Source organism: Panicum virgatum, chromosome 5N (genome assembly GCF_016808335.1).
Source record: "Panicum virgatum strain AP13 chromosome 5N, P.virgatum_v5, whole genome shotgun sequence".
Lineage (NCBI taxonomy): Eukaryota > Viridiplantae > Streptophyta > Magnoliopsida > Poales > Poaceae > Panicum > Panicum virgatum.
In genome coordinates, this window is record NC_053149.1 from 15,012,725 (window position 1) to 15,082,614 (window position 69,890).

General features: G+C 45.7%; 5 protein-coding genes, 2 long non-coding RNA genes and 1 pseudogene across 11 annotated transcripts; 7 read left to right on the plus strand and 1 right to left on the minus strand.

Annotated features, from left to right (window-relative positions):
• Window positions 1–6,292: 6,292 nt before the first annotated feature.
• Window positions 6,293–9,061, plus strand: LOC120673855. Its single transcript, XR_005674890.1, has 3 exons — window positions 6,293–7,393; window positions 7,484–7,563; window positions 8,963–9,061. It is a non-coding gene; the product is annotated as an uncharacterized LOC120673855 (long non-coding RNA).
• Window positions 9,062–12,286: 3,225 nt separating this feature from the next.
• LOC120673854 lies at window positions 12,287–15,983 on the plus strand. Its single transcript, XM_039954896.1, has 10 exons — window positions 12,287–12,429; window positions 12,522–12,795; window positions 12,899–13,001; window positions 13,154–13,363; window positions 13,454–13,572; window positions 13,720–13,874; window positions 13,954–14,461; window positions 14,545–14,618; window positions 14,688–14,798; window positions 15,530–15,983. The coding sequence occupies exons 6-10, from the start codon at window positions 13,795–13,797 to the stop codon at window positions 15,546–15,548; spliced, it is 792 nt and encodes a 263-aa protein (XP_039810830.1). The 5' UTR covers window positions 12,287–12,429; window positions 12,522–12,795; window positions 12,899–13,001; window positions 13,154–13,363; window positions 13,454–13,572; window positions 13,720–13,794; the 3' UTR covers window positions 15,549–15,983.
• Window positions 12,409–13,526, plus strand: LOC120674591 (replication protein A 70 kDa DNA-binding subunit B-like). Its single transcript, XM_039955751.1, has 5 exons — window positions 12,409–12,429; window positions 12,522–12,795; window positions 12,899–13,001; window positions 13,154–13,363; window positions 13,454–13,526. The coding sequence occupies exons 1-5, from the start codon at window positions 12,409–12,411 to the stop codon at window positions 13,524–13,526; spliced, it is 681 nt and encodes a 226-aa protein (XP_039811685.1).
• Window positions 15,596–17,079, minus strand: LOC120674593 (cytochrome P450 94C1-like). Its single transcript, XM_039955752.1, has 3 exons — window positions 17,000–17,079; window positions 16,626–16,938; window positions 15,596–15,643 (listed from the first exon to the last, which is right to left on the minus strand). Exons 1-3 carry the CDS (start codon window positions 17,077–17,079, stop codon window positions 15,596–15,598), a joined length of 441 nt encoding a protein of 146 aa, XP_039811686.1.
• Window positions 17,080–18,052: 973 nt separating this feature from the next.
• LOC120674594 lies at window positions 18,053–22,659 on the plus strand. The gene is made up of 5 exons (XM_039955753.1): window positions 18,053–18,308; window positions 20,948–21,029; window positions 21,079–21,760; window positions 21,873–22,039; window positions 22,130–22,659. The coding sequence occupies exons 1-5, from the start codon at window positions 18,053–18,055 to the stop codon at window positions 22,464–22,466; spliced, it is 1,524 nt and encodes a 507-aa protein (XP_039811687.1). The 3' UTR covers window positions 22,467–22,659.
• A 4,319-nt stretch (window positions 22,660–26,978) lies between these two features.
• On the plus strand, window positions 26,979–39,115 carry LOC120673852 (mucin-19-like). 5 transcript variants are annotated; one of them, XM_039954892.1, is made up of 12 exons: window positions 26,979–29,134; window positions 29,661–29,891; window positions 30,322–30,451; window positions 30,931–31,083; window positions 31,192–31,430; window positions 31,520–31,589; window positions 31,801–32,007; window positions 32,851–33,080; window positions 33,680–33,758; window positions 33,827–33,964; window positions 37,924–37,970; window positions 38,261–38,393. In XM_039954892.1, exons 1-11 carry the CDS (start codon window positions 27,030–27,032, stop codon window positions 37,939–37,941), a joined length of 3,600 nt encoding a protein of 1,199 aa, XP_039810826.1. In that variant the 5' UTR covers window positions 26,979–27,029; the 3' UTR covers window positions 37,942–37,970; window positions 38,261–38,393. The 5 variants fall into 5 exon arrangements, with proteins under 5 accessions (XP_039810826.1, XP_039810824.1, XP_039810825.1 ...); XM_039954893.1 differs by lacking the exon at window positions 37,924–37,970 and adding an exon at window positions 38,508–39,115 and having other exon boundaries at window positions 26,980–29,134; window positions 38,261–38,399; XM_039954894.1 differs by lacking the exon at window positions 37,924–37,970 and adding an exon at window positions 38,551–39,115 and having other exon boundaries at window positions 26,980–29,134; window positions 38,261–38,399.
• Window positions 35,256–36,597, plus strand: LOC120673856. The gene is made up of 2 exons (XR_005674891.1): window positions 35,256–35,523; window positions 35,623–36,597. It is a non-coding gene; the product is annotated as an uncharacterized LOC120673856 (long non-coding RNA).
• A 7,744-nt stretch (window positions 39,116–46,859) lies between the features above and the next one.
• On the plus strand, window positions 46,860–49,701 carry LOC120671995 (annotated as a pseudogene).
• Window positions 49,702–69,890: the final 20,189 nt, after the last annotated feature.

Consider the following 69,890-nt stretch of genomic DNA (forward strand, 5'->3'; position numbering starts at 1 on the left):
TGTATCCGGAGAACAACAGGGAGGTGATGCCAAAACTCTGGCACAGATCAGAGTTGACCATGAAAACTAACCATATCTACGCACCCTTGGCCTGTCCAAATGACGTGGACAATTCGAAACACATACGGTTCCATATATGCAAAGAGCTGCATATTTCGAACAGTATCTCTTTTGAACGGGAGACGCCTAGGTTACGTGAAGCACAAACAAGATAAGTAAATAAAAGTCTGTGATGACTCACCTAACTGTCCTGCAAAGTGACTAGTCAAGAACGGTGCCACAACCTCTCCTAACAAAAAACAACTACATAGTATCAATAATTGAACATTTCAGTTTCAAATTCTGCAAAAATAAAACAGCACAGTGGTCGACAACCAACAAACATACCTCAGATATGTTCCCATTCATTTGACCTTGAACTTGAAGCACAAGAAACCTAAAATAAATTCATGACTGCCATTAAACCATGTGACACATCCAGCCCAATCTTAACATCATCGCATCCGAGTTGTTGCTTGGGCATGGATGTGTCACATGGTTTCATGACAACCATGATAAGCTTATCCATAGAACAGAAATAACACACTTCGACTAACACTCATGCTCAAGCTCAAGGTCAATATATATATAGCATATATCATCACAGGCAATACAATTTTCTATCCAAAATACTCTCTAGCGATGGCGAGAGCGGCAAAGTGAGATACAACTACCTACCAGGCAATCGAGTTTTCTATCTAAACTAGTGACATACAACTACCTACCAACAAACTAACTAAAAGCACTGCCAAAATACAGGATGCAAAATTTTTGTTCAAGTCCTCACCCAGGAGCGTAACGGCGAGCGACCTTCTTCTTCTCCTGCAACGGCGAGCGGCGAGAACCTCCGATCTTCTTCTCTTCACGGCCGGCTCCTCTTCCTTCTTCTCCCCACGGCCGCCGCCTCCTCTTCCTGCTCTTCTCCCCACGGCCGCCTCCTCTGCTCTTCTATGTTCGGTTGGCTCCTCTTCCTCCTCTCCTCCTACTCCTCTTCCTCCTCTCCTGCTCCTCCTCCTGGGCCCGCCGGCAGGGGCGTGTGCCGCGCGCCTCCTCCTACTGGGCCCGTGGCCGGCGGGGGCGTCAGCCGGCCGGGGGTGCGTGCGACCGGACCCAGGGGCGGGGCGCGTGCGGCCGGGGCGGAGCTCGTCCGGCGGGGGCGTCGGGCGGCCGCGGCGTCAGGCGGAGCTCGGCCGGCAGGGGCGCGTGTGTCCGCCGGGGGCGTCGAGCGGCCGGGGGCGCGTGCGGGACCTCCAGCAGGGGCGGCTCCTGCAGGTCGACAGCGGGCATGGCGGGGTGGGGGCGGGGAGGGAGAGCCGGGGCGGGGCGGGGCCGCGCCAGCGAGGCGGGGACGAGGCAGGGCCGCGGTGGCGGCGCGGCGCCAGGGCAGAGGGGCGGGGCGGCTGCGGGACGGCGCTGCACGCCATGCAGCGGCCGCGGGGCCGGGCCGGGCCGGCGCGCAGGGGCGGCGGCGGGGCGGGGCGGCCGGCGCGGCGGTGGGTAGTGAGTGAGCGAGAGAGTGAGAGAGAGCTGAGAGAGAGAGCGAGAGTGAGCCCCAGAGCTAATAAGTGCGCGGGAGTTCGCCGTGTGCCCGATCTAGGACACACGGTAAATATTTTTTTTCTTTTTTTTGTTTTCAAATTCATCTTTGTCTTGTGCCACAGATCTTAGCACACGGCAAACATATAAATTTCACCGTGTGCCTAAACCTGAACACACGGCAAATACTGGAAAATGAATTTCTGTTATTTCATGTAGTCACCTAATTTATTTTTAAAACATGTTTCACTAAATTTAATGAAATGTATATTGAAAAATATTACCAAACTCTCTAAACATTGCATATGAAATGCTTCTTTGAAAAATTTTCATTATTTATGCATATATAGCTCAATTTCATTATTTTCACCTAAATTCTAATATTACTAAAAAATTCAAAAAATGGCAAACAAGTCCAAAAATTTGCCATAATTGAACACAAACTACTTCATGTGGTTTATTGTCTATAGAAAAAATTTGGAACACAAATTATAATTTGAACATCATTTCGTGTACAGACATAACTGCAATCTTAGAAACTATATAGATCTTTTTCGGAGAAACTCAAGTTTGTTAAGCAGCGTTTGTCAAAAAAATGAGAAATGCAATCAAAATTTTACCATAGCCTCCTTGCATGATCTTATGACCGTTTGACAAATTTCATAATTTTCAGACTACATTTCGATTTTATGGAATTTATAAAACTCTAAGCCACAAGTTCGATTGTTAGTAAGTTCGTAGCATTTTGTTTATTTTGCCGTGTGCCAAGGTAAGCCGTGTGCCTAACAGGGGCACACGGCAAAATATGACAGTGTCGACCGGCCGTGATCGTCGGGCCACGTGGCGCTATGTTTGCTGTGTGCCTCCATGTGGCACACGGCAAAGAGGTCAATTCGCCGTGTGCCTAACGGAGGCACACGGCAAAATATGACAGCGTTGACCAGCCGTGAACGTCGGGCCACGTGGCGCTATCTTTGCCGTGTGCCGGTCTTTGGCACACGGCAAAGAAATCGGTTGGCCGTGTACTGAGGTTAGAGCACACGGCGAAGTCTCCTTTCGCCGTGTGCTTTATTTTAGCTGTGTGTTCTGTATTTGGCCCACGGCAAAGGCTCTCTTCGCTGTGTGCCCGATGATTTGCGCACGGCGAACTCTTAGGCACACGGCGAATTACCGGTTTCCGTAGTGAGTGTTGGCCTCTTTGTTTGTTCTTCACCTATTAGAACTTGTTCAAGGTTCAGTGTTTAGAATCATTATGATTCAGTTGCAGCTTCAATGCTGCAGGTTTGTAGTGGATCGATAGAAGGTTGTAATAATGGGCTGTAGACATTCACTTGTGAATGTTCGAGGCCAGATTTAATTCCTTAATCTAAAAAAACTAAATACAGGCCCCTGACTTGCTAGCACTGCTGTGTTGATAACTTGAAATTTACCAAATAGATCAGCGACATGTTGTACTAAGATACTGAGAAATGTACTGTTTTATTTGAAAGCTATGCACATTGTATTTGTTTCGATATACATATACATTGCGTGTCGCGTGGGCATTATTGCTAGTGCATGGTTAAAAAAACTCAGCTGATTTCCCCACCACGAAAAAAAATTTGGTGTTGCTGAACCCAAATACAGTAAAAGGCAAGCGTCGTCATTCCCCAATAATCACTAGTGCTCCGGCTGCCCGTTCCCCATTCCTAGCAGCATGAAGGATGTACGAACTCATAGGCAGCTTCCTTTCGCATGGCGTTGGCGTGTGGGAGATAAGCAAGCGCTGCTGCTATCAATAGACGAAAGCAAGCGCTCGAGCTAAGCTGATCACATAGAAAGGAATGGCCGTGCGCGGAATCACAGAGAATATATAATTATAGGCCCCAATGCAAAGCGAGCAGGGGCGGATTTAGCGTGGGGGCAGGGGGGCTCAAGCAGTGTTCAACATTTCGGCGAAATTTCGGTGAAATTTTGCGAAATTCGCTGATTTCGCCCCTCCGAAATTTGAAAATTTCAGAAATAATAATTTAAATATTTTTAAAAGTATTTTTAAAATAGACTAAAAATAAATTTCGGCCGAAATTTCGCGAAATTCGGTGATTTTGGCCATGTCCGAAATTTTTTGACAAACGAAATTCAAAACCCTGGGCTCAAGCCCCCCTACCCCGAGAAACTCCATGGAAAGTAGAGGCAAGAAGAAGGAAGAAGAAGAGGAAAGAAAGGAGGGAGGAAGAAGAAAGAGAGAGGCTATCTCTCTTCTTCCTTCTTCTTCCTCCAGCCCCCCCCCCCCCCCCCCCACTGAAAGCGAGCGCTCATACCTATGATTCTATGAATGGTATAGATAGCAGGCGGTCCTAGCTAGATCATGCATATAGTATGTACACAGCCAATTTGCAAATCTGCTAGCTTTCTACCATGACACGTACGTAATGGCCGTGCGTCGTGCGGTGTGCATGGATCATCAATTGTCTACAACATTTATGAGCGCCTGCATTTGGCTTCAAAAGACGGTTAAAGTAACGTAACCAGCTGAAGAACCATGCCTATATATAGGAGATATCAATCGTTAGGCCTATACCGACCATAGATAGATCATTTAATTTGCCTTACTTTTCTATGCAGGTTGCAAGTAACCAGTTTGCTTAGTGCAAAAAAAAGTAACCGGTTTGCTTGATTAGGGAGCGCAGGCACACTCATCATGCTATAATTGAGTTAAAAGTGACTCATGTGTGCGTGTGTGTATACCACAGACGTGGAGATTGAGTGCAAGCTAGACTCTAAGAAGTGTGAAAAGGCAAAGAAAAAAGGTAGATCCATGCTAATCAACAACCAGCTTCGTTCTATTAGCTTCATATTATGATAAGATTTGGTGGAGGTATGTAGTTTCAGATCGGCTTCATTTAGAAATGTTGTTGCCAATTAAGGAGTGGGCGGCTAGCTCTGTGGGCGATGAAAGCAGGCTGGGGCCGCAGGAAAGAGGCGTCTTACGGTTGTGCTCGTCAGTCGTCACACATGCAACGTTGACATTGTCGTATGGCATCAAACTACAATGTGATATAGGAAATGAGATCCTGAGTTCTTCTACATTATGGCAACGGGTGAAAGAAGTCATCACAGTACTCTTACTCTTAGCTTAGCCCAGTAAAATGACACGAAACACCCACAACATTTATTTACCAAAGGGAAAATAAAATCCATCTCACTACTCTCACATGTCCGTTCTGTATGCCTAACATACTCAACAAAATTTTGACTCGATTTCCTCCTCCGAACTATATTCAGCTGACCCAATTTTTTGACCTCTATGCGATTTATCTTTTTTTCTCTGTATATGTTCATAAGTTTAAATTCAAAGATTTATTTTTAGAAAAAAAATGAACCCCTATTTCTGAATAATGATCAGTGCAAGGCTACCAAGATGATTAACTTTTCTCATATGAAATGCCCAAAAGACCCTTACAAAGTTATCCTCAAATGTTTCTAGAATAATCTCATACTACTTTGGAAGGGGGAAACCGGGAAAGTAGGAAATAATACATTGGGAAACGTAAATTGTCAAGTAGTTATAAACATATAAACTGGTCAAAAGTGTCAAGTATTTGGAAATGGTAACGTACCTAAGAATTTTTCAATGTTATTTTCATAGGTTATTAATATTTAATAGAAAATTGATCATGGGGATACAAAACTACAAGAATTAAATAGTAAGAAATCCGTAATGTATTTTTGTAATACAAGACATCCTGCAAAGTTTGAATTTAAAAATCAACTTGTACATGGGAAAATAAAAAAGACAAATCCCATTAGGAGGTACATACAATGGACCACCTAAAATAGTTCGAGGAAGTAAATCGAGTATAAATTGTATTCTAGTGATTAAGAAGATAAAGTAGATCAGTGCATAGGATATATGTTTTCTTTCCAAAATTATGATTGAAGCATACATAGGAATTGGGCCCATTAAATACAAGTACATGTACATTAGTGTCATCTAATAGATATCCTCATGCATTGATACGAAATCTTGAGATTTTTTTTAAAATAACTTATACAATTGGTTGTCTTTTGTGTTGTCTCGTAGTAACTCTATTTCTTTAATTTATGCATAGAAAAATATTATGAATTGTACAGCAGTAGGATTGTAAAGAGAAAGTGTGCCGATTTTTCCCCATCGACCAGTACTACAGTTGTTAATTGTTTAAATTATACAAATTTAATCTAATAACCTGGTACCTCAATTCTATACTACAAAGAACGAGATCTTTTGAAAAATTTTCTCACCTAAATCGGGGCTACCATACGTCTCACGCCGGATCCACCTGTCAATTAATTGAGACAGTGGATAAGGTCATAAAATTGCAATTTAGAGAGCATTTCTGCCAAAAAAATGACTTTTTTCTCACCGGACCCGACCTTACCCGCCCGCCCATACCCGCGGTCGGGCCTACCCCCCCCCCCCCCCCCCGCAATTCCTCTCGCCAACGCGACCCACGCGCCGCCGCGCTCCTTCCCACCGGCCAACGGCCCCACCGTCGGCGCCACCCATGCGCCGCCGTGCGTCCTTCGCCTGGTAGAGCGGGCCGGAGAGCTGCGCACCGCGGTCGACGGGCCCGGAGAGGAAGAGTGGCCCCGAGGAGAGGTTGGAGAGCTGCAGCTTCGCGGAGGAGAACGACGAGGATGTGTGGAAGGCTGCGCTCGCTGCCCAGTGGGCCTTGCGTTCCGTGGAGCCCGGCTGGCGGTGGCAGCGGCTGCGTGCGGCTGGCGTTGAGCTGGCGTGGGAGCCAAAGCGGCCGGAGACCGCGAGGCGGAGCGGCGGGAGCGAGCGGCGTGCGCGGCATTCGGCCATCGAGTCTCTGGTCAGTGGGGACGCCCGGCTGTGGAGCCCGTGTGTCTGTGGCATGGAAGGGAGCGGCGGCCGGGTGCGCAGCCGCGGTTCCGTCGGGTTCCGCGTGCTGGCCGCGCACTGGCCGCGTCCCCTACGCACGCGGCCGGGAGCGGCCTCCGCTCGCTGTTTGGTGGGGCGTCCTCCCGTGGACCCTAGCTGGCGGCTGCTGCGGCTGTGTGTGGCTGCTGTCCAAACCTGCGGGGCACCGCGCGGCGCGGTGCGCAGGTGGGCGGCCTTGACCTTCCCGTCAGCACGGCCTCGGGACGCAGCGCGCGCCCGCGCTCCTGCGCCTGCATTCCTTCGCCTCCCCACGCCGGAACAGTGCCCCCCACCCCACCACGCCACCCGCCGCTGCTGTCTGGTGGGCCAAACTCGCGCGGAGCCCCAGTGCCGGTGACCGCGGCTGCGTGGCCTTGCCGGCTATTGAGGATGACAGCAGGGGAGGCGGGGCCTTTTCGGCTACCCGGCCTTGGATCTACCTTGGATCCCCTCGCCTCCCCACACCGGAACAGTGGCCCCCGCCCCCCACGCCGGAACAGTGCTCGGACGGCACCTGTCCGTCCTGCCCTCTGCTGCGGCCGCGACGTCCCGTCGGAGCCGGTGGCCGAGACCGCCCCGTCACGTCGGCCAGTTCCCGGAGCTCGAGACCCGGCCCCTATCCCGCCGAGATAAGAGCCGCGCCCCTTCCCTCTCCTCTCCCTCCTCTTCCCCCCCTTTCTTCTCCGTCCTGCTTCTCTCTTGGTGTTCTTTATCCGGCTGCTCTTTTTCGCCTGCTACGCAGTCTGAGGATCTGTGAGCCCATGCGCTTCTTGCCGTCGCCGATCTTACCCTTGCTTACGCATTGCTATAGCCTAGGTTGAGATCTGTTTTTCTCCTGATGCTCTGCAGGAACTGGAGCGGCCATGGATCACATCACCTAGGGTTTGGAGCTCCACCTGCTGGGAGAGGCTGGTTCTCCTCTACTGCCTCGTCTTGCTTTCTACTGTCGTGCCTTGTCTTGGTTGTTTAGCAATTTCACTAATGGCGATGCTTTTTTGTTAGGTTGCTACGCCATCCCTTCGATTCCCTGCTGTTAGGAAGCTGCCTTCCCTTTCGGTTCGACTATGCTCTAGATCTTCAAGGTACACTCGCTGTCCATTTAAACTTCTATTTTTGTTTAAATGATTTCATTTGTGTTGTTGTTTCCTACCAATGGGAAGCCTGCACATCGCGTAGTCTTTGAGGTCCTAGAGTCTTGAGCTTGATGTTTGTGTGGAGCTGATGTATGTGTAGTGCTACGTAGAGAGCTATCATATCTTGCTGCTCAGTGCTCTGCTCTTTTTTAGTTATATATGGTTCTTGGTGGATCTTTCATTTTGAAAAGCTTGTCTGAGGATCACCTCTGCAAAAGTTGTGCAAGTGGTTGTATGTGTAGCTTATGTTGTGCCAATCTTTGAACAATTGCTTTGGTGTGGTTTCTTTCATATGTTTCCCAGTATGGCTTGATTGGCTATTGTATTGTCGCTGGTGTGTATTTAACCCTGTATAATGCTCTTGTGCTGGTGTCTTCTAAAGACTTGTTATATGCTTGCTATAGAACAGATTTGTAACTTTGCATTGAGATTTTCAGGGTTCATGGCTATAGGCTTTGACGTGTCCACAATTTGTGCCTTTGCAACTTTGAGGCTTCTTTCTTCCTGTAACCTGCTATTGTGGTGGTCTTTTTTAAAAGTTTGTTATATGCCTGTTATAGGACAATTTGCAAATATCAAGTTTGTTTTATATATGGTCTGCGAATATAAAGTTAAGTTTATATATGGTTTGCTATTTCCCCTCTCCATGTGCATTTAGGGTTCATGGCTATAGGCTTTGACGTGTCCACAGTTTGTGCCTTTGCAACTTTGAGGCTTCTTTCTTCATGTACTCTGCTATTGTGGTGGTCTTTTTTAAAAGTTTGTTATATGCTTTTTATAGGACAGTTTGCAAATATCAAGTTTGATTTATATATTGCCTGCGAATATGAAGTTAAGTTTATATATGGTCTGCTATTTCCCCTCTCCATGTGCAGTTCTCTGTCATCTCCGCTTTTCTAGCTTGCTCCTCTTCTCTTTCTTGATTTTGATTTATACATTTCCTCTTCTTCGTTTCACTTCTCTGCTAGTTGCATTAGTCTGAGTCTAAATTGAATGGATGCTGCAAAGAAGTTACACTCTAGCTCTATGGAGTTAGAGATGTCTACTTAGGTTCAATTTCTGCACATCTGCGAGTTAGGATAGTCAGATGGCAAGTATTGTAATTGACATGGAGTTTTTAGACAGCATGCCAAATTGTATCTTTCATGCTTAGATGACTGCCATTTCATGATCCCTCGTGCATCTTTTATTCTCCTAGCATTATGTCGATTGCTAATTAAGCTAGCTACAACTTGGAGTGCTTTAGCCTATCAAGTTTGCTGGAGTGCTTTAGCCTATCGAGTTTGATTTATATATGGTTGGTCAATATCAAGAAAAATTTATATGTGATCTGCTATATGGTTGCCAGGCTGCTGTTGCTGGGCACAGGCTGATCCCTGCTTTCCTGTTGCTGCAACCAGTGGTTGTGAAGGTACGGCTTGTTCATCTTTCTTTCATGTCATGTCAGCTCTTTTATACGCAAAATTTTCTGTGTAGTTGTTGCTATTTGGCTTTCTTGTTCTTTTATATGCTCTATTTGTTTTTTAGTGTGGAGCGTTGATATTATTAATGCATGTGCTCTGCTGCCCACATGGGAAAGACCCATTTGTATCTTTGTGATCTCCTTACCTTGCTGCATTAGCCTAGGTGTTTGTCCTCCTTTCTTGCTCTTGTGTAGATGGCAGTGCTCCGTGTGAGGCTTGCCTGTAATTCTCCTTACCTTGCTGCATTAGTCTAGGTGTTTGTCTGGCATTGCTCCATGTGAGCTTGTCTGTAATTCTATGTGCCAGCTTTATACCGCTATCAGTGTGGGCCTTCTCTATAGGTTTTGTGTCTAGGGCATTTCTAATTCTAGATAGCCAAACCTCCTCTGTAGCTTCCTCCTCTTCCCTTTCTTCATTCTAATTTATACCTTTCCTTTTCTTGATTTCCCCTCTCTATGTGCAGTTCTCTCTCATCTCCTTGTGCTTCTCTAGCTTACTCCTCTTCCCTTTCTTGGTTCTGATATATACCTTTTCTCTCTTGATTTCCATTCTCCATGTACAGTCCTCTCTCCTCTTCTTCTGCTTCTTTTAGACCTCCCCTCTTCTATGTTGGATCATTTCCCTATGCACGTATATCTGAGTAGCAGCAGTGCATCCACGTGTTTTGTCCAATATTAACTATGTGCTTTCTGCTTTTCTTTTTTGTTTAGCCATGCCTGGGTCTGCGAGTGAGAGAGTGGCGCGATGTCGTGCCAAAGCCCAAAAAAGGAGGCCTGCCCTACAGAATGCCCTGCCTGCTTACCCTGTTGCCCCTTCCTTCGGCTTTTCTAGCGAACCTGCTTTTGCTAGCAGCAGTGGGCATTCCTGCGAGCCTGACTTGTTTGGTCCATCCAGCCAGCCATATTTGGTGCGCTTAGGCCAGCCTTGTCACCAGCCTCCGGTTCCACCAAGAACAACAACTGAGTTGGTTTCACACACGCATGATCCATTGAATTAGCTGCGATCTTCAACAATGATCCTTTACTAAACTAAATTGATCAGGAAAACGATCCTTGATGGACTGCCCTGCAAATGTCGCTACGCAAAACCGTCGTTACCGAATCAGTAGGATGCGCTATAAGAGATGCTTTGCTAATGATCCTACTGTTGCTTTGACAATTCCTCCTAATAAGGCCTATGTGGACAGACTAAAAGGTCTTCCATCTATCCTTTTATACCACCTTTTTATTCTTTTACCTGCTAACCATATGGCCCTGATCCTACCTTCCGCTCATGTAGAGGCTTATCCAGGCAGATCGTACTATGGTGGCCCATCTGATGAGTGTCTGAAATGCGGTGCTGTATTTTGGTTTGAAGAACGAGTGAAGAGTGCGTCGAACATATCGAAAAGAAAAGTTGCGTACAACCTTTGCTGTAGAGCCGGAAAGATTGACCTAAAACCTTTCAAAAAAACCTCCTCCACCTTTAGCTAGCTTGCTCAAATTCGATGGTGATACGCATTCAAGACGGTTCCTTAGGCAGATAAGATCATACAATTCCCTGTTTGCATTCACTTCTTTAGGTGTGCGTGTTGATAAAACGATAAACAATGGTACTGCTCCTTATGTTTTTAAGATAAATGGGGTTGTCCACCACCGAATTGGCTCTTTGGTGCCCTCACGAGGTGCTGAGCCTAAATTTGCCCAGCTGTACGTATACGATGCTCAACATGAGGCACAGAAACGGCTATCCCTTTTCGAAGATGATGGTAGCTCGGCTAACCAGCCCGACCCAGCGATAGTGCTATCCCTTTTACAAATGTTGGACGAGCACAATAGCCTTGTGAAAGCCTTTCGATATGCTAGAGAACGATTAGAGGATGCAGGTGACCAGGCACTAACTCTAAGGTTGCTAGGATGTAATTCTAGACAAGATGTCCAGTACAATCTGCCGACAAGTGGTGAAATAGCAGCTATAATAGTCGGTGACTATTCGTCCGATGAATATACCTATGACATTCTTGTCAATAATACTAAAAACAATTATTTGAAACGGGTTTCCTGCCTGCACCCATGCTACATGTCCCTTCAGTACCCACTTCTGTTTGCCTATGGCGAGCATGGGTTCCACCTTGGCATTAGATACATAGATGCAGACGAGGAAGGTATTACACGTAAATACGTTACCATGCCGAGAGGAGAGGGGACGAATGCGAGCCCTCATGGGTTACTATTCCTGACGATCTACTAATTCACACCGAGAGTGACAAGGTTGCTGCTATTGTATCCGAGGTCTATCCTGATTTGCTAAGATGCTATCGTGATCCTTCGTATTTAGCTTCTCGAGCCATTGTGTGCCCAAATAACCAAACGGTTGATGAAATCAATAGCTACATTGTCTCCATGCTACCTGGCGATGCTATGACATATATAAGCTGCGACACCATATCAAAAACATCCGAGCAGATTCCTGATTTTGACATCTTGTATCCCGTTGAGTTTCTAAACTCTATTGAAGCAAATAATTTCCCTACACATAAACTTGTGCTTAAAAGAGGAACCATAGTGATGCTGTTGCGGAACTTAAATCAAAGTATGGGCCTTTGCAATGGGACTAGGCTCCTTGTTACTGAACCTAGTCAGTGCCTTTTACAGTGTGTGATGCTAACAGGGACGCATGTCGGAGATACCGTACTTATACCTAGGACAGCTCTTAACACAACTGATGTAAAATGGCCATTCACTTTGCAGCGCCGGCAGTTCCCTATACGCGTGTACTATGCGATGACAATTAATAAAAGCCAGGGCCAAACCCTATCAAGGGTAGGCCTTTATCTAAAAAAACCTGTGTTTACGCACGGGCAGTTGTATGTTGCGATTTCAAGAGCCACGTCTAGAAGCGGACTTAGGATTTTGATCGAGAACGATGATGGAACGTGTGGATCGCAGACTCGGAATGTGGTGTATCGAGAGGTTCTTGCTGCCGCTGATGCGGCAGCAGCCTAGACCTTCGCACTGCAATGTCTTTTGTTGTACATATATTTTGTGGGCTTATATGCTTCTATTTTGAGATTGCTGATTTATGCCTAATACCAATAGGCAATGGTTCTTTGCATTTTGCTAAGGTCATGTTCTTGATTGGATGGTGTCCTTTGTATTTACTGCCCATGCTCTGTTCATGTTGCCTGCCTATGTTCACATACATCGAACTCTTTTCTTGTCTTTTGCAGATGGCAGACCTGCTTCTTCCAAACCTTTTGGCTGGGAACTGTAGCGATCGTGTGTGCGTTCGCGTTTCCAGGTTATGGAACTTCTATGACACTAATAACGAAACAAAGCTCCTTCACGTTAACATGGTTCTCATTGATGAGGAGGTATGCAGCTATGATCTGCTCCTTAATATACCCTTTCAGTCCCTATAATCTGTTGTTAACCAGTACTTATGGGACTCTTTTTTTCCCAACAGGGTAATAGCATCCATGCTCAGGTCTACCCTCCAGCTGATGAATTGTTCAGGACCCGTATCAAGGAAGGAGGTGTCTACACCTTCTCCTACTTTCGGGTCAAAGGCTCCAACATCTGCTACAAGCCAGTAGAAAATGACCAGATGCTTGTGTTCACAAAATGGACCAAAGTGGAAGAAGTTCTTGCTGTTCCTCCTGCTTTCCCAATGTATGCCTACTCAATTGCCTCACCAGAACAGCTTCAAGCACGTATTGACACCAGGACGCAGTTCACAGGTAAACAAACCTTTTCCTGGTGTGTGTATTCATCTTACAGTATTGATACCGGTATATTCCTCCATACATGCCCTGTTTAACCGATGGATGTTTCTCCACATAGATGTTATTGGAGTCATAACTGCCATTTCAAGTATTGGGACAACACAAACAAAGCTAAGGCAGGGCAGCAGCACCAAGAGGACCGTCACTATACAGACACCAAGGTGATTTTATTGCTCAATATATACTTATTCACATTCTGCCATTTCAGCATAATTTTGCTGCTCTATCGTAGCCTAGAGATCCTGTCACACCAATAGTTATAGGAACACGTTTAGATGACTATCTCTAACTAAGCCTTTCATCAATGCTGTAGCAACATCCTCTTAGATGTCGTGCTTTGGTCAGAGCGTGCCACAACTTTCCCAGCGGATGAAGTCCACAAAGATGGCCAGACTTCTCCACAGGTAGTGCTGTTCGTTGGTACTCTTGTCAAAAGCTTTGGAGGTATGTCCCTGTCTGGGAGTTCACCTTGCAAGTGGTACATCAATCCTGACATTCCTGACACAAGGAAGCTTCTGGCTAGGTGCTATGCTCATATAGACAGTCACATTTTTAGATTCCCAGTATTTACTCAACATCTTCTGATAACATCTTACCTCCTCTTTCCTGACAGCGCGAAGCCAGGGTATAAGCCAATTGTTTGGTCCGAGGGCTCAAGTGCTGCTGTCCAAAAAGAACCTGCTTAGGAAAAAAATCTCTGAGATTTTGGATCTCAATCCATTTGAGTATCAGGTACAAACTTCAGACCCTTCACGCATTCCATGCTACTTCCATACTGTCCTTCTGCTATCAGGGTTTTATTAGAAGCTTTTGGGTGTTCTCTCATTCAGGAATTTATTCTAAGCTTCATTCTCTTCTGACTCATGTTGCTATATGCAGAAAACAGAGTTTATAGTCACTGTCACCGCAAGGAAGATCGGCAGCAACTGGTGGTACAATGCGTGCAAGAAATGCATGAAGACAACAAAGCGCCACGGCGATTCCTACAAGTGCACAGGTCCTAAGCGCAACTACATTGGGATACCCAACCAGAGGTTAGTTATCTGCATATCAACTGATCATGCTTCTTGGCCAGATACTTTCTGTTGCTTATTCTGATCTTATCAACGATAGGTTCAAGCTATCTATACTAGCTGGTGACAACACAGCTGATGCCGAGTTCATTCTGTTTGGGAGGCAAGCTCAACGACTGACAAGGAAATCAGCTGATACCCTTGTGGCTGAAAACCCAGCTGACTTCATTCCAGATGAACTTACAAAGCTGCTTGAGAAGACGTTCACATGGATAGTAAGCTTTACTGATAGTACAACAGATTCTGGCACCATTACACTTCAGGTCAACACAGTGGTCGGAGAAGTCGGTCAAGGAGGCTCTATCATTCCAGCGATGCCAGCAACATCCCAGACATCTTCACTCATGCTGTCAGAAGGTGCCACCACCAGCATGCATGGCACTTCTCACCAGGGCGCTTCTCAACAGAGCCAGGCTCTTCCTATGTCACCAATTGCTGCCTGCTCTGATGCTAGCCATGCCTCCAACGCCTCCCCGGTCAGGCCTGCCTTACCTACCTCTGATGCACCGCAGACTCCACAAAGTGTGAAGAGCACAGCTAATAACAAGGTACACGCTACTCAATTTGTTATAAACTACATGCTGCTGCTTACAGAACACACTGCTGACCGCCTTTGTGTCTGTTGTCCTAGGACAAGTCTGAAAATCCTGCTATGAAGCCTTCTAAGAGTGCTCTGGTACCACAGAAGCCCTTCACTAGGAAAAGGTTAGCCATCCTTATAAATTCTCACATAGACACACGGCTCTCTACAAATGCTTATGATGTTGCTTATAGGTCCTGTCCAACGAGCAAAGGAAACGTGGCCAAGAAGCTCCTGATTGATGATGAGGCCGAAGAAGACGACGGTGGCAGCAGCGGGGGTGCACCCTCTGCGGATCAGCAAAGGTGCCCTTTCTATGTCTCTCCTTTAAGTCAAAGGCTTAGCCTCTACACCCTGGCAAATATGCTAATGTTCCTTTCAAACCAGTCATGTAGTCCAGTCATATATCTGCTCACATACCTTTGCTCATGAACAAACTGAAAGCTGATCTGCGAAGCTTCCATGAGCCTTCCTGATTTATAGACCAAAAGATGGATATAGACATATGCATCCTGTATTTTTTTTCTTGCTGAGTTTATGAAACAGATGGTTTCTCTGCTCCTTCCCTATCAAATTAGCTGCTACCTAATTTCTTAGAATACTTGGTTGGTATGTGAATGTTCAAGTGAATTAGACATGTCAGGTTAAATGTAAATTTGAAAATTGTAGCCTAGGTGGCTCTACTTGCTATACTACTGCAAGACTGTTAGGGTCTTGGGGCTTTCATGGTAATTGTGATAGATGATAAATTGTTTTGGTACATAGCATGTGTTGTTTATTCAGGATAAAGAGTCATGTTGCTCAGCAATGTGAATAAATATTAGTGATTTGGGATTTCAGAGTTGTTTTGATGCATTCCCTGAAATCAGGTCCATCACTGCAAATTCTATGTCCCTAGGATACATGTGCTAAGCCTGGAATATGGCAAGAATCTTTATTTACACATTAGATGAGGACCATACATTGTGTTTTGCATGCTTCTTTTACATCACCATGGTAGATACATGTTGAAAATTGAACTTCTGTCATTTTGTAGCCCCACCAAGGAGGCATGAGCAGACAAGCTCATGCTCATTTTGTCGCTCCACGTTGCAGTCCACTTTTAGGTGCCTTTCGTCTGCGTCGGCACATCATCTTCGTCAGCCTGTGCCTGCAACGTGTGTAGCATTTTGATTACGTTTCTCTTCCAATGACGATTCAGGTTAGTATCAAAAGCTACCGGGTAGGCTGCTTGGTAGCTATTGATACTGGTTATGCCATTTATGGTGATCGGATGTGCTGTAATTATGATGTTCTATATGCCGGACAAACACCAAAAAATCGGTAGGATGGTTAGGTGATCAGATATGCTGTAATTTCAGGTTTGAAAATGCCGGACAAACACCTCGGATCTTATCAGTACGGTAGCCAGGGTGGATGGATGTGCTGTAATATTCATTATTTAAGTGCCGAACAGAGACCTAGGCAAGGTGGATGGATGTGTTGTAATGTTAATCATCTAAATGCCAAACAAACACCTTCGATTATAACCTGCTCCGATGTGCTGATTGTCTTTTATTTTCGTACACACTTTTTGATTGTTTGTATGATAGGGCTAGGGCGCGCATCACGCGCCGAAGGTTCTATTGACCGTAGAAGACAGCAGTGCACTAGCGCAGGACTGCAGTCTGCAGGTACTACATGGCTAAGGTTGAGTGTCTCCCTAATTTATTTGCATTTTTTCAAATCCTAAATATCTTGATTTATTTGTAAGAGTAAAATTAATGGCCGGCCCACGAACTTGGCACGGTGTGCCATCTAAGTCCCCGAACTCCTATAATGCACATCGAGACCCCTAAACTTGCTAATCGATTCGTGTGACGTCCAAATCAACATAATAAAGGTTAAACTGCCTACGTGATACGATGACTGGCATTTGACGTGGACCAGACATACGGGCCCACATGTCAGGCCCACCTCTCTTCTTTCTCTCTTCTCTGGATCTGTCTCCGTCGGCGGCCTCTCTGCGCGACGCTACGCCGTAGGGGATAGGCTCGAGGTGCTGGCCGCCGTCGTTGCGTCCTTGCCGCTTGGGGCCGCCGACCCTCGCCACCGCTGCTTGGGCTGCCGCTCCCTGCAGGAGCGGCCAGCACCTCGTGGTCGGCTCCCCACAAGCGCGGCGTGCGGCCCATGGCGTAGGGGTGGTACATCACGCGCGCGCCGCCGGACACGTAGGTGCCGTCGGGGAGCACGTCGGCGGCGGTGCAGAACTTGGAGTCGAACTGCACGGGCGGGAACAGGCGCATGTTCTCGTACAGTACCGCGTGGGTGTAGTGCAGGTGCTCGTAGGTGACCGGCGTCGAGTCGTGGCCGGCCTCCGCGCGAATGGCCGCTGCCACGTCGGGGTTCTTGGACAGGAGCATAAAGAGCGCGGAGGACACCGTGTCGCGCCCGGCGAGGAGGAAGCTGACCACGATGTCGCGGAGGTTGGCTGTCGGAGAAGCCAAGCTTCCGGCGCTCCCGGAACATCGCTACCGCCAGCTCGTCAACGAGCTTGATGGCCTTCTTGAGCTCCCTCTCGAACCCGATGTTGAGCAGGCGCTTCATCCTCCACAGCAGCGGCGGCGCGGTGGTCCCTTGTAGTGCTTTCAAAAAATAACCTGGAGAGCTGCGCGCGCGGTCTGAACAAGCCAAAAAATCCTGAAAAGCTAGTTGACCACGGGTGCTGGCAATCTTGCCCGTGTTTAGATGCAAAAATCAAAATTCCAAAAAAATTTTCCGGCACCTGTATGGAGACTTAAATCTAGACGAAATAAAAAATACATTGCGACTGCTGCCTGTAAATCGCGAGACGAATCTAATAAACCTAATTAGACTGTAATTAGATGCTAAATTGCTACAATAATGCTACAGTAAATAACCTCTAATGCCGGATTAATTATGCTCATTAGATTCGTCTCGCGATTTACAGACAATTTCTGTAATTATTTTTGTGATTAATCTATGTTTAGTACTTCAAATATAAAAAGATGTATTTTTAAAAACTTTACAACGCCCAACTAAACACGGCACACTCTTTTCTCATTCCGCAGGTTTCCAGTTTGTCAAGGACAAACTTCTTGACGGATAAAGTGAGGTCCACATGTATTACATCGAATGGATCGACACCCAAGGCAGACAAGCTCTTACCAATACATTGCCTGCCGTATCTTGCACATTATTGTATCTCTCCTGATCATGCTGTATTGTGCTAGCGCCCCAGACCACTGTCTGATGCGGTGACAGAGGAGACATCTAGGACTAATGCCCCAGGATTCCGCCGCGTAGCCTTCCGCGCGATCGCGACGTCCGCGGCCGCGGGAGCTGCGCACCGTTTCGGAGCCGGCTGGTCTCGTGCAACGGAGCCACCCCACAGGAAAGCCAAGCCTCGGATTGGAGGGAGCCGGTGCTGCGACGGAGCGTCGGAGCCGGCTATTCTGCTGCATTGCTGAAGCCGGTCCTCTCACGTAGACTGGATGGAAGACCGGCGCTCACCAAACGCCCGAGCACACAACCGATCTCACCGAGCATTCAGCGTGACATGGAATCGCACTCGCGCTCGCACCGCCAGCGCCGGCGCCGGAGCAGCGCCGGGGCCGCGGAGGAGGACCGGCTGAGCAGCCTCCCCGACGACCTCCTCCGCGCCCTCCCGCTCAGGCACGCCGCCCGCACCAGCGCGCTCTCCCGGCAGTGGGCGCACCGGTGGCTCCGCGAGCTCGCCGCCTCCCCGGTGCTCGACCTCACCGACCGGGACTTCGCCCGTGGCCAGCTGCCGGCGCGGGCTGCCGCCACGGTGGGTGTGACGGAACCGCCAAATTAAAACTCTAATTAAGCGTGATGGCCGTCATTTGAACATATCGGGCTCATTAGTTTAACGGCTTAATTTGGCGATCCTTTCTCAACCCACGTCCCGATCGAAACATCACCGATAGACCCACGCGAAGGTGGGGGCATATGGTACAAGCACGACACAAATTTGAAAATACAACAAATATACATACGATTTTACCTTAAGTTTTACAACCCAAGTTTGAATAAATATATAATTTACAAACTTTGCATTACTGAGATCCGGGTTCAACTAGAGGAAAGGGGTATGCAACTACCAAAAGTGTGCCCTAGGGAGATCCCTAACTAAACGTCTGGCTCCACGACCTCCCATCCCTCAGCGTCCCGACGGATGAACTTGACGCAGTAGGGACAGAAGTCTACATCTGCGTATCCTGAAATAATTGTGGCAACAAACCCTGAGTATACTAATACTCAGCAAGGCTTACCCGACCAGTGGGTATAACTTAGTCCACATATCTAGACATGCAAGGCTTTTGGCTGGTGGTTATTTTGCAGAAAACAGCGACTAAAGTTATTCCTCACTTTCCTTATTTTAGCCCAAGTTCTATATAAATTAATATAGTTTAATATTTGCATAACCAAATTTAGAGCAACATAGCGGAACAATAAATAATAATTCATATGTTCACCACACATAGATATAACCATTATTCCAATACAACACTACGCTGCGACGCAGTGACCAAGGTGCTCATATCCGAGAGCGACTGACGGCGAATCGATTCGATTTAACCTTGCAAGGTGGACCTAACCAACACGGCACGCATTAGCCCCGTCGGACCACACGCACCAACTTTTCCCCTCCCTGTCTCGAACTACAGAACCGCCCCACCTGCATATAATCAGTCGAGCCCTATGAGAGACCACCAAAAATAAACTCATGCATCCCGATTCTCCGCGGCCACTCGACTCGCCCTAAGGGGTGGGTAGAAGTTCTGTACTTCCGAAGCAAGGCAGTACTCGGCTTACCGGTTTCGACTACCTCCTACTCCCAGTATGCGGTTAGTACAGTTCAAATATGATCAGCAGTGCCAATAACGGCTCGGTCCTTAACCGACACAGGCGGAACCACACCTCTCCCGCCCGGTCTCAGATTCTATTCTTTCTTTCTTTCTATGACTTTCATTCATATTTAGTAACTCATATTTGAAAACATAAACCATCCTATATCTCGCGAGTAACCCAAAATTACTCAACTTATACCGAACCCTATCTAGCATACCATTTCTATCGTCCTATACATACTAGAACTCAAGGGAACATAGGGTTCATGCAACTAGGGTTTCAAACAACTCCTAAACATAATGCACAAGTAATAAATGCATATCTAGGTGTCATAATTTAAAATTAATAGGATGTGCACCGGAGCTTGCCTTCGGGCTGCTGCACAGAGCTGGGGTCAGACGGGCCTTGGGCCGGGTGCTCACACCTCTCCTCCTGGGCTTGCACCGGCTGCTCCTGCGGTGCCGCAATCACCTCAAATACGGCGCCCTCAGCTGCGGATGCTACACGTATGCATATGAAATAAATGAGTGCAGCTCAACGATGTAACTATTTTACTTCAACTAGAATACTGTCGGACTGTCCGCGCCCAAGTGGCGGACCGTCCGCCGTACCATTCTACCGACCCCCAGAACCAAGTACCCATCTGGACAAACTTCAATCTAAACGGCGGACTGTCCGCTCACCCTTAGCGGACTGTCCGCAATACACATACGCCAACCCACCAGAGACATCAACGTCTCTGGAACAATCTCTAATCCTACCTGCGGACTGTCCAGCCCCCCTTAGCGGACCGTCCACAGTTCACGTATCCAACCCACCAGAGACGGCAACGTCTCTAGAAAAAATCCTAAACTCTACTGCGGACTGTCCGCGCCCTAGTGGCGGACAGTCCGCAGTTCAATCCTGCGAACCCCACCAGAGACATCATCTCTGGACAAGTTTCAAGTTTCAACGGCGGACCGTCCGCTCCCCTATAGCGGATCGTCCGCAGTTAGTTCTGCTAAACCACCAGAGACAACATCGTCTCTGGACGAAACTTAATCTGACCGGCGGACTGTCCGCACCTCCCAGGCGGACCATCCGCGATACCTAACTTTTGACACCGCGCCACCGGCGGCGGCAAGTGCGGCGGCGGCAGCCGTTTACCGGCGGTGGCGACACACCGCGGAAGGGGAAAAAGACCGGGGAGCACAAGGAACTCACCACGAACCCATTCCCACGGTCAGTTCGAGCGGAGGACGACCGGAGCGGCGGATTGACGGTGGAGCAAAGCTTCAAGCACCTCCCATGGTAACCGGCGGTTGCGGGGGATGATTTCGGCCGTAAGGAGACGGTCTAGGGGTTGGGGAAGGTCGAGGAGGAGGAAGGTTCCCGCGTGAGGAATCGAGGTTTGGTAGCCGGAGGAGGGAGATCGACGGAAGGGGGCGACGACGGCGCGAGCGCTCGAGCTCCGCTCGGCTCTGGACGAAGTGAGGAGGAAGAGAGGAATGACAGGTGCGTCCCACGTCCATCCAGATAAATATCTAGACGTTGCCGTCCGCCGGCCCCGAGCGGACCGTCCGCGAGACAGGTGTTACAGTGGGCCACTGCCTCCGCCTCCACGCCGAGCTCGGCGCGCCCCTCCACGCGTTCCGCGTTGTGCGGGCGCCGCCGGCCCCGTCGGGTCTGGTGGGCGGCGGCGCAACGCATTCGGGCGGGACGCCGTCGGGTGGGTGGGTCGCCGGGTGGGTGGGTCGCGGCCGCCGCGGCTAGCGGCGCCAGGGAGGTGGAGGTGGACCTGGCGCCGCCGTCGCAGGAAGATGAGGAGGGCGTGCCCGCGCACGACGATCGCCGAACCGCGGCGCTCCTCGAGCTCCCCGGCGACGTGTTCCAGGCCAGGAACTCGCTGGAGCGGCTCGCGCTCGGCGGCTTCAGCCTCCGCGCCGTCCTGCTCCACGCGGCGGGGCTCGACGGCCTCCGCTCGCTCTCCCTCAGCCACGCCGACGTTACCGACGAGGCGGTCCGGGGCGTGCTCACCGGCTGCCCGGCGCTCGAGTCTCTCACCCTCAGCTGCTGCCACCGCCTCACCTCGGTGAGCGTCGCCAGCGAGAGGCTGCGCGTCCTGGAGCTCGCGGGCTGCCGGGCCGTGCGCGAGCTCCGGGTCGTCGCCGCGCCCGCGCTCGAGTCGCTCACCTTCTACGGCCCCGCCTACGTCAAAGAGGACGACGACGACGGCTGGTACGACGGCCCCGTTGCCTTCTACGCCGGCGCCGCCGCCACGCCGGCCCTGCGGGACGCGTACCTGTCGCACCTCGGCTGTGAATTCGACTTCGGCGCCGGCTCGGCCTACCCCTCCTTGTACAACGCCGTCGCGCATGCCCGGATCTTGACGACTTGCTCTGTCGGCTTGCTGGTACCTGAAATTGCAACATCAACCATCATACTTCTTTTTTTTTGTTTTGCGTGCATTGTTAACATTAATAACAAATCCAGTAATAGACTAATTACGTACTCTTGCCGATCAGCTTCTTCATGTTGCATACGTCGACGGCGAGGCAGAACACATAGACACGCCGAACCTAGAAGAGCTGCAGCTGGTGATGAGCTTCTATTATCAAGAAGTCGACCGTCTGTTCAGTTTATTCGCGGTCACCTCGCTTCCGGTGCTCAGACGCCTCTTTGTTCGTTTAAGGTAATAAAGCCCTCGATCTAGATCGATCTCTTGCCCAAATCTGGAGCTGCTGCTTAACTACCAGCTGCTGAATTGTCATTATGCCCGCAGCTCCCTGGCGGACGTGCATTACGGTGGCCCACGCAGCTCGGCGGCGGCGGCGGCCGGCGTCGTCTTTGACCAGCTGACCCTGATCAAGGTGGTGAATTTGAGAGGGACAGTCAGGCACGAGCTGCGGCTGCTCAGGTTCTTGCTGACGAGGGCTCCCTCCCAGCTGGTGCTGGTCACGGCGGAAGGAGAGGGAGCTCCGGGAGACGAGGAGCTGGAGGCTATGCGGAAGCGGGTGTCGGGGCTGAGGAAGGCGTCGCGCAGGGCCCGCATCTCCGTGTGCCGGCCCAACGAAGACGACAGCCCCAACCCTGCACACACGCGGTTCTTCCACGAGTAGTAGCTGACTGATGGTACTGCATGTCTGCATGCTGCTTGAGGAGTGATTTGAAATATAAGCGGTACGGCTCCGTAGCAAATTAGTGGTGTTTTTATTTAGGGTGCTCGATCTGCTTTACTCTCTTAAATGCTACTCCGTCCGTTCCAAATTATAAGACGTTCCAATAATTTTGGAAAGTCAAAGTTTTTTTATGTTTGACCAAATTTATATAATAGAATAATAACATTTATTATATAAACTAAGTACCATTAGATTCTTTATTAGTTATATTTTCATAATACATCAATTTAATATCATAAATCTTTATATTTCTCTCTATAATCTTGGTCAAACTTTAGATTGTTTTGACTCTCCAAGATTTTTGGATGTCTTATAATTTAGAACGGAAGGAGTAGCTAGTAGTAGAATGTCTGATACTAAAATAAAAATTGGACGCTATCACACAGCGCACTAACGTTGCGGTAGGAATTTTTACACATAATTTTATTACAACTAGGGATGGCAACGGGTCTAAACCCATCGGGTTTTGCCGTCCCAAACCCAAACCCATGAAAAATATTTGAACCCATTAAAAACCCATACCCGTGACGAGTTTAGAATTTTTTCCAAACCCAAACCCAAACCCATCGGGTTAGCGGGTACCCACGGGTCACCCGTGGGTCTACACTTTACTATACATTTTTTTTGTCAGGATCAATAAGTTTAATATCGTAAACATCATTGTAGCGTATTATGAGTAAGAAATCAATGTCCACTAAAAATTACAAAAGAAAATAAATATATAAATAGCGTGCTCTATAATTGAATGATCGTAACACCATACAATGTCACAAATCCATCATATGCATATATAAACACGACAACTGCAAAGCGACAACACCCGTACCCACCACTTATTGGTTCACTAAAATAATAATTAAAGGAAAGAGATGTTAAATTTGTTATAATCTTACAAAATAAAATGACAATTGCTCTATGTTGGATCGGGTTTAAAAAACCCATGGGTTCACGGGTTCGGATATTGTAGGAACAAACCTGTGCCCATAAACCTAACGGGTAGGACTTTGTGCCCATTAACAAACCCACATGTCTAAAAGTGGACCCAAATCCGTACCCTAATGGAGCAAAAACCCGTCGGGTTTCGGGTTTCGGGTTTCGGGTACCCATTGCCATCCCTAGTCGGTATGTGACATTGCGGTGGTCGTTTTCAATACGATTGAGATGTGAGGTGATGTTGCAACAACTATTTTATGATGTTGCATAAATCTATTCTTGATGTTTCAATAGTTAATTTACCATGTTGCATATTTTTAATATAATTGACTAATTCTATTTTTTCTATTAGTTTTTAATTTTTTTTTTGAAATATGAGCTGATCTTGCAGCGGTAAAGCACTCCAACCTCAATAATTAGATGTTGCCGTGGACTTCTCATGTGAGTTTTTTATTGCTAGACATACCATGATGTTGCAGCAAGAGTTGATTACTAATGTCGCAGTTCATTTTAATTGATTATTGGTCTTGCAATAGTTGTTTTAACCTTTAAGGTTGTTCTATGGGTCGATATTTGATGTTGCAACGGTCATTTTCAATACGATAGAGATGTGAGGTGATGTTGCAACAACATTTTCAACATGTTGCATAAATCTATTCTAGATGTTTCAATAGTTGATTTGCTATGTTGCACATTTTAAATATAATCGACCAATTCTATTTGTTCTATTAGTTTTTTTAAAAAAAATATTTTTTGAATGTTGCAATAGTAGTTTAAAAATATTATAAATATAATCTTTAAGTATTGCAAAGGTAAGTGTTGATGTTATTCTATGTTTTCATATTGTCGTTCTTATTGGATGTTGCACGAAATATTGTGGTGAGAATTTTTTATCGTAGGATCGGATCACAGAGTCATTTTTATATTCATTTTCTGATGTTGCAAGTATTTCTAAATTTTGCAATAGTTATTTTCAATATTGCGACGGAGTATCGGATAGGCACTACGTGTAATTTACGGTTACATATGAGTGAAATGTCAGCAAGGTTGTAATCATAAAAAAAGATGTGTTGAGTTACACGCCAAAATCAACGGCCTTTTTAGCCACCAGGCCTGTTGGTGAGAGAGGGAGGAATTGCAAGCTTGTTTGGGCCGATGAGAACCAGAGACAGTGCGCTGGGCAGGGCCGAAACGTCGTGCGGCCCAGAAAACCGGCGATCCTCACCATAAATACTGTAAGAATGACTCCAACAGCTAAGGCATCGAAGGAGGCAAACCCATTTATGCCTCACCATCGTTTACTGTAGCAGACGCAAACATCTCCAATAGGAGAGGCAAACGGAGAGGCAAAATGCCTCGGAGGAGAAAGGCGATGGAAAAATACGCTACCACTCTCCTCCGACGCATTTGCCTGCGCGGGGCTGCTCTCCTCTCCGCCGCCGGCCCAGCCCCTCCTACCGACGCCCGCGCCCCTCCTCGGACTCGTGGCACAACACCGGGCTAGAGACACGAAGCCTCCATCCGCTTCCGGGACCTGCACCTGCTCCTCCCTCCTGCGGATCATCCGTGGCACGGTCGAGTCTCTGGGCGTCCACCTCCCCTGCCATGGCCACAAGCGAGACGGACGCGACTGCCACCACCACCAGCCGGTCGCTGCCGCTGCCGATGTTCATCGAGATGTTCCGGGACAAGATCGGGAGGCGTGATGTCGGCGTGGGGTCGATCCACACGACGCTGTTCCACGCCCGACGGCGTGTCCGACGGACGAGACCTCGGCGGACGTGACCACGCCCGACGGCGTGTCCGAGGCGAGGCACTGCCGCGGGCCGGAGCATGGCATGGTGGAGCAGGGAAGGCGGAGCCGGGCGCGTCGTCCAGCTCGTCGTCGTCCAGCGCGGCGGCCGGAGAGATTGAGCTCTGCGGCGACGAGGAGCAGGGGTACGTCGGAGCCTCCTATGCGCGCAGGAGCGCTCTCTCCCTCCTCTATCGGGGAATCGAGCAGGCATCCGCGCCGGCGAAGGAGTGGGGAGGACGGCGGGAAGGTGGAGCTTTGGCCTGTCGAGATCCGGTGAGCAGGGGCTCGGCCGCCGTCCTTCATGGGCTCTGGCGCGATTGGAGAGAAGGGTGGCCTCCAGCGCAGGCTTCGGCACGGGGCTGCGGGGCGGCGGCGGCTCGGTGCGCGGGGCGGCGGCGGCGGCGCGGCGAGCGGGACTGCAACTGCCTCTTCCTCTCTTCTGTTGGAGACACAAAGAAAAAAATGTATCTCTTCGTACGGTACACAGAAGGCAAATGGACATTTGCCTCTCTACGTCTTGCTAAGAAAATTGCTAACCACCTACTGTATTAAGCCAAGTACAGTGACTCAGCTAGAGCTATGGTTCATCTTATAGGACCAAACAGATTTTTTTATATAGTCTATAAAGACCATACACTCTTGACTAGTGCCGTGCAGGACAGGTGGATGGTAACAGTTTTTTTAGGCACGGATGTTAACATTTTTTGATCAGCACGGGCACAGGCCCCAATCCACTCTTCTCCACCGTACGTAGCGGGCGAAACACGTGGCAATTGGGATACACGTGTCAGCATGAGACTGGCCGACGGTGTGGGCGCACGTGGATGAAATTTGGATAGAATCGAATTTTCATGCTCATTTTTCTCTCAAAGGATATATTTTATCAATTGAGAAATTAAATGTAACGAAATGAAGTGCTCGTACACCATCTTAAATATTAATTTTTGTTTGTTCCTCGTAAAAATAATTAATTTTCCATATGGTGCCACGTAACCAGGACCAGCCGTTAGAACTTTGGGAGGAGGGGTACGAAATTGGAGCTTGGGAAAACTGGGAGGACTCACACGGAATTTGTTACAATCTGATGAGACTGTGATCAGGGGCGTATAGCCACGGGGTGGGCGCCCAGGGGCCTGGCCCCACCTATGAGTCCCAAATTTGTATTGAAAATTTAAAATTTGATTAAATTTTTAAATAAATTAGCAAGGTCAGGCTCTCTAACAATAAAAAAAATGAATTCCTGGCTACACCCCTCTAACTGTGATAGCCAGTAAGTCAGCTATATGTCACCAAATATGGACTAATGATTGAGCAGGTTACATTCTTTTCTTTGATCGAGACTTTACGCTATTGTTTTGTTTGCTCCTCGTCTTGCTTGCAAGAAGAAGCTTGACAAGTCTATTCGTGATTCGGTGATTGGAAACTGCTGCGCTGACGGGAGTGGGATCCCGTGACAGTGATTAGCGTGTTTTGGTGACAATAAACTAGTAACCTGGTGGTCAGTGTCAGCGCGACCGCTATTGTAGAGTCTTTTCTTTTCCCCTTTTTGCCCTTTCCAGATCATTTCGATTCAAAATCCAATCGTATCAGATCATTTCCTCCACCTCTCTTCCCCGTCACGGCCGCCCCCCCATGGCCCACCTGCCAGCCGCGCCAGGGAACGGCGCGCACGTCCCCGGCGCGCCGCCGCCGTGAAGGTGAAGCGCCTCTTCTTCTTCTTCTTCTTCTTCCCCTCCTCCTCCACCCGACCCCCCGCCTCGCCACCGCTGCCAGCGATGGACCCCGCGCCCGATCCGCTCGCCTTCTCCGCCTCCGCCCCGTTCCCCACCATCCCGGCCGCCTCGAGCCCCAGGCCCCGCGCCGGGAGGCCGCGGCGCCATGCTGCGCCCTTCCGTTCCGATCACCCCGCCGCCGCCGCGATCCGCCGCTCCGGGATCGATCTCTCGCGCCGCCCCGTGGCGTCCGCCTTCGCCCAGCAGGAGAGCTCGCCGTCCGTGGGCTCCTGGGGCGCCTCTCGCGGCGCCAGCTTTGTGTTCGGGAGTGGCGCGGCCGGGGCGCCGGAGATGAGGAGGTGCTTCTCGTCCGGATCCGGTGAGGCCTTTCTGACCGATCTCCCGGCTGCAGTTGACGAGCTCGCGCTGGATGACGGTTCCGGCAGGCAGTGGCGGAGCGTGGAAGTAAACCAAGGGGGGGCCGACATGGATTGGGCCGCCACCTCGGCGGCGCCGAGGAGGTCCGGCGCCTCCACGAGTCCGGCGAGCTCCGCCGCATCGTGGCCCCCGCCCCCGCCTTCCCCTCCGCCTGCGCCCGCTGCGGCGGCGAGCGCTACGTGTTCTGCGGCGCCTGCGACGGCAGCCACAAGCGGTACAGCCTCAAGGGCGGCGGCAGGTTCCGCGCCTGCGCCGACTGCAACGAGAACGGGCTCGTCCGGTGCCCCGGCTGCTGCGCCCCCGCCGCCTGAGCAAGGGGACAGGCGAGGTGAGCGCGAAACAAGGGGGGGCCGGGGCCCAGTTTCGCCTCCATTACCCTCCGCCACTGCCGGCAGGCGAAGCGACGCTGATGCTCCTGGAGGAGATGATCCGGAGCCAGTGATGAACGCCAATGATCCCTTTTGCACCCGCGGAAGCAATTCCAGCTTGTATGAGTGTTTGATTCCGGACTCTCTTCACGATCAGACTGAGAAGCTCGACGAAGGGAGCAGAGCCCCATCTCAAACTGTACAAATACAATGTGACAGTGTGGAGGCAATATCTTTAGCTTCACCAACCTGTTCCGACCACGATGCTCCTATTGAATTTGCAAGGTTTGGGGACAGCTTATCTGTGGATGAAGGTAGTTTGCCAGAGGATGGAAATGGAAGTAAGATTTCTGCTCACTGTGTTAATGTTCAGAGGGATGTCTTTGTTTTTGGTGGACATGCTGGGTATCGGGATTTAACTGCCAATGCAACTCAAACTAGCATTAGTAAGGTAGATTCAGCTGATAAAGATGGTGTACCATATAACTCTGGACAACTTAATGCTTCTGTTGCTAAAGATAGCACTTGCACCAAGTTTATTTTGCAGGATGCAAAGCATGCATTTGGTTCGACTAATAAGAATCCTCTACACTCAGAACCTTGTGAAATTTCTTCTACAGCAAAATTTTGTTCTAGCTTTGGATCTGAAGATGGTAGTGCGAAGGTCTCTTTCATAAATGTGCCTTATGATATTGAAGGAGTAGAAGCTTCAGAACTTAATGAATGCAGGTCATTCAGTGAGAAATCTTTCACTGCTCAAGACCACAATTTGGCATCTAAGAACAGAGGAGTTAAGGGTGTGGTAAAAAACAGAAGAACTGTTATGCCAAAGAAATTCTCCTCAGCTCACCAGATTTCTTCCTTGGAATCAGTTCCAAGAAGAAGTGATAATTGCTCTGGAAAGGCATCGCTTGAAGAAAATGTCTATTTGAATGTAGCCAGTAGCTTTGCATTATCGGACTCTGGTATCAACTGTGCCCAAGGCAATTCTTACAACTCTGCTTTGCAAATAGCAGACAGTAGCCATGGTGGAACGGAGTTTAATTCTTTAACAAACACGGAACATTCTGGTCAATCTGATTTCATATTTTCTGCATCAACTTTTAATCAAAGTACATTGCACTCACAAAGACGGCATAGCAAGAAAAAAAGTGGAGGAATGTGTAATCACGCTAACTCTATTCAAAGCCTTCCTTCATCTGCCATTGGACCTGCACGCTCAGAAGTTTCAGCAAGTCAGCAATGTGCAATTTCAGCTGCTCAGTGGACTGAATACAGCAAAATGGAACCTAATAGGGTAACCGTATGCACAAAAACAGAAAACTTTGAACACCATGAAGATTGTGAAACATGGCGTTTAAGGTGCTTGCATGACCTTCTCTTGTCACTCCCTTTTGCTTATTTAGTTAGCATGGACCACAAGGGTGAAACCAACCAACCCAAACCATTTAAGTGGCAGAAAAAACCCTGCAGAACCAATTTCAGGTTAAGGGGTTACCTGGTCATAGAGTTTTGGGGCGTTAGATTGTGTTTAGACTGAAACTTATGGGGTTATTTGGACTTCTTACAGTTCAGAAATTGGTCGACCAGTTATATCCTTTATTTTGGGTTTTTTATCTTTACCGTTTACACTTAGATCAGAGGCTCAGACAACATTTTGCTGTTTTGCTGGTTCAAATGTAGATCTGTATGAGTTGTAGACTGGTCGTAGTATTATGAGTGAATAATGAAAAGTGAAAATATTTGAGCTTTATAGTGAAATTGAATAGCTTTATTGTTTGCGTTTCACTAGCTAGGGGTATTGTGTACCTTCGTTCTGGGTTTCCTCGGGCTGTATATTCTTTGCGATATTCGATATTTTAATGCTGAGCTGCTTAATTTGTTCTAGGGGGAATCAAGCATATGCAGAAGGGCAGTTAACTAAGGCTGAGGAATGCTATACCCACGGGATTGATTCTTTTTCTCCAAATGAAGCTTCTAAAAAGGCATTAATGCTGTGCTACAGCAATCGTGCAGCTACTCGGATGTCTCTGGGTAAGATGAGAGAGGCCCTATCTGATTGTCGAGAAGCTATTGGTATTGATTCCAGCTTTCTCAAGGCACAAGTCAGAGCTGCCAAGTAAGACAAAAGGCCGATAGGCTATGATGTTGATAAAATAACCAATGCATTGACTTTTATTTTTGTACTAGCTTCGAGGACTCCTAACTGGAGTTCATATCACAATTCATGTTGTGCCTACTCAGTAGGATAAATTCAAAGTAACTATGTTTTTGTCTTGTTGGAAATCCATGGAAGCATCCTACTTTCTTTTATCAGTTTTCTAGGTATTAGAATTTTACTCAATCTAACCAACTATGGAGTGTTGCATTCAGATCCCAAAGAAAAGAAATATGTCATGCAACTGTTAAGTCATAAAATTTGTCTTAAGAGAAGGTCCAGTTCATAACAGATATTAATAATTCATTTAGTTAGTTTGTAAGTATGTAGCACCCTTGCTTACATTCTACATTATGAATATATGAACTTACTGCTCATCTAATGGTTCTAGCTGCTTACTTGCCCTGGGGGATGTGGAAGAAGCACAAAAGGCTTTTGAGATGTGTTTGAAGTCTAATCATCTGTCAAGCTTGGATCATAAAATTGTAGAAGAGGCTTCTGACGGTCTACAAAAAGCTCAGGTAGCATTCAAATTAACTTTCTGATATTATGCCAGATTAACTACCAAATTAAATACCAGATTACACATTTCTCAAATTAACCACCTTTTGAGCAGTTTCTTTCTTTTTTTTCCATTGGGTACATGATAATTACCCAGGAACATTGCCAACAAACCACTGGTTACATTTTTGCTAACATACCATTAGCTGTGATAGTGACAAATGGGGCTTGATCCCACACATCACTAATACATTGAGTGCTACATTTGGCAGACTGACTCTCAGCAGTACGAAAGAAAATTGATTTTTGAGGAGCACCAGGTTCACAGTACATGTTTGCAACTATTGAAGGCACCTGTTTCGTGCTCAATGTCTTATTAATTGCATAATGCTTTTATGGATTTTGCACCTTTCTTAACCCTTCTCAGAAAACATGTATTCAAAAATAATTTGTTATATGCAACTTGGTAATCCAATCATCATGTGTATTTTTTTTGCAGAAAATATCTGGTTTTATTCATCAGTCCAAGGAGTATCTTATAAAAAAGGCATTTGACAAGATACCCAGCGCCTTGCAAATGATCTCTGATGCTTTGTTCATAAGTATTTATTCAGATAACTTGATGGCAATGAAAGCAGAAGCACTGTTACTGGTCTGTATTTACGGTAAACTTATTTTGCCTTCTGCACGTCATTACTAAGTTTCCACTTTCAACTAGTATTTTTTTGGGCTAACTGTTTAGCTTTTTGGACTTTAACAGCTGCAGCGATATGAAGAAGTAATCCAATTTTGTGAAGAGACTCTTTATGTAGCAGAAAGGAATAGCTTGTGTTTTTGTCCGGACAATCATTCAGAAAGCAATAACTTGGACAACAATACTTGCTCTGTGAAGTTGTGGCGTTATCATCTTATTGCTAAGTCGTATTTCTTCCTTGGAAAGCTTGAAGAAGCTCACCAGTTCTTAAAAAAGTTTGACCAAGTAAAAGTCATGGAATGCAGGTAATATTTTCGATGCTAGTTTTATTCGGTACTAAATTCCACGTATCGCTGCTTATATGATTTGCTAATTTTGAGAAAACTCTGACTAGGTGTGGAAAGCAATCTCAGGAATCAATTTCATCATTCTCTATGGCAATATCTGAGCTACTGCGGCTTAAAGTATGTTATATGTTGGCCTTGCTATATGATTTCACTCATTTGTATTCTTTTGGGCCAGTAATCTATCCATATAATGTCAAACTATATCCAGCATTTTCTCTGTTCTGTGATATTGTTACTGATCATGTGTGCACATGATGTCCTTGGTATTTAGCAACGTTTCCAAGAAGTTTACGCTGATGACATAAAATTCTTGTTTGCTACATTTCAGGCTGCTGGTAATGAAGCATTTCAATCTGGTAAATATTTGGAGGCTGTAGAACATTATACCACTGCTTTGCTAAGCAATAGTGAATCACTACGCTTTTTAGCAGTCTGCTTTTGTAACCGTGCAGCGGCATATCAAGCAATGGGTCAAATTTTAGATGCAATTGCAGATTGCTCACTAGCCATAGCCCTTGATGCAGATTATGCTAAGGTTGGTGCATTATCCTCTGCTGTACTTTCGTCAACTAAAAATTTAAAATTCCTCATGTTACTATGTTCTCTAACTCTTTCTAGACTTTAGCGAAAAGCACCGTATGATTGTGCTATGATGTCCATTAGTTTTATCATGTGCTTTAGCAGGCCATACTTTCTTTACTGTTAGCTCATACACTAAGAATTTCCCTTTTCAATTTATTTCTTTATTTTCAGCTAAATCTTACCCCAAACCTAGTAGATAATGGTATATGGATAGTTGTTTATGACGTTTTGGCTTTTTACCTAATTCATAGGCATGCTCCAAATAGTTTTTGTAGTGAAATATTTGTTTCCACATAACAATTCTTGTTTTTAATTATGTGGGTTGCATCCGACAAAACCAGTGGTAACAAGCAACAACCAACAACCATGCCTATGTAACGCAAAGTTGCTACTTTCTCATCTTTTGTATATTAGTTTTTATTGTTTTTGGGGAAATATCTTAATCATTTTTTACTGCAGATCATTATTATGTGGATGGTTTCATTCTTCATGTAAATTTGGTGATCATATAGACTAATATTTGAAATGGACCTTAGAGCATTGGTTAATATTTTCTATATGCATGGTAACATTCCAATAATTATTTACTAAGAACCATGAACAATGTGTAAGAATCAAATATTATCCAAGTGAGGCTGATATGTGGTTCATGGAACCACACTTTTGACACATTAAGTAGTATTTTAGTGCGACTCAAGTTTTAGAAGGACTTGCTCATGATTTTCGGTTGTAGCCATTCCTTGAATTGGAGTCCTGCCTGTCAAAACATAACTTATTGCTCTTGCTACTTTCACAGGCTATTTCCAGAAGATCTAGTTTGTATGAACTCATAAGGGACTATGACCAAGCAGAAAATGATCTCCGTAGGTTAATTACTCTTCTTGAGAAACAACTGCAAGAAAATATGTCCATGCCATCAGAGAAGACAGAGAGTATTCGTAGCAATCTGAATCGAGCCAATCTTCGGTTTTCTTCTCTGAAGCGGGATGCAAGAAAAGGGACCTCATTAAATGTGTACTTGATATTGTGAGTCTTTGTTCTTCACAATTTTAAATTATCTACAGCATGCACCCATCTAGAGTCCTATTAATTAAACTTATGTCACAATTCAGCTTTGTAAGTTGAACCGGAAATAATAGAAGGCCATTAATTATACACTCTTAATTAAATATTGGTTGTGAAGATGGGTGCTCTTGATTTCTTTTGCTACATTTTACTGCAACTTCTGCGTTAATGAATTTATCTGTAGCTCGATGAAATCAAACAGTTCTTGCCATATCTTTTTTTTTCATGTGAGTTGTCTAGTTTATAGAATTCTGTTTGCAGTATTGTTAGCTACAACCTTCACAATGGAACTAAAAAGTGGATACTTGCCAAAATTGACACAATTTGAAACCCCATGGAAGGAAGCTGTTTTTGATACCTAATTTTCCTTCTGAGGTTGGTTGGGCTCATTCAGCCAAAAAGTGTTGGAGAATAGTTTAGGGCATGCCTAAGTAGAGGGATTTCATATGCTTTTGGTGGAAAGAAGAATTCACAATATCATACAACCATTTGACTAATAATAGAAAAAACTTCACAATTTCATATGATTATTTGACTAAATCACTTCATTTTCCTTTCAGAGGAATCGAACCTTCTTCCTCTGCCGTGGATATAAAAAAGGCATACCGCAAAGCAGCTCTAAGGCATCATCCAGACAAAGTACTTTGTTCGTTTCCCAGCAATTATAACTCACATTCTTCTCTTGTCTAACAGTAGTTGTACCACAGGCTGGTAAATTTCTTGTCAAAAGTGAAAATATCAGCGATGCAGTATGGGGAGAAATCACAAACGAAATCCGCAAAGATGCTGATTATTTATTCAAAATAATTGGAAAGGCATATTCTATGCTTTCAGACCTTACAATGGTAAGTATTACAGAGACATGAGCCATGTTTTTCTTTGCTTTTGTTACTGTGTTGTATTTTTTTAGTTCACCACAATTATCAGGTCAAAATGAGTGAATTCTTTGGATCAGATTTATCCCCACTATTTTTCTTTTTGGGCAAGTAAATTATACAATGTTCAACACATGATGTGCTCAAGCATTGCGATTATGTCTAACACAATAAGTTATCAAATGAAAAAACGATGAAGGGAACAATACCTAGGAGGGTGCCTCCCTGTCCTCTCAATTCAACATAAAAAAATTGTGCTTGGTCATTAACTATCATTATGTTAACTATTTTTTAGGGTAGTATGACTTGCATACTACAGTTAATCCATAATGGATGCATCCCTTTAACAGGGGTAACTTGACCATACACAATAAGAAATGATATCTTTATACTTAGGAATAGGTACAGCCACTTGGGTTTTTTTTTTGAAAGCTATACAGCGGGGGAAGCTCCCACTGTGGTAAAGTATATATTTATAAGAAAAGAAAATAAACTGTACAAAAGTCCTCTTACCACACATAGCTGTGGCACCAGAGAAGAAGAAAACCTCAGAGAGGGATTCTTAGGGAAGAAAGAAAGCCTTAGCTCTTAGCTAAAGATGAACACAATCTACCCAGCTAAGAAAAACCTGTCTTTTGTCTTCCTTGATTCTATGAGCTTGTAGTCTTGCCTCATCTATAAATTTTGAAATCCAGTCTCTAACTGTTGGTCTTCTCCCTTCAAAGATAAGATTGTTCCTTTGCTTCCAGATGTGCCAAGTGGCTATTATGAATACCTCCATGAAAAATCAATGCTGAAAATCCTGTCGAGCACTTTTCATCATTGGGAATAAATGCAAGTTGATCCTCCAGTCTATGCCTATTGCCTGCCAGCAGGATTTGCTGAAGGAGCAGGAGAAGAACAGATGGAAAGCTGTCTCTTCTACATTGCCATTGCATAGGACACAAGTGTAGTTGTTTCCTTCTATATGGAAGTTTCTCCTCCTGAGTAGATTTCTGGTATTTAATCTATCCATGAGCAGCAACCATGAGAAGGTTCAGTTTGTTGCTGCATCTTGATTGCCAAATCCATAAGAATGGTGATGGGGGCCTGATGTTTTTGAAGGGAAGGTTATAGAGTTGTTTTGAGGAGTATCTGTTGGAACCCCAAACATACTGTCAGCAGTCTGCTTTAGTGCTTTGGACTTGTATTCCTTGGATGATAGCTTGCAGTTCTTGGAAGGCCTCCTCTGAAAGAGGGATATCAAAGTGCTCAAGTATGTCATCACTTTGGAGGAACTTTAGCCACTGAAATATTCCTGTTTCTAGCAAAGCTATAAAGTCTTGGAAGTAAATCTTTTAGCAATATATTGTTCCATGTATCCTCCCAAAAAAGAACACTTTGTCCATCTCCTACAGTGCAGGTGGCCGCTCTTCCAAAAAGATCACATAATTTCAATAGATCTTTCCACCAAAAAGAACCTTTCTCAGCTGTAGCTTGAGGAACCTCCCCATTGCTATAATAAGTCTCCCAAATCAAATTCACCCAAGGTATATCCTTCTTGTTATAAAATTTGTCAAGATGTTTTAGAAGGAGTGCATTATTCTGGCTTCTCAGATTTAGATCACCTAAGCCGCCTTTATTTCTAGGCCTGCAGATTTTTTTCAGAGCTACTAGAGGCTTCTTCTTATCATTGATGTCTGATCCTCTCCAAAGACGGTCTCTCCTGGCTCGGTCTAAGTTATTAATGACCCCAGAGGGACTTTCAGGGTACACATGGTGTATGTTGGTAGAGCAGATAGGACAGCTTTGGTTAGCTCTACTTTGCCTGAAAAAGCCAGAAAGTTTGAAGTTGCTGTCAGTCTTCTTTCCATCTGGTTCACTAGTGGTGCAAAATCCACAATTTTCGGTTTGGTTGTGCCTAGTGGGACCCCGATATATGTAAAAAGCAAGCTTCCAACTTGGCATCCAAAAGCACTAGCCAGATCACTTGCTTTCTCAGGTGTGGTGTTGAGTGGGACAAGGCAGGATTTGACTTTCAATCCTATTGATTGTGCAAACTCCTCCAAGATTTCTTTGAGAAAATCATTGCTTGCTGATGCTGGTATGGGTCATCATGATAAGGATAGTGTCATCTGCATACTGAATGATGGGAAAATCATTGCTTGCTGTTGCTGGTATGGGTAAGCTTAGAAGATCTTGGTTGTGTGCTTTGTTGATGATATGTTGCAACAAATCTGCAGCTATCACAATTAGGTGGGGGGATAGGGGGTCCCCCTACCTTACCCCCCATTTACACTGAAAATCTTTCCCAGGAACTCCATTTAGTAGGATTGAAGATGAACCAGAGTGAAATAGCCTCTGAACCCAATTGCACCTTTGTGTACTGAATCCAATCTGCTGAAGAATTGCAAGTATTGTACTGTGTTCTATTGTATCGTAGGCCTTCTCAAAATCTAGCTTTAGAATTACAATTTCCCTTCTTGACTGCTGGCATTGGTGTATATACTCAAAAGCCCAGGCCAAACAATCCTGTATGGTCCTAGTCTTAATAAAACCATATTGATTTTTGTGTACAATTGGTATGATTTCCTTTTGTAATATGTCAGCCATGATTTTGGTTAGCAGTTTCAAGATTGAGTTGAGAAGGGATATAGGTCTGAAATCATTGACAGTTGTTGGATTGTTACACTTAGGGACCAAGGTGATGAAACTGCCATTGATTTCCCTGAGATCCAACTGCCCAGAAAAGAACTCATTGCATAGATCATAGACATCTTCTTTGATGATGTGCCAGCACTTTTTGAAGAAAAGACCATTGAAGCCACTTGAGGGTATTTGTGTCAGTGTTCCAAAAGGTGCTGTTCGCGCTCCCCTAGGCGCAGTTATGCGCTGGGAGGCGGGGTACCGCCTCGCCTAGGGGGTGTAGGCAGTCCCTAGGCGGCGCCGGCACCCGAAACGAGGGCCAGCATGCTGTCCCTGGTGGCTGCCGTGCACATCCACCGAGGGAGGGACATGTGGGAGAGGCGGGGACATCAGGTGCCGCGAGGGACGAGGGGAGGTCGAGCAGAAGAGGAGGTGACAGGGGCGGCGTCGGGTGGTGGGGCAGAGAGAGAGAGAGGAGAGAGAGGGGGGGGGGGGTACTGCGGCCTGGTGAGAGTGAGGCCTGGTGAGAGGGTGACCGATGGGAGAGTCACCAGCGTATGCATAAGGTGGGTGGGTGCTGCCTGTTCAGATTTGGGTTTGGGCAGTTCGGCTGCTTTGATGGGCCTTTCTGTCCAATTATTGGTCCACTGATCTCTGTTTTCTTTCCTTTTCCTTTTGTAGTAAATGTAGATATTAAGCATCACCTAGGAAATGCCTAGGCTCGGAGGGTCACCCCACCTAGAGAGTGCCTAGCACCTAGAGAGTGCTTAGCACCTTTTGCTTACTTGTATTGTAGGAATCATATTGGTCTCCTTTCTTCTTGATATAATGATGTGCAATTTCCTTCATGGTCCATGAAAAGAAAATTAAGAAACTTTCACTAATACGTGAAAATAGATTGAGTACATCCACAAGGAATGAACTGACCCTGTTTACTATAAACTAATTATTCAAATCTCAAGTATGTAATGTAACTAATACTGTGCTGGTCGGTACCACAGTAACCATTCCACACCACAACAGAACATGTGGAGCCAGCCAATATTATGGGTATTATTTTTATCTTAGAATTCCACATTCCAATAATAACATTATCATTTGTCAACATGAATGTTTGACGTGGTACGCTGTACTCCCTGCTAACCAGTAATATTTCAACTTGAAGCTTTTACACAATGTTTCGACACAATTGTTAAGATGTTGACACTTTGTGATTACAAGGGTGTAGTTACTGAATTTTTTAAATTGCCAAATTCCATATTGATTGTTAAGGATTTAATTTAGTCATCTCAATTGTATAACAAATTAAATCCAAACTGTAGTCTACTTAATAAATTTAAGAACCATTCAGGTACATATCTTCTGATTGTTCCACTTCCACCCATGTTTCTAATGTGATGCCTAACTGGAGTTCAATCTAGTTCCAGCATATTCGAGAAACCATATTTAGAATTCTGGTTTTCTTTTGTGAACCCTTCAATATTCAATTTTCTTCATCTGCAGTAGTGCCATTGATTAATTTATCCTTTTTGGGAGGGATTTTTCAACAAGACGTCATGGCAATTGATTAATTTGCTGTTTGCATTTCTTCATTTGGCAACCAAAATATCATTAACTGTTTCCTATTTGTGTCATTTACAGAGAAGGGAGTGACGCAGCCTGGAAGTGGAGTGATAGTGCAAGCAACGCATATATGACTGGAGCGACCAAAGCAATGGAAAAAAAAAACGATGTAGGACCTCTTAGTGAGAGCATTGGATCATCAGATGGCACAGAAAAGGTACCATACTACTTTTGTGCTCTCTCGCAAAGGACACGATGCCACTATCCTTGTCCATGCCTAATCACTAATGCCAGTTCTGGCGTGTCCTGGGATTGTACTTTGCAGAGCATATGAGTGTCATTACCCACATGAAGTTCTTGGTTTTCAGGCCTCATCAGTGATTTTAGCTTTGGTGTTCTCTGATACTTGGTTTGCGGAGCAGAATACATGGGTACCAATACCCGTGCAAAAGGCAAGCTTTTGATTGTAAAGGTGATGTTCATATATCTGATGTTGTATATAGTGTCTTGGAGCAGTTCAAAATGGGATAGACAAGGCTGGAATACTGCAAATAGAGGCATATTGTTCTTTTACCCCACCTCCTTTTGCGGAGTGGGGCAGAAGCATGCTAGTCTTTTGAAAATACAGCACCTTTTGCGGAGGGTGGCAGCAGCAAATGGTTTTTCCATACGTTGCTCATAGTTAATAGTTTTGTGTAGGAAGAGGCAGGATTTGTGCTTCCCTTCTATTTTGGTCTCCCATACAACTTTTTTTTGTATGTTTTGTGTAATTCTTTCTTTTTTGGTCATGTCTGTTGTTCTGTACCAAAGACATGGGGTGATCGATTCTTTTGTTGTAACAAATAAGGTGGCGTGAGTGAATGGAGTGATTGGCCGCTGTTGACTTGGTGTTTTGCTATGCTATTGTGCTGTGCCTGGAGCTCAAGTTGTTCATGTTTTAGACTATTATACAAAGCTACTGAGCTGCTCCATTGAGGAATCTACGTGTTCTGAGAATCGGGTAACTAAGGTTTTAAATTTTTTGACTTGTACTGATGATTAGATCCATCCTAGAGATTTCAGTATTGTTGCCCATCATTTGCAATTGCATGGTCATTTCCCCATTCTTTGCATCAATGGCGAACTGATCTTTAGCTGAATTGGTTTGGTGGTTCTAATAGCACTTCTTAGGACTATCCATGGAGCGAATTTCAGGCTGGGGTATATCTAGTACTTCATCTTAAATTTTAATGCATTGTTTGACTCGTCACAACCAGGTCAGTCTTGAGAATTTGGGAGCTCAGGTCTAGAGTTGGAGTTGGGTGCTTTAAAAGAATATATATATAATCATTATTATTATTATGACTATTCTTTTACCAATAAGCAAGGTGCATCCAAAACAGATTCATATAAAAAACAACTTATACATATAAATATCATATGATATTATTGTAAAAACATGTTCCAGCAATTCTACATGCAAAGTTATTAACAAAGGCATAAATTAATATCACCCATATATTTCTTGAAGCTTGAAAATTCATAAATAAATAGCAATTTAAGTTTGAAAGCTAGTGCAGGCGAGAGTGTTTAAGAGTTGTCTAGCTTCCTATGTTCGAGAGTCGTCGTGCAGTGTGCAGGCGCTAGATGGAGTCACGCACGAGCCGTGCACAACACAGTCATGAAGTCGCAGCGGAGGCAGTGACATCGTTCTTGCGCAGAGTGCTAGAGCTGTGGGGCCTCTAGTGTGGCCGCGTGGATGTGGATGTGGATTGTGGCCGCGTGGATGTGGATTGTGTACTCTCTAATGTGGTTGCTAATCAATGGTTAATTGCATCGCAATGAATGAGGAGATGGCATAGCGCGGCGCATAGAGTTGTGAGAAGTCACCAGTCGTGGGAAACCTCACGCGACAAATTATTTCATTAACTCATCTCCACTAGATATACTATGTATTTATACCTATATAAATATTCAGATGTATCACCTCCAGGGCCCCTAAATTTAATTTTGAGGGCCTGGGGCGGCGGCCCCTCTCACCCCCTCAGGGCTGGGCCTGTAAGAAAGAATATACTTTGATCGTTTATTTCTTTCGTTTGACATTGCTCATGACTATAAATTAAATTTGCTTAGAGAAACAAATATTAATTATTTATCCCTATGATAACTAAAACTAGACTAGCCGCGCTATTAGCACCGGTCGTCATGCTAGTTCATATAAAGTGGAGAGTTGGCCTAGTGTCACGTTCTTCCTTCTTCCCTATATATTTTGCCGTAAATTAAACAACCAGTTTGCAGTTTGGGAGCAGCAGCGAAGATAGCGCTGTCGCTGCAGATCGGCGTGAAATGCCCCGTCTCTGTGCTGAGGACTCTCGTGTCATATTATTCGTTGAGCAATCACTATTTCCACAGTACAACATATCTAGTACTCCATCTTAAATTTTGATGCGTTGTTTGACTCTGCACAATCAGAAAGAATATACTTTAATCGTTTATTTCTTTGTTTGACATTGCTCATGACTATAAATTAAATGCTTATCTCTAAAAAAAAAAACTGCTTAGAGAAAAGATATTAATTATTTATCACTATGATAGCTAAAACCAGACTAGCCGCTCTATTAGCACCGGACGTCATGCTAGTTCATATAAAGTGGAGAGTTGACGTTGTGTCACGTTCTTCCTTATATATTTTGTCGCAAATTAATCAACCACTTGCAGTTTGGGAGCAGCAGCAAAGGAGCATTGTGGCAGCATGAAATGCCCCGTCTCTACTCTGAGGACTCTCTCATGTCATATGATTCGTTGAGCACTCACTATTTCCACAACAAATCTAGTACCTCATCCTAAATTTAATGCTTAGAAAATAATCATGTAAATTCTAAAAGAAAGGAAATAAATTAAACTCTCGTGTGACATGAGAACAAGCTTAGAATAAAATATGTGGCATGCAAGGAAGGAGATAATGACAACTCAAACTAGTCTAATTCAAAGGAAAACTTTAAAAGCAATCACGCGATCCGCATGTGTACCCTATATAACCTGCTATGCATATAACAATTACTTTTGATATTGATTAACTGATTGATGATTGAATCAATTCATTACCAATGTAAGATATGCCACGAGTTGACCATGTTCTCTCTGCTGGATAGGATTTGGATCTTTTCGTGGACAACTGGAGCAGGAGAACCAAAGGAAAGCCTCAAGTGATGAGCGGTGGGAGAAAAAAGAAAGAAAGAAAGAAAATTAAACTCTCATGAGACTTGAGAAGGAAATAAACAATGACAACTTAAGCTAGCTTAATTCAAAGAGAAAATTGGAAGTAATCATCCTGATCTGCATGTGTACCATATATAAGACTGCTATGCATATATCATTGCATTTAATATTGATTAATTGATGATTGAATCAATTGATTATACTAATAAAACATATGATGGTTGGAAGGTGACCTCTCGCCTCAGCTACGTATGAAGCGCCATCAACTTCATTGTAATCACCCAATCCAGTTATGCAGGTTCACGTCACCATCGGGGAACGGTTCATAAACTTTTAGCATACCATCGCGGACTGGAGCATCGACACCGCCTGCCCAAGGAAACGCCATCGCTGCCTCCGAGGTCACTGAATACTCGTCGTTGCTGAAAGGGAGCTGTGTAAACCGCAACAGGATTGGTACCTTCCGATGTGCATGTGTTTGTGTCTATCTCTCTATCGAGTATTTGCCGCCTGTTTGATTTTTTTCTTAAAAGGAATCGGTGCTCGTAACCTAAAAGAGAAAGGGGTGAAATAGACAAACTAAAAATTCTTAACCTACGACTCCAACTAAATTGCACAAAATATAAATTAGATCGTACAATCTAGATGTGCAACTATGGTTCATCTAGTATGAAACACGCATCCCAAAATAAGTTTTGCAACCTATAGCTAATCATACCTTGATGCTAATCTAAGAATGTAAAGACACATAAGTTCCAAGTACGAAATATGGAAACGTCACTACTACAAAAACCAATTAACGACCTTTTTTAGGAGCTCTGAGGCGGGCACAAAAAATAACAGCCTCTGTTAATGCCCATCATTAATAGAGACGGTCATTAACAGAGACGGTCATGTCTTATTAACTGAGGGAGTTACAGAAACCGTCTCGCAAAATCGATTAACAGAGGCGGTCACCGACCGCCTCGTTTAATACACCTATTTTCAGAGGCGGACTCGTTATAAATGTCCGCCTCAGTTAGTGGACCGACCCAATCGAAACCCAATTGAGCCCTGTTGCTGCGAGGAGTATACAATAAACGTTAGCCCTAACCCTTCCATCCTCTATCTCCCTCTCCTCTCTCTCTCTCTCTCTCTCTCTCTCTCTCTCTCTCTCTCTCTCCCGCACTCATTCAGTGCGGCGGTGGATCCGGCGCAGGCGATCGGAGCGGCGGCGGCGCGGCGGCTGTGGTACGGATGACGGATCCGTGGCGAGCGGCGAGGGCGCGTCGGCCGCGGGCCGGTGGCGGGACCGATGGCGCGGATCCGGCGTTGGCCATGGCGGCGGGGCGGTCGCGGCGAGCGGCGGCCATGGCGGGTTGGGGCGGCCGCGGTGGGTGGGGGCGGCATAGACAGCGGCGGCCGCCACGGAGGGCATTGGCGCAGATGGGCTCGGCGGACTCGTCCCTTTTTTGTTTTTTTTAGTTTGATTTTCAAAGGCGAGTGGACCACCTTTTCAGAGACATTTGCTCAGAGGTGGTTGCCTCTGCCCATCTTTGAAAATAGTTTTCAACTGCCTCTGAAAAGAATAATGTAGTAGTGCGTAAAGGAGGGATGAGGTGAAATGAACTATTGACGCGAGGGTGTATCCCGTGGTATCGGTAGGTACTAAGTCATCCCTAGCCCATGTTGTTGAAGCACTCACTAAGAATAGCGCTTCTCGACCCCCAAGTCTTTTTCGGGGAACCTTGACTTGCCACAAAGGCTAGACCACCAAGGCTCACCTTGATCCCACTTTCCACTGAGGAGTTTCTCCATGAAGGATGGGGTCTCCACATCCTCGCACAAAGTCGTTGTCACCGCTCCACACCAAGACGGAGGGCCCAATATTTATCGGTGAGTCACCAAGACTTCAAGAGGTTGTCTCACCGATATACAAGTTTGATTTACTCTAGAACTAGTGCACAAGGCAGCAACACCTTGCTCTCTTTCACTCTCTCACGAGCTAACCTAGCACTAACACTCTTAAAGGTGTGCTAAGGACCAACGATGTGGTCACTTGGCACTTTGATGTCTTGGAGACGTTCTTCAATGTGTTTAGCTTCTCTGGACTCCAGCAACCTCAAATTACCTGGGGTAAGGCGTATATATAGCCCACCAACTCCATAGAGCCGTTGCTCTAACATTATCCTAAAATTGCACAGAGCGTCGGTTCAACCGGTTACATGGGTTGGTTTAGCATGTCGTACACAGTCCGAGCTAGCCATTGAGCTTCTGATAGACGCCTGCTGCCGACATGGATGCACCAATGCCAACCAGTTCAACATGTCTAGTGGTTCGTCTTTGCTTCAACCGCCTCAGCTTCTCCTAATGCACCGACCCTTTGTTTTTTCATAGCGTCGGTTTAACTGGTCGACTATTTTTGTTAGCTGCTGCTTGACATGCTCTCTGGATAATGCCACTATCAATCCACCGACGTCTCTTGTGTATCGCGTCGATTTAATCGGTCGCTGGCATGAATCAGCTTCATGGTGATGTGTATTTTGGTCATAACTCTCTACTCCAAACTCTAATTTCAATGATCGTGTACTCCATAGAAAGCTTGTAAGATGCTCTACTAGATTTTCCAGAAGTCCAATTCATTAGATCACATTTTGTGTACCGGTTAAATGTGTTGGTTCAATCTACGCATTGGTCGGTTTAACCGGTCGTTCACACGGATCAGTTTGTTCTTATTTTGATCATAACTCTCTATTCCGAACTCCGATTTTAATGATCCTGGACTCTATGGAAAGCTTTTGAAATGCTCTACAAGATTCTCCTGAAATATGACCCATTTGATTAGTCAAAATATAAATATGCATCGAACACTTCCAATTCATTCCTCTCATTATCCCGACTTTTGAGGTTTTCGTTGTGATTCACCTTTGGAACCTATAAAATCCTACAAGTATTCATCTGACACACATATTAGTCCCATGACTATGTTGTTACTTTTTTTTTTGAAATAAAAGGCAGGAGCTCTGCCGCTCAATTAAGACTATGTTGTTACTCAATCACCTAAATAAAAAACTATAGCCTAATGGGGTTATGTTCCTTACGCTTGTTTCTCCATTTCATTTTTTTATTTCTATTTTGCTAGAGCTGAGCCACCAATTACGTCCGTCCTCCTGTTGATTTCTCCTTCTTTCTATTGCATATTCTGTATTTGTGTTTTCCAGCTAAAGCCAAGCTACCAATCACGTAAATTATAATGTGGATCTGTGTCACCAATCAATGGATTTTTTGATTGATTTGAATTTGCAGATATACATCTCTTGTGCTCAAGGCCACCAAAGTTTTGCTAGCCGTTGTTGATGAGTTGGGTGGGTCAATACCAACGTATGAGACTGTATCGACTGTACAGTATAAGATACATTTCAAGATACCGCTAGAAGAAGGTAACATGTCAATGTTAGTCATGAGCCTACACTTGACGTTGCCTGTGGGAACACTATGCTCATTATGCTCTACGCTACATTCATGACGCTCCTAAAATTGGCATCAATGTCCTCGACTTTAGTTAGTCATCCGCCAGTGAAGTTAAACATAAGTGCGCAACTTTGCACGAGAAGTTAGTTGAAGCTAGAGTAATATATGAGTTTGTATATTACAGATGTTTGATGTTGGTAGATGGTATTGATTAAGAGAATGTGCAGAGGATCAATCAGCCGTCCATCAGCAATTAATGTCTTACATAGTAAGTGCACTTACTATACAATTTAATTCTCAAGCTAGAGTAGAATAGATTTTTGATCCTGCATTTCATATATAATTGTGCTTTGCACTTTTGTTGGTTAAAGGAAATTAAATTAAATATTTGTTATTTATGGAACCTATAGGATCCGTCCCCGCTTTATGACACACACATAGCTCCCATATATGGAATTACATGGTGCAACGAAATTTAGTTATTTATTTATAATATTTTTTGGTAATCTTTTGTTATAATTCAATCAATTTAAATAATTTCACTTTAAACAGGTGCCTGTGGCACATGCTTTTCCACTATTTTAGGGTAATAACTGGAAATTAACTCGTATTATTACCAAAAGAACATACAATCTCACACTTAATATATAACTTGACATTGACTCGTAGTATGCACTAAAAGAGCACACTACCTTTTACTTCCTCCTCTTTTTATAAGGACGTTCACAACCCAAAGATTCAAACATGTTAATCTTAATTTCACCACATTCTATATAAGAAGGTATATACTATAACATACAAATTTGGTATAATTATATTCATGTTTGTAAACCGTTCATATTATATCAATTTATAATCATAAAAATCACAATATGCTAGTATGGGATATCTTATAATAGTATCCTGTAAAGGTATTGTACCGTTTACCACCATCTTTTTTTTTCAAAAAAAAAATTACCACGATCTTTGGCGCATCCCGTAAGCACATGCAGATGCAGTCATTCGACACCGTACCGCAGCAGGCCAGCGGCCATGACAGGTGCACCAGAAAATCCAACGCAGTGCAGGTAAGGTCCCTGACGCGTGGCCCACGGGATCAGCCCGCGGACTATCCAATGCAAGGCATCCTATGGAGTATAGTTGGCCAGATGGGCCTGGCCCGACGGGCCGGCACTGGCACGGGCCGAAAAAGCACGGCCCGAGAATGATCCGGCCAGGATCCGTTCGTGCCTGGGCCATGCTAGGCCCAGTGCCGTGCATGGGCCGCGATCGCGGCACGCGGCCCGAGCACGGGCACGGCCCGTTTAAGGCGGCGGCACGAACGCAGCACGGCGATGGCTGGTCGGCGCCTCCCCAATCCCCATCCCTAACCCTAAATCATTTCCTCTCTCTCCAATTCTCCATCGACCAGTAGGCAGCAGCCCGCCGACCCTCTTCACGTGCCACCGCCGCTCCTACCGCCCGCCCGCGCGCCTGCCTTGCCTCCACGCGCAGCTGCTGAGCGCCCGCCGGCCACCGCCGCCTTAGGCCGCCGTCACCCCCGCCCCCTGGCCTGCGCAAATCTACTCCGGCCGCCGTTGCCACCCTCGGCCCCCGGCCGGCGCAGGTCGTCCCCACCTCCCCGGCCGCCGCCGCCGCCATCCGACATTCCCTTCTCCAGTCCTCCCCCTTCTCTGCTCTGCGCCGGGCCGCCGGCCACCTCTGCCGTGCTGCCGTGCCCAAGGGCACGACACGGCACGCCGGCACCCTTGTAGGGCCGTGCCTGGGCCGATGCTTCGGCACGACGGCACTACGTGGCACGACAGGACAGTGTCGCTGTGCCCCGCCGTGCCGTGCTCCGCCGTGCCTGCCGTGCGACCCGTTTGGCCAGCTATAATGAAGACTGCCATATGGACCCCTCCGCCGCCACCGCGAGGACCCTTCCACGGCACTCCACCTGACCTGACCCCGCCTCCACCCACTTCCCCGCCCCCACGTCCCTATAAAAGCCTCCAATGGAAAAGGGCAAGGCCCATCACTTGCCTTGTACTCCTCTGTGCTCTCTCACTTCACGTGCACTCCCTCCGATCCGCCTGGAGCTCGGGGCGATGGCGGCGGTGGCGGAGGAGGAGGTGATCATCGTGGGCGCCGGGCAGTCGGGCATCGCCGTGGCGGCGTGCCTGTCCCTGCGCGGCGTGCGGAGCCTGGTCCTGGAGCGCGACGACTGCGTGGGGTCGCTGTGGCGGAAGCGCGCCTACGACCGCCTCCACCTCCACCTCGCCAAGCAGTACTGCGCGCTGCCGCACCTGCCGCACCCGGACGAGGCCCCCACCTACCTACCCCGCGACGACTACGCCCGCTACCTCGACGGCTACGCGGCGCGGTTCGCCGTGCGCACGCGCCTCCACCGCGAGGTCCGGTCGGCGCGGTTCGACGCCGGGGGGAGCGGGCGGTGGGAGGTCGAGGCCGTCGACCTCGCCACGGGCCGGCCCGAGGCGTACGCGGCGAGGTTCCTGGTCGTGGCGGCCGGGGAGAACGACGAGAAGTTCGTGCCCGAGGTGCCCGGGCTGGAGGCGTTCCCGGGCCCGGTGGTGCACGCCGCCGAGTACCGGTCGGCCGAGGGGATGCGCGGGAAGGCCGTGCTCGTCGTCGGTGCGGCAACTCCGGCATGGAGATCGCCTACGACCTGGCCGCCGGCGGCGCCGTCACCTCCATCGCCGCCCGCAGCGAGGTCAGTCAGTACGTACACCGCTAGCTCGATCATCGACCATTCCCTGCCACACCCACACTGAGCGTAGACAGCAGGAAATTATTTGATTATTAGCCACTACTCACTAGTCGCAAGCTCTGCGGGCCGCCCGGCGATCACATGTGCCAGCGTGGCGCCTAGCTTGACAGCCCAAGTGTGCTGCCGCGAGGATGGCCTTGGTGCATCCGTGGCGGCATGCATGCAGGGTGCTCGATCGAATCTGCATGGGAAGCCCTTGTCCGGTCACTGCTCTCGGTTCACATCCATCCATATCCTCCTGTCTGCGAAGCTAGCAACATGTCCCTACTCGCCTTTGGATCCATGCGTGGATGGTCTCTCCCCCTCTATATATATAGTATTTTTGTCCATATGATATATTTATATATAGTAAATACCATGATGTTTAGGGGGCAGTAACAATATTTGAGATCGGTTTGCATCGACGTTGTTGACTATAAAAGTAGTACTAGTACATGATCTAGGTAATCTGTTGCATCTTACCTTATACTTGAGATGAAAGGGTCTCTACCTGATTTGGCTAGATGACACCAGTAGCACTCCTCGGGTCCTGACTGCCCAGATGAAGAGAGATAGAATAGCTAATTATATATTCTAAGCCTCTGAACACTAGGTGGTCGATTTTGATCCCAGAAGAAATTTGTAATAAACTAATCGAGTTGGTTGATTTATTTATTGCTGATTTGGAACTAATTAATCTCCATCGGCGGACGGCGTGCAATCATGCAGCTTCACCTGGTGACCAGGGAGATCTGGAACGTGGCGATGGCGCTGTACGGGTACCACGTCCCGGCGTGGGTCATCGACAAGCTGGTGCTGCTCATGTGCGCCGTCGTGTTCGGCGACACCGCCCAGTACGGCCTCCGCCGCCCCGCCGTGGGGCCCTTCACCATGAAGCTCACCACCCCGGCCTACCCCATCATGGACGTCGGCACCTACGCCAAGATCCGGAGCGGCGAGGTCCGGGTCCTCCCCGCCGCCGTCAAGAGCGTCCGCGGCAACGTCGTCGAGTTCGCCGACGGGCGGCGGCACCCCTTCGACGCCATCGTCCTCGCCACCGGCTACCGGAGCACCGTCAGGCGCTGGCTCCAGGTAGGTATACGTGGCAGATGTAATTCACGCACCTGTATGCGTGGTGCATCATGTGCAAATTTTTGTGCAAGTATCCATGGCAACTTTGGGCCGGTGCACCGTATATGCATCATGATCTGCACTGACAAAAAGCTAGCACTGCACATTTGCATCCGTGATGATCATCAGCTGTGTCCGTGCATGAACATGTGGTGCGTGAGACTTTGCCTGGAAGCAAAGCTCTGACCGGCCGGCCGGCCGGCTTCATCTTTGCTTGCATGCTCGCCCTAGCTACTTGCAAGCTGCAATGATCTTGTATGCATTATAATACATGGTCCCATGCATGGCCTCAGCTGCTATATAATATAGTACATATCATATCTTGAGTTGATGCTGATCGATCTGGTTGTGTCTTTGGAAAAAAAAAATTGATCGATCTGGTTGTCAACGATTTCTTCAGAGTGAGGACGGGCTGATCGGCGACGACGGCATGGCGGCGCGGGGCTTCCCAGAGCACTGGAAGGGGGAGAACGGGCTGTACTGCGCGGGGATGGCGCGGAGGGGCATCTACGGCAGCTACGAGGACGCCGAGCTCATCGCCGGCGACATCAGCAAGCTGCTGCGCCCCAAGGAGGATAAGGGGGACGGCGCCGCCCGCACCAACGGCTCCTATAGCTACTAGCAGGTCATCGAGCACTCGCGACCGTCCGATGCGTGGGCAACGTACGGCTGTCATCACCTCGCCGGCTCTTTGCTTTGTTAGGGAATAGCCGCTCTTTTATCAGAAGCGCCGGTCTGTCTCCTTAATAAAGAGTTGAGGAATAGGAGAAGAATCCACTCAACGGTCATGCACTATGTTAGCCTGTGTCGAAAATCGCCGACGGTTGTATATATATATATATATGAAACCCACTAAGTGTCATAATTGTATTTCTCTCAATCCTCGTGCTGCCACGTCATCAATCCACTAAGTGCCATGTTGCTATGTCATCAACCCACTAAGTGTCATAATTTCTATTTCTCTCAGTCATGTTTTTCAATATGTTGCGGTTCATCAAAAGTATAAATAAAGAAGAAGTCGAACAGCCAAATTTTTATTTTATCAATTAAATATTACTCTATGCAACATACATATGTTAAATCCCCTCCCTTTATTTTCTTTTATTATTGTCTCATGAACATTATTTTCATTTATCAATTAAATATTAGTCTATCTAATATTAATAAATAAATCCACATTTGTTTCAAAAAGAAAAACAATTAATCTCCTATGGTATTTATGTCTTCTCAAATTGATACATTCCACTAAGAAACGTTAACAAAAAGAAAAATAATTAGTCTCCTATGGTATTTCTGTCTTCTAAGATTGATACATCCCACTAGAAAATGTTAATTTATATTTCTCTCCATCCCCATTGAGCCACCAACAATGGAAGAAGCACTCCTTCATCCATCTTACTATGTCTCTTCATTTCTCTCATGTTTGTAACTTGATCATCCAAGCTGCCATTTCCTTAAGTCTCTCTATCTAACAATACACTACCACCACCACCCCTTCCACTTCTCATGATCTGTAGAACCCAACGCTCTATATATTTTACTTAGTCGAAGCCATCGTAGCGTTACACACACACTCGACTCCATTATTCCATTCGGTTTTGGTAGCTCCTTACCTTCCCCCATTGTTTTGCTACTCTTAAATTTTGTCTTGCATCACTGTGGCATGCAGGAAGATCACCGTGAAGGATTGTTCCAGGTCTCTTCTCTTCAATGTTACACATTCATTCATTATGTTCTGATATTGACACTATGTTTGGTTCCTCCTTAATATTTTACTATTTGATACAACTATATTTTCAATTATCAACATTTCACACACAACTGCATTCCTCACATTTCATTTTAAAAAAATATTTGCATAAATTTCGCTTAGCCAAAGAGTCGATACAAAGTCGAATCACTTCACAAAATGATGCAGATTTTTTCCATTTTCTCCTAGAATAAAATTAAAGCGATCTTACCATACCAATTACGATTCCTCTTTTTATTAGTTTCATCAACTTGAAATTTTTATATGTACTTCAATTTTAGTATTTAAGCATATCTTATATACAACTATGCCATATATCTCCAATGCTAAAATTGACTACAACTTCATATCTCCATCTTTTCAATACACTCAACTTCAATATTTTTGTCCACAAATCCCGCAGTAATGCGCGGGGTATTCAACTAGTATTATTTATACTGCTACTCCGTAGGTGCTATAGCTTGTGAGATACGTGGATGTTAGCTGCTCACAAATTAAAAAACAAGGTCATGAAACAGCTAGCAACTAGACGCTGTCCACGATCGGTCGGTTAGGACGACGAGTGTGCTGGCTGGAGTGGAAACAAGATTAAATTTGTTGCATTTTGTAATGGTTAGCATATGTGGAAACAAGATTTAAATGCGCTTGAATCTTTGATTCGGCCGCCGTGTTCCTAAGGCCAATCTTAGTGGAGAGTGTCATCGCATAATTACAAAAACTGTAAACTAGATAACCGAGCTAGAGGAGTGTCATGATAGTGACACTCCTCTTACATCCTATGACACTCCCTCTTCGCGATGTCAGCAAATTTAATGCTCATAACAATCTCAAGATACCTCCTACCGAGATTGGGCTAATGGTCGTTGCCATAATGCCATGTGATCTTGCGTTTGTGTCCCAACAACTACGTGCAAGAGATTCTGGAGCTGATAATTAATAGCGGGGCACAACCGTCTGTCTTTATAATAGGTTTGACCGATGTGTATAGCGCTTAACTAACACTACTACAAAAAAATATTTGTAAGAGAGGGTAAAAATTTATTTTTAGGGGCGGGTACCTCATCCGCCCCAGCTTTTCGCAGCTAAAAAATTGTTTGTAGGGGCAGATAACGTGTCCACCCTGAAAATCTATTTCTAGAGCAAGCCATACCTCAATGAGCTGGATCGGTTTCAACGGAACGACCATGCTGCTGCGTCGCCGCTGCCATGCGCCACGCTACTGTGCGCTCACGCTGCCTGCCACGTGGACAGCCCCTAAGAGAGATGACGAGGAGAGAGAGAGATTGAGAGAGAGAGGGGGAAGGTAGGGTGAGGAAAAAGATAAGGAAGAGAGAGTGCCTGAGGGAAGCAGCTGGTGGGCCGGACGATCCTTGATTCCTTGAGCACTTGATTCAGCTAATGAGCTCGCAGTTTTGCTCATTATGCGGATCCCCGCCACTTGACACGTACCAGCTACATTTTCAGGGGCAGACAACGCCCCCACCATCTCTACAAATAACTTTCAAAGGCGGGTAACGCCTCCCGCCTCTGCAAATAATTTTTTATTTTGAAATTTTTTAAACAAAAATATATAGCAAAAAATAATTAAAAAAGTGAAATTTTACCATAAGCCTATTGTGTTAAAAATATCAAAACTATATTTCAGCGTATAAAATGGTTAACATTGTGAAATCATAATACTCACTCACTCTACTCTTTCATACAACTCAATGCTCACTTTATTGCTATTTTTAATTAAATAGAATTTTTGGAATAAATTTGAAAATTATTTGTAGAGATGGGTGAGGAGCTGACCCGCCTCTAATAATGCATTTTCAGGGATGGTTACAGTAGCAAAAGGGTCACATTTTGACTCACCTTTAGAAAAAATCAAAGTGTTCCTACGAATTATTTTTGTACAGTGTAATGCTATGCATATCAGTCAGACCTAGAGTATCATAGAGAATCTGAGTTTTTTTATGGTCCTGCATGCAATGCATGAGACTTATTTATAGCACTTCGGTTAGACGTATCATTGAGAATCTGATTTTTATTGTTCTGCATGCAACGCATGGGACTATTATTCTAGCTTCTGGTCCGCCCTATTAAAAGAAAAACACAGTGCCATACGCATATATACTAAGTGTGAGGATCAGCATCATCATTTACTTGAGGAAGAGGGGAAGGAGAGAAGAGTTAGCGCTTCATAAAGAGCTGTCTCTAGCATGACTCTCGAACGACTCTTGCCGGGGGACGCCACCATGCGCATATATAGTACGGGTCTCGATGGTCAAGTTGCTAATGGTTTGGGAATAGCAGGTGGTAGCGGTTTAGATTTTGTATTGGTTCTGTTTCAATTTGATGGAAAATTGTTGATCTAGTGATCAATCTGATTTGGTTTGATTTGATTTCACAAGAGAAATGGTTTAACTCGGTTTGGAACATCAAATCAATACCGCCGAGGGGTAAATATTCTACTGACCATACAAAAATTATATATATATGTGTGTGGGGGGGGGGATCATTTCTACAATCACTTATAGCTACATATACAAATGAAAATCCGGGTTAGGTAACGAAATTATAATTTCGTTACCTAACCCGGATTTTCATTTGTATAGTTGTCAGAGTCTAACATTTGAGCTGCGGCCTGTGGAAGCTCCACGCAGGAGTAGTGTGTCAGGGAGGATGACACGGAGCATGTCGCGGATTGCTGCCATGAACATGCCCTTGCCTCCTCCCCATACATTTCATGGTTATGCAGGTACTTAAGCTCAACCCACGGATGTAGCTGGGTCCTCCTCTGGGTACCAACCCAGTTGGGATCAGTACATCCCGTAGCCGGACGCATGGGCATCGTCCTGGCAGAGTGAAGGGAGTGCTGAATGGCAACAGCCCGGGAGGACGGACTGGGGTTACAATAGCTCTAGTTCGGGAGGAACTCCTCCACTCTTCACTGCTCATCGTTCATACTCTGCTCGAAGCTAACATTGGGTTTTATTTCCAGGATCCGGCTCTTGACATGTGGCCCACATATAGGTCTAGCCACATTGCTTTGAACTGAGTAGCGACTAGTCATACTAAGTCATCTCCAACAAAGTTCAGACAATTGTGGTAAAATTTTGTGGTGTGAACGTGTTTTATTTCTAGGGTCCGATTCCAACGCTGGATCCATATTTATATATAGTCATACTGTTTTGCACAAAATATCCATTTCAACCCAACCTACTAGCAGGTCTAGATGGAGTGGTGTTTGGTTTTCACATATGCTATGGGGTGGTTTGGAGTGGTTTATGTCCTTATATTTAATAAAAATAGTTTGGGGAAGATTTGGTCTGGATCTCGGACCACTAGCAGCTTGACTCAATGGCAAGATGGCCGCCGCAGGATGACACCATATGACCGAAGGAGTGGAAGATGACCTTGCGCATCCCTTGTCGTCGACGAGAAGGTCGAGCGAGGGTGGGCCCATCACATCAATCGTCCGCGATCGCGATGCACAGGAACCATGGGTTATCAATCTATCTGTATAGGCTGCTGATTTATGCCAGCATACGGCTTCTTTTCCAAAGCAAGCTAAAAAGTGCCACTTAGTCCATATCGTATCCATACATGGCAAGCCACGGCCTACTTTTGGCGCCATTATCCCTCCCGAAAGTCAATACGTGCATCCTAGCCTCACCGAGGTTGCAGCTAATAATTCTGGCACGAGCTCCGATAGCCTAGCCACACCTTGGAAGCACCACTTCCCATTCATGGTGCTGCGTTGGCAGGAGAACAAGATGTCTTTGTAGAGATCTCCATAACACATATATACTGCATGCACCAACTGTAGAGGCTCGACAGAGCCTGCCGTTCGGGGTCAATCATCCTAGCTGGCCACTGCAGGGGTCGTTCGGGGTCAATCATCCTAGCAGGTCACTACAGGGGTCGTCGGTAGACAAGCCAGCGATGACCATGGTGTTCACCCTAGGGCCCAGGGCTATCGCCAACAAGAGGGCACGGGAGCATGTCGACCTCGCCATGTGCGGGTATGCACACACACATAGCTGCACGATTGCTCATCCCAGGACGGGTCTTGACGACGAGGCGGTCGCCGCAGGATGCCACCATGCGGCCGAAGGCATGGAAGACGACCTTGCGCGCCCCTAGTCATCGACGAGCAGGTCGAGCAAAGGTAGGCCCATCACATCAACCATCCTCGATCACGACGGAAGGGAACCATGGGTTATCAATCCATATGTACATCAGTTGCAGGGTCTCCTTTTCCCCTTGCTTGATGTCATGGAAGTTGCATGAGGTCACCTCATCCGGCTTCATGGACCAAAAGCTAGTCAACAGCTTTGTCCTCAACTGGCTCCACAAGTGAATGTGACCTTCCGGAAAGTTTGTGTACCAGCGCTGCGTCGGACACTTCAACGCCAATACTAGTGCTTTTGCCTTCATAGCATGCTCCCTCCAGTTAATTCAATCGCCGCTTCGTACTTGAGCAGGAAATCCTTTGGGTTAGACTCTCCGTCGAACTGTAACAGGGATTGTCGCGTTGAATCTGCATAACCCTGGGACTTCATACAACCCGACGAATAATGGTGAGGTGGGGCCTTCGTAGCGCCGTCTCCTCAGGTGGTGCCCTTGGTGGTGCTCACCGTTTTCCTCCTCGTGCCGGGGATCTTCGACCGCAGTTACATGCAGTCCTTCCCTCGGGGCTTCGTATCTTCGTGGGATTGGCTCTTCAGGCTCCGGCTCGAGGACAACCTGCATCTGCTCTAGCATCCTCTTCTTCTCTTGAATCTTCTGGTGCAACAACTGGAAGCGGAGCTTTTCCTCCTTGTGCTGCCTGTACTGCTCCTAGGCTTTGGCATCTGTCAGCTGCCGCTCCTTGCCCTTCGCCCTTGTTTGCATCTCGGTAACCGAAGGCTCTGCCTCTTCCGTTGCTTGATGCGCTCTTTGTCTGACTTCAACCAAATGAGCGCCGATCCTTCGGAGTGCCTCTATATCTTCTTCCGAAACTCCCAGTTCCTCAAGGTTGACTTTGTGTTCTCTATCCGCGATGTGATCGATGGAGACCTCTTTGCTGTTGGAGTTACTAATGTTGCCCTATGTCACAATGCCAAGGTCCAGAGATGTCGGGCCCTCCATCAAAGTAGTGTTGTTTCCCTTCTTCTTTGGTGTCATGTCATGTGTTGGGACGAACTGCGGGTGGGCACCAAAAACTATTGGTGGAAAGTACCCTCCGGATTGGAGAAACACCAAAATAGTCTCGATGAAGGCACCAAGGAAACACAAGAACCACAAAGGCACCTTTGGAATTCACTGTAATGCTCAGCAATTATGTATTCAATATCCCATCAACTACAGTTACAGAGGTATTTGTAGGAGGGATCCAACCACCCCTTCGACAATTTGTGTTATGATGTACTTTAATTTGTCCATCCATGTAGTCAATTTGTACTATTCATGTAATCACTATGTTTGAACTATCATTATGCTATGCATGTATGAATGTTGTTGTTCTCATGTGTTGATATGTATTCTTGTCATATAAATTTGTTAATCTGGCTACGACAATATTTATAGTAGTAAATATTTCATTATATTCTGATCCTTGATTTTTTTCTGGTTCATGTGGTGCAGCTATGGTGGGAGACGAGGACAGTGAGTACGTGAAGCTGGAGTTGTTCAACACAGACATTGATAGGCAGCACTGGTCCTTCATGTCCGCAGTTCATGGTGTCACGCTGAAGACACTTCGAGCATGCGTGCCCACCCGATGTAACATGGTTGGATTCCTAAGTATGTTCTCCAGTTCATTCGTCGTGCTATCTTATGTTTCATTTAATTCAAAATAAATTATACACTAAATAGTTGATTTGGTGCCACAGATGTAACACCCAGGTGTTAATGACCTGTAGTTAGGATTAATCCTAGATTTAACATGATCATTAGCATTAAGTATGCATACATAAAAATGTTAAATTAAATTTTTGCTAGCATTTTAACCCATGTGATGACAAATTCTCTTTTAGAACACTACGGTTTTTAAATTCCAAACGAAAATATGAATTCACCAAAGATTGGAATGAATTCTCTCCAATTTTGGACCTTAAATGTGGGCCCAAATTGTCATCCTCACCCTGTCTCTCCCATACCTCTCCCTGTGCTCGACAGGGCTCGGTATGGAGGCCGACGCCTCCCGAAGCTCCTCCATCTTTAATGGTTCAAATTGTCTTGTTGAGGCCAATTTAAATGCTTTCTGTTATAAACAAGGGTTGGTAAGTTTCTGTTACACCCTTTACCAATCTCTTGTCATGCTAGTTAATTTGTGTGCTAAATTACAGTTGCAAGTTAAATGTTTGTTTTTGTTTAGTTGCTAGTTATAGCTCTCCTTTTGTTGTTGTTGGTAAACGAATTCCTTTCTGCATGTGTATGTTTCCAGCGGGGTGCTTATTTCAATTGTTTTTCATGCTCTAACACTAGAACTAGGACGTGGATGGTTTTTGCTAAGCTTGGTTCTGGTTGCTTATTAGTTAACTAATTCATTAGTTATTTAGTTTGCTTATTGCATCTGTTTGGTCTTTTCTAAACAAGTTTAGTAATACTTTGTATAGGAAATACTTCAGGCTAAAATAAATTGAATGAATTCTCGTATTGCAGCACCAACTCATTTTGCCTTTTGAGCTTGTTTGCGGTGCTTACTCGATAAATGATTGCCCAGTCATGTCTTTCTTGTTAATCGTATCGCATTGCATTGCATTGCATCATGTTCGGGCCCATGCAATCGTGACATTGTGCCTACCTTGCTTATTCTTTTTGCTGTATCGTCTACTGCACTTTTATGCATTCAGACATCTGCATTGGTGCATCTCATTTAGGTACGCTAGAAGTACAACGCATGGACGTGAAGCACATGATTTTGGAGCCGAGCTAGAAGACGGTGAATGGTGGATACATCTAGAAGATGGATGGATGGACCCCGATATGCATGACCAAAGGAAGATTGCTCGCCAAGCGAGTACCATCTACCTAACACTGATTTAGTGTTACACCAGGCAAGGCCCGGAGCATAACCCTTAATTTTAATATTCAATGTTTACTATATAATTATTGTGCATTTACGTTTCTAGGAGTTGATTGGAACCTTAGATGTATAATTTCTAGGTTTCCTCAGTTACTCTACTAGTGTGCAGGTCGTTAGTACGGCAATGCTTAAATAGGTTTTGGTAGAAGTCGAGTGATTCCTGTCACACGCGAGTTATAGGATCTTGTTACTTATGGCAAAGTTGTTTGAGAAGGAATCAATGAGGAAAGAAAAATGGAGACCAGACGGGGAATGATGTTGAGATGTAAGTGATGGCAACAGGACAGGGTCCTGGTGTCTTAGATGGCCCCGTCTATGTCGATTGAGGACCGTACCGTTGTTGGCAGTGTTGATCGAGGATTGAACAGTACTAACCACATGCCGGAAGTAGGAGGTAGTCAAAACCTGTAAGCTCAGTACCATATGCGCACCGGTAGGCGGACTTGATACTATCTTCACCAGTGGAGCTAGTATAGAAACTCATGGCTGACCCTTCGTTGGTATCGGTGGGGCTAGCAGTCCCGGGTCGCAGGGCAGTTTGGCTATTCGGTGTGCATATGTGAAGGGTTGGTGTGTATAGCCCGACGGGGCATATACGTGCCGTGTTGGTTACGTCCACCTTGCAAGGTTAAATCGGATCGATTCACCGTAACTCGCGGTTATGAGAGCCTTGATCTCTTTATCACATTATAGTAAAGAATTGGAATGAGATTGTAATGATGATGATACTCTGGAAGGATTAATGTGATATATCATGCTTGCTCTAGATATGTATGCAAACCTAGTTGGTACTAGTTACGTTAAACTTGAGCTAAAATATTGAAAGTAAGGATCCACTATTAGTCGCTTTCCAGCAAATTAAACCCCAGAGTCTAAAGCCTTGCATACTAGGAGTCGGCTAAGTATATACCATAGTCGGGTAAGTCTTGCTGAGTATTAGTATATTCAGAGTTTGTTGTCACCCTGTTTTCAGGTAACTGCAGCTGGTGGGAGCTAACTAGGAATCACGTCGGTGGGCTCGATGTGATGTCCTCACGTCATCGTAGTTGTCGTTGTTTTTCTAAACTACACTTCTATTTAAATTATGCTGCATGTTGAACTCTGATAATTTTTTAAAACTTATTTTGTAAAGCTCTGCTTGTAAGTTAAACTTGAGAATTGTTGTCTGTTTGTAATCATCTGTGCTCGTCTTCGTGCGAGACTTCCAGTGTTTTTCGATCCTTAACCCAACAGACGACCAGATTACACCGTTTTAAGTGCGTAGTAATTTAATTAATCATTAAGATGATAGTTAGCGCACTTAAGCCGGTTTAATTTGGGCGGTTCTGTTACAGCTGGTATCAGAGCCGAAACACACTGGGGATGATTACTTGAATGCTTAATTAAGTTTAAAACTAACTTTTAGTTTGCAAAATTGTCGGTTTTGAAAATTTGACGCTAGTTGCGCTAAGGAATAAGATAGATAGCTCGTATGCCCTATCTAGGTTTTACTAGTTATGGTGGCGTCTAAGTATCTATTTTATTCCAGCACTTTACTTTCTGTTAAAACTTACTTTCTAGCACGACCGATATCTAATATTCCGTAACGACGCACCTACGCTAATGTAACCAAGGTAAGCATTCTTGGTAGTCCTTTAGAATAGCTCACGTGTTTCATACGTGCGCGGGACCCGTATGTTGAGCATACGAGGAGGTGATAAGGCTCCATTCAATCAAGCCTGTCGCTATCTGCCGCCTGATATGGAGTGCGGATTTCTTACTGTGTGATTGTAACCACGGCCATCTCGTAAGGCAATGTTATGAGATGTAGACATGTCATACGGTTGGCCATGACCGTGACCCTTGGGACACGTCTACCCTTGGATGTCCCGTAAGGCGAGTGTACGGGAAGTGAATACGTTATTATGACGTTTGAAACGCTGGCCATTCAGCGTCGAACGTTTGGGTGCCATCTCTATAGCGGATAGTAATGTATGTGTGAATATGTGGGAAACTGCATATGCGTTACCCGTGTGGCGTAGGATACATGGGGGCCGTTCGTGAGTGCTGGCACGAAGGGTCCAGAAGTGGTTATATATATCTTGTGTTCTTCTGTAGGTACCCTAACCACGTTACGTAAGTTATGAACGTAAGAACGACTAGTATATATAGGGAGAGTACGTATTGTGCTACCGATTGCCCCCGTATGCCTTGTTATTGGCAATTGTTTGGGTGAGGAAGGATAGAACGTGCATGCATCATGTTGTCTTGGTTTGGTTGATCGCCTTGCTTGTTACGCCGTTTTACTAAAATATGTTGCTTTTATCTAAATATCTGTCTAATTTTGTGTTGTAGTAGCAGAGCCAACATAATCTGCTAGCCTAATCGTGGGTTGACAAGATCTTTCGAAAGTCAGAGCCTTTAGATCATGTGCGAACCTTACTGTTAATCTTATCTTGTCATTCGAATCAAACCCTCGTTGAATGCCTTGAACCTGTTCTGGCAAAAGCTTGGTACTTTTTCCTTTAATGATTAAACCTTGATATTGTCAGCAAACCCTTCAATCCATCGTTCAGGGATGTTGTACCTTATATTGCTAGCTATTCTGATTCCAACACCTGAAACTTGTACCTTCATTCTTGCTCAGTTAATATTTGGTTAACTTAAAAGGTTCATGACAATCATAATTTTTTTAATACATTCATTGCTACAATAGTTATGCACCACATCATTTCATGTCATTGCTCAATGCATGGTGGCGCATCATCATCGGTAAAATGTGAGTTAACTAATGGGTGTGCTCCGAGTAGAACTTCGGGTTGTCTTCGGTTTCCTAAGTCTATCTTGTCGCTGTTAGCACTACTGGGTTGTTATTCCTCTTTTTCTTATGGTGGTGTTTAATCACATGACTATGATGCCGCGACGGAACCTAGGGCCTCATGTGCGCTGCAGCCACATGATTGAGCCACTAGGAGCGCGCTGGTGCCTCGGTATATGTGACATAACTCACCTCAATCCCTTCTTGTACAACCTTTACTAGTGTCCTAACTTCTTATCCATCTCAAGGGTACAAGGTTAACGAGAGGTTAGTCACGAGCGAGGGAACAATCATAAGGCGTGTGTTGCATTGTGTGCATCATAAACTCATGTTGTATGCATCATGCTTCATGCATTTCATACGTGTATAAAACAAGAGCATCGTCATCCTTGCATCATGGTGTATGCATCATTGGGTCAGCATCATGACAATTGCATCGTGTCAGCTGCACCATTTCATTTTGTGCATGGAACATCCCATCATTTCATTGCACCACCATTGCAATCATACATCTCATGGGTGCATCATCATTATGAGTATCGAGCATGTGCACTATGAGTTGGAATATTTTGTCATTATCCCTTGATTGCATTGGCATAAATAAGCATGTTTTACAACTAGCATCGTGCAACTCATTCAAATAATATAATCCTGAGCAAGGATGTTCCAGAAACTCTTCTTAAACCAATCTTCTGTGCTATCCTCCTTTCTATCTATAAGTCTTGTGGTGAATGTCACCGACATTATTTTCCTCATGTGATGATCTTATCATTGTGAAAACTGACCACTTTGTCTCATCATCATACCTTGTTCGGTTAACTTTTCTTTCGGATCTGAAAACCTTGCACAACTCAATTCTCCATTCTAGTTGAAGAGCCGTGTAAGAATCGAGTTCGGGTGTTCACTTAAAAGCAATCGTCGTCATCGGGAGGCATCCCCATCTGCATGCAAAGAGGAAGTTCCTTTCGCCTTAGTAGTAAAATCCTAGTTTTGGAATGCGTTCGTAATCTTTTGAGTTCCATAAATGACCCTGATCAAGGTATGGAGCTAGCAAATCTTATATGCGGTGCTAGTTACGATTGTTGTGCTGCAAAAATCTAGGATCTATGCATCCGGTAGACCTTTTTGTTGACCCGCTTACCCTAGCCAAGTTTCACCAAGTGGTTGTCTATGTCTGTGGTATGTTCATGTGCCTGTTGGTCAAAACCATACCTGGCATTCATTGTTGAACCTCTCTATTGCATATCCTAAAGATGATCTGGTACAATGTTAATCTCTTTTTCTGCCTTGGCCTCAGAATCTTTCCCTTGCAAATCATGTCATTGCTTTATCAGCCAGGTCTTTGGATGGTATATCGGTTTTGTTTCACATGTTCTGCCTATTTCATCTCTACTTTCCTCAGGCATCTGAATGGTTATTGGGCTTGATCTCATATTGCTGGCCAACCGGACCGAAACTCATATTGATTGTCAATCTGGCGGTCTCTTGGTCGACACAGCTGTATGTGAAGCTAATGCAAGAGTTTTATGTCTTGTAGCCTTTGGCGTTTAAAATCCCTATTGCTATTATGTCATAATTGGATCACCTCCTTGCTATCCTTGTTTTTCGTAATGCCGTCCATGCATGATCTATCGATGCTACATAGGAATTCTCATCGGTGGTATCTTTGTAATGGTGTTATGATGGACAAATGACGGTGTCGTGACGAAACCAAGGGCCCCTGTGGGTGATCGACACATGGTTGTGTTACTCGACACACACTAGTATCGAGGTTGCTAGTCATGATCCAGTAGGCCACTACTTCGGTGTGTTAGCTCCTCGTGAGCCTTGTCCAAGTCTATCTCTTATTGCTCTGTCTAGAGCTTTCTATACTGGACCTAAATCTAGTGAGTCTTCCTTCCGAAGTTACCAAAGGGATGATCTTGAAAGAACTGCTAATGGACGAAAATGTTAGAAGACTGCAAGAGGTGGTAGACAAGGAACCTTACCATGATGATCAAGCAACCTATGCCATTATTGTTGGCATCAGAGGGCATAAAACATGTAAAGTTGGACAAGCTACCCATTGGACAAAATCGTGGGAGATATCTTGTATCTTACACTTTGCTTCTTAAACTTTCTCTAAGCTCTCAATCTTTATCTGCAACGGCTCCTACCATCAACATCGATCTTCTATTGCCCTATTTCCTTGAAAGTCTTTCGTTCAGAATCTCGGGACGAGATTCTTTTAAGGGGGTAGGATTGTAACACCCAGGTGTTAGTGACCTGTAGTTAGGATTAATCCTAGATTTAACATGATCATTAGCATTAAGTATGCATACATAAAAACATTAAATTAAATTTTTGCTAGCATTTTAACCCATGTGATGACAAATTCTCTTTTAGAACACTCCGGTTTTTAAATTCCAAACGAAAATATGAATTCACCAAAGATTGGAATGAATTCTCTCCAAATTTGGACCTTACATGTGGGCCCCAATTGTCATCCTCACCCTGTCTCTCCCATACCTCTCCCTGTGCTCAACAGGACTCGTTATGGAGGCCGACGCCTCCCGAAGCTCCTCCACCGCCTCGCTGTCCGTCGTGGAGGCTCGCCCGTTTTCCCGGCCAGGGACGTCGCCAAGTCGTCCATGCTTTCTTCCCGAGCTCGCCACCTGCTTCCTTCTTCCTCGCTTGTGCTCGCTATTCTCTTTCTCCTAGGACAGAGCTCTCGAGCAGACCACCCCGATCCAAAATCCGCCCAAACCACGCCATGGTTTTTGAATCCCTCTCATCCAAAGTTCCTTCACCTTCCAAGCTACCTCCTCGGCCCCTCCCTGAGCCCGGCCGAGCCCTACCTCGGCCGGAAATTAGGCCCTGTACCGCCGGCCTCCATTAAACTTCGACGAAACTCAGGCTGCACATCGATCCGTCCTTCCGGCCCTTCTCCCTCCAACCTAGGTATAAGAATCGACTCCCCTCGACTCACTGATGCTCGTGCTCGCCTCGTTCCATCGCGTTCACATCATTTCCACGCTCGTTCCCGAGCCATGCCGGCCGCCGGCCCGTGCTCCACGCTGGCGAGCCGCCTCCGGCCGTCCCAACCCGCACCGAGCACACCATGAGGTAGCTCGCGACCTCTTCTATCTCCTCCCCCACTACCCCCTAGCCGCCGGCGAGCCCCCTCGCCTGAATTCGGCCGGCAAGCACCGCCCCCTCCTCTGTTTTTCTGCCCAGGGACCTTGTGCAAGAATTGGAACAAGTCAAGGGGGCTATGTGCATAGCTATAGACTCAGATGAATAGTGCTGCAAGGGTTCTTTTGCAATAAATTGGCTGAAACTTTGGAAAATCGTAGTAAATCATAGAAAAATCAGAAAAATGCAAACTAAAATTTGTTGGATTCCTTGTTCTAAGATCTACAACTTTACTTACAGGTTGATCTTCAGTTTCTAAATATTTTTTTCTCTAGTTTAAATGTTAGTTTAAGTGGTTGCAAGTTTTGAAAATGCATAGTAAATAGTAGAAAAATGGTAAAAATATAAAACTAGTTGGGTTAGTTTTGTTTTGGCATGTAGAACTTCGGAAAAATATTTAACCTGCTGTTTGTTTAATGTTTCTATGTTGTATTGATTTAATCATGAGTAATGCATGTTTTAGCTTGTTTATTTAATATCTGCAGTTCTAGAAGTCTAAAAATTATGAAATTTATGCAGTAGCTTACTCTTGGAATGCTTAGTTCACTGTAAAAGTTTCATATCCAGAATATATGTAAATGTTTGTATAAATTTAATGGTTCAAATTGTCTTGTTGAGGCCAATTTAAATGCTTTCTGTTATAAACAAGGGTTGGTAAGTTTTTGTTACACCCTTTACCAATCTCTTGTCATGCCAGTTAATTGGTGTGCTAAATTACGGTTGCAAGTTAAATGTTTGTTTTTGTTTAGTTGCTAGTTATAGCTCTCCCTTTGTTGTTGTTGCTAAACAAATTCCGTTCTGCATGTGTATGTTTCCAGCGGGGTGCTTATTTCAATTGTTTTTCATGCTCTAACATTAGAACTAGGACGTGGATGGTTTTTGCTAAGCTTGGTTCTGGTTGCTTATTAGTTAACTAATTCATTAGTTACTTAGTTTGCTTATTGCATCTGCTTGGTCTTTTCTAAACAAGTTTAGTAATACTTTGTATAGGAAATACTTTAGGCTAAAATAAATTGAATGAACTCTCATATTGCAGCACCAACTCATTTTGCCTTTTGAGCTTGTTTGCGGTGCTTACTCGATAAATGATTGCCCAGTCATGTTTTTCTTGTTAATCGTATCGCATTGCATTGCATCATGTTCGGGCCCATGCAATCGTGACATTGTGCCTACCTTGCTTATTCTTTTTGTTGTATCGTCTACTGCACTTTCATGCATTCAGACATCTACATTGGTGCATCTCATTTAGGTACGCTAGAAGTATAACGCATGGACGTGAAGCACATGATTTTAGAGCCGAGCTAGAAGACGGTGAATGGTGGATACATCTAGAAGATGGATGGATGAACCCCGATATGCATGACCAAAGGAAGATTGCTCGCCAAGCGAGTATCATCTAACTAACACTGATTTAGTGTTACACCAGGCAAGCCCTGGAGCATAACCCTTAATTTTAGTATTCAATGTTTACTATATAATTTGTGTGCATTTATGTTTCTAGGAGTTGATTGGAATCTTAGATGCATAATCCCTAGGTTTCCTCAGTTACAATACTAGTGTGCAGGTCGTTAGTACTGCAATGCTTAAATAAGTTTCGGTAGAAGTCGAGTGATTCCTGTCACACGCGAGTTATAGGATCTTGTTACTTATGGCAAAGTTGTTTGGGAAGGAACCAATGAGGACAGAAAAATAGAGACCAGAAAGGGAATGATGTTGAGATGTAAGTGATGGCAACAGGACAGAGTCCTAGTGTCTTCGATGGCCCCGTCTGTGTCGATTGAGGACCGTACCGTTGTTGGCAGTGTTGATCGAGGATTGAATAGTACTAACCACATGCCGGAAGTAGGAGGTAGTCGAAACTAGTATGCTCAGTACCATATGCGCACCGGTAGGCGGACTTGATACTGTCTTCACCAGTGGAGCTAGTATAGAAACTCATGGCTGACCCTTCGTTGGTATCGGTGGGGCTAGCAGTCCCGGGTCGCAGGGCAGTTTGGCTATTCGGTGTGCATATGTGAAGGGTTGGTGTGTATAGCCCGATGGGGCATATAGGTGCCGTGTTGGTTAGGTCCACCTTGCAAGGTTAAATCGGATCGATTCGCCGTGACTCGCGGTTATGAGAGCCTTGATCTCTTTGTCACATCGTAGTAAAGAATTGGAATGAGAATGGAATGATGATGATATGATAATGATACTCTGGAAAGATTAATGTGATATATCATGCTTGCTCTAGATATGTATGCAAACCTAGTTGGTACTGGTTACGTTAAACTTGAGCTAAAATATTGAAAGTAAGGATCCACTATTAGTCGCTTTCCAGCAAAATAAACCCCAGAGCCAAAAGCCTTGCATACTAGGAGTCGGCTAAGTATATACCATAGTCGGGTAAGTCTTGCTGAGTATTAGTATACTCAAGGTTTGTTGTCACCCTATTTTCAGGTAACTGCTGCTGGTGGGAGCTAACCAGGAATCACATCGGTGGGCTCAATGTGATGTCCTCACGTCATCGTAGTTGTCGTTGTTTTTCTAAACTAAACTTCTATTTAAATTCTGCTGCATGTTGAACTCTGATAATTTGTTTAAAACTTATTTTGTAAAGCTCTGCTTGTAAGTTAAACTTGAGAATTGTTGTCTGCTTGTAATCATCTGTGCTTGTCTTCGTGCGAGACTTCCAGTGTATTTCGATCCTTAACCCAACAGATGACCGGATTACACCGTTTTAAGTGCGTGGTAATTTGATTCACCATTAAGATGATAGTTAGCGCACTTAAGCCGGTTTAATTTGGGTGGTTCTGTTACAACAGATTACGTGCAGCAGGACTTTTGCCTCTAGTGAGGTTGGTTGAGGGGGACTTGATTGCTGCTCGGGGTCGTCTGGCGGAACGAGCCATATGCTTCCAGTTCGACATATAGGGGGCTGAGCACAGGCGTCACTAAGATTAGCTCCACGGAGCCCATCTTTATTGGATGCCCCTTGCTTCTACAACCTTGGTCATACGAGCAAGGTATGGAGCCGGTGCTTCATCGTTTGTGCCTCCCACCTAGTACAGAGCTGGGTCCTCAGCGTACTTATGTCCCATGCAAGACATGGATACTTCATCGTAAATCATCTTGGTTATTATTTAAATTTTGCTCACAACATGTACGTAACATTATGTCATCCTATGCAGACTACACCAGCAATAGAGGTGACTAACAATGATGCTTCACCTGCCGATACAACTACACCCAACGACGACGTGGCAACGCAGTTTGTGGAAACATGGTTCGCTACGCAGATTGGTCCTTCCTAGTTGGGTGACGCACCCATGGATCATAAATAGGACTCGCAAGAGGGGGAAGCGGCCTTGACCGGACGCCCTGTAAGGATCGATGGACCAAGAGGGGGGGTGAATTGGGTTTTTTTCAAAATTCTAAAACAATTAAAACAACATTGGCCTATGCAATGCAAGAAAGGCTCAATTCAACAACCGGCTAACAAAGCAAACTACACAAGCTAGCAAAGATACAACAAGATAAGAAACTAAGCAAGATAGAGCTAAGTTATGATCTCTAAGGTCAAGCATATGAATAATTGCATGAAAGTAAGTGCTTGAAATGAAAGAGTGGGCAAGAGACAACCGAATTTTTTCCTGTGGTGTCGATGTGTTGGCACACACCCCTAATCCACGTTGTGACACTCACTAAGAGTCTTGTCACCTCCCATGTCACCGAGACTTGGGCGCTCACTAAGAGTCTCCGTTCACCATCCCGGCGTGGTGGAGCTCAAGCCACGTACAACCTTCTTCGGGCTCCCACAATCTTTGGCAAGCTCCGGAAGAAACACCTTCAATCACCAAGATCGCCTAGGTGCTACCAATCACCAAGAGTAACAAGCTAGGGTCTTCACTTGAGCAAGAACCGATCACCAAGAACGGATGCACACAAGCTTCTCTCTACTCAAGTCCTTAGTCTTGCTTCTTGAATGATTGAATGAACAAATGTATGGAAGATGAAGCTCAAGGTGGCTCTCAACAATATATGAGTGTATGAAATGTTGTCTGGTGTCAAGAGTGTGCAAAATGACCCATTGGAGGGGTATATATAAGCAGCTCACACGAATAGAGCCGTTGGAGAAAAGCTGCCAGAAAACTGCTTAGCGTCGGTTAATCCGACGTACCTCCAATAGTCAGCATCGGTTTAACCGAAGAATGTAAACTGCCCATTCTGAAAACTAGCCGTTACAACTTGGGCAGATTAACCGACGTATCATCGGTTTAACCGGTGAGTGTAGTTGTCCACTGATCAACTAAAAAAACAAGTCTCTGGACAACTGCACCGATGTTAACTCAAATCCATCGTCGGTTTAACCGGTGAGTACAACTTCTGAAATCTCTGGAAAAACCATCTCACTGGTCAATTGCACCGACGTTTTATTTCAAACACCGTCGGTTTAACTGGTGTATAGAACTTGAAATACCCTGGAAAAACCAACTCTGGACTAATGCACCGATGTTAATTCAAACATCATCGGTTTAACCAGTGTATAGAACCTGTCCAAACTCTGCTGACTGCGTTTAACCGACGTATAGAAAAATGGAAGCGTCGGTTAAACCAGTGTTTAGATTTTTTCTGATTTTGCCTTTTCTGATTTGAGTCTTTAGTGAAATCCAAATATTCTTGAGATATAAGTTGAAAACCACTTATTTGAACTTCTAGGAACCTGAGTGACTATAGTGTGCATCCATTTTCAAATGACCACGTCCGTGCTCAAGTTACTTGACCTTAACCCATCTTAATAGTGCGATCACTACAAAACTATAAAACCTATACTAACCTAAGTGTCCTTCTCAACCTTACAACACTTAGGACTAGAAAGATCCTTAGTCTTGTTATATGTTTGAGTTGAAACCTGAGATCGCCTTTTTGAATAAACGAAATTGAGGGGCCTCTTTTGACATATGACCAAATGAGCGATAATGATCTATTAAGTTGCACAAACTCATTAGTCACAATAAATGGTTGTCATTAATCACCGAAACATACCTAGAGGGCCTAGATGCTTACAATCTCCCCCTTTTTGGTGATTGATGACAACACAAACATAAATAACGAGAGAGCGAGAAAGATAAAACAGGATAAACACAAGCAAACTCGAAAAAGGACCAAAGAGCTCAACGGCTCAAACGAAATCCATAGATATGTCTCAACACACGGCATACGCAAGAGTCAAATGTACATATCCATGAATTAACACCAAAAGAGATATAACATCAAAGTCCTGATAACTACGAGCTCTCTCTATCTCTACCCTCCCCCTGACTCCAACTCCCCCTAACTCTCTCCCCCTTTGGCATGAAGGCACCAAAAAAGGCGAGCTACTGATCCGGCTGTCGTGGCACGGCGAGGAAGCGGTCCGGATCGTCATCATCGGACGGAGAGCCCTCGGTGATGGATGGAAGCTGCTGGTCGGAGCTGACTAGGGGTGTGACTGTCGTGGAGGCTCTCGTACTGGCACTGCCTAGAAGAGGGTCTATAGATGTGGTAACCGGCTCAGCAGAAGAAGTGTCAGCATCTGAAGTAGTGAGTGATGAAGCTGCCGGCTGTGTCGACTGTGGAACTATAGACTCCTCTGCTCCTCCCCCTGAAGGTAGTGTCTGTGGTACAACGGGGAGGGCAACTGACTGAACTGCCGACGGAGAGTCCTGGAAGAGTGTGGTCACTGGCAGTGGTGAGAAGAGTGGACGACCGGCAGACCCAAGGAGTGCTGACATCGAGAACGTGGTCTCCGGCATCGCCGTAGTAGCTGGAGCTGCAGTAGGGGCTGGAGCTGGAGTGACTGCAAGCTGAGGTGCTCCAACACCCTGAAGTCCTGGCTGTCCTGGCTGCTGCAGGGCGAGTCCGGTGTGAGTGTAAAGCTGTGTAATCACCCCGAACATCGCCATCATGCCCTGCTGCATCTGCTGGAACTGAGCGTCTGTCCTCCGAGAGACTCTGTCGATAAGCCCAACAAAACGCTCCTCGATCTCGGGCGGCCTCCCTCTGAATCGCTGCAAGCTGAGCCTCATGGGCTCTCCTGGCCTCCTCCTGTGCTATCCGATCCTCTCCCTGCTGAGTGACAAGCTGCTAAAGTAGAGAGGTAAGCTCAGACGGCAGAGTCACCTGGGACTTTGTAACAGTAGCAGCTGCCGGTGACTCTGGAGCTGGCTCTCGGGACCCACCTGCCTCGTGGTCGTGACTGGCGGGTGCTGCAGGAAAGTACTCGGCATCCTCGGAGGAGTCTGACTCAAGCTCAGACCAGTGTATCTCATCATCTCCTCCGGGAAGCTGTGCCTCAGCTGCTAGGAGTGCCTCGTCCTCCTGTGCTACTCTGGCCTGTGCCTCATGTGACAACTGTGCCATGGCAGCTCTCTCTGCCTTTCTGCC

Excerpts from the sequence above, each read along its gene's own strand:
- LOC120674594 (XM_039955753.1), top strand. The coding sequence starts at position 18,053 with ATGGAATCGCACTCGCGCTCGCACCGCCAGCGCCGGCGCCGGAGCAGC. Across the intron at positions 18,309-20,947 it reads GCGGGCTGCCGCCACGGTGG|TGGGCCACTGCCTCCGCCTC; the intron begins GTGTGACGGAAC and ends CAGGTGTTACAG. Across the intron at positions 22,040-22,129 it reads CGCCTCTTTGTTCGTTTAAG|CTCCCTGGCGGACGTGCATT; the intron begins GTAATAAAGCCC and ends TTATGCCCGCAG.
- LOC120673854 (XM_039954896.1), top strand. The coding sequence starts at position 13,795 with ATGAAGACAACAAAGCGCCACGGCGATTCCTACAAGTGCACAGGTCCT. Across the intron at positions 13,875-13,953 it reads ATTGGGATACCCAACCAGAG|GTTCAAGCTATCTATACTAG; the intron begins GTTAGTTATCTG and ends TATCAACGATAG. Across the intron at positions 14,619-14,687 it reads AAGCCCTTCACTAGGAAAAG|GTCCTGTCCAACGAGCAAAG; the intron begins GTTAGCCATCCT and ends TGTTGCTTATAG.
- LOC120673852 (XM_039954890.1), top strand. The coding sequence starts at position 27,030 with ATGGACCCCGCGCCCGATCCGCTCGCCTTCTCCGCCTCCGCCCCGTTC. Across the intron at positions 30,452-30,930 it reads ACGGTCTACAAAAAGCTCAG|AAAATATCTGGTTTTATTCA; the intron begins GTAGCATTCAAA and ends TTTTTTTTGCAG. Across the intron at positions 31,431-31,519 it reads GTAAAAGTCATGGAATGCAG|GTGTGGAAAGCAATCTCAGG; the intron begins GTAATATTTTCG and ends AACTCTGACTAG.
- LOC120674591 (XM_039955751.1), top strand. The coding sequence starts at position 12,409 with ATGGTTCTCATTGATGAGGAG. Across the intron at positions 12,796-12,898 it reads CACCAGGACGCAGTTCACAG|ATGTTATTGGAGTCATAACT; the intron begins GTAAACAAACCT and ends TTCTCCACATAG. Across the intron at positions 13,364-13,453 it reads ACAAGGAAGCTTCTGGCTAG|CGCGAAGCCAGGGTATAAGC; the intron begins GTGCTATGCTCA and ends CTTTCCTGACAG.
- LOC120674593 (XM_039955752.1), bottom strand. The coding sequence starts at position 17,079 with ATGAAGCGCCTGCTCAACATCGGGTTCGAGAGGGAGCTCAAGAAGGCC. Across the intron at positions 16,939-16,999 it reads GACGAGCTGGCGGTAGCGAT|CTTCCTCCTCGCCGGGCGCG; the intron begins GTTCCGGGAGCG and ends CATCGTGGTCAG. Across the intron at positions 15,644-16,625 it reads TGTGGGGAGCCGACCACGAG|GCACAGGCTGACGAAGATGA; the intron begins GTGCTGGCCGCT and ends CACACGTTGCAG.